Source organism: Polypterus senegalus, chromosome 12 (assembly GCF_016835505.1).
Source record: "Polypterus senegalus isolate Bchr_013 chromosome 12, ASM1683550v1, whole genome shotgun sequence".
Taxonomy (NCBI): Eukaryota; Metazoa; Chordata; class Cladistia; order Polypteriformes; family Polypteridae; genus Polypterus; species Polypterus senegalus.
This window is the reverse complement of record NC_053165.1, coordinates 94,376,884-94,448,972: the sequence shown is the minus strand read 5'-3', so window position 1 is coordinate 94,448,972 and position 72,089 is coordinate 94,376,884. Positions and strand designations below refer to the sequence as shown.

General features: G+C 40.9%; 1 protein-coding gene across 1 annotated transcript; it reads left to right on the top strand.

Moving 5' to 3' along the window:
* The first annotated feature begins 17,616 nt into the window (after positions 1-17,616).
* On the top strand, positions 17,617-64,539 carry LOC120541390 (annexin A2-A-like). The gene is made up of 13 exons (XM_039772965.1): positions 17,617-17,709; positions 29,094-29,143; positions 31,951-32,044; positions 32,320-32,414; positions 36,227-36,340; positions 45,683-45,773; positions 48,421-48,500; positions 55,394-55,453; positions 59,837-59,930; positions 60,201-60,296; positions 61,694-61,752; positions 63,407-63,529; positions 64,221-64,539. Exons 2-13 carry the CDS (start codon positions 29,099-29,101, stop codon positions 64,278-64,280), a joined length of 1,011 nt encoding a protein of 336 aa, XP_039628899.1. The 5' UTR covers positions 17,617-17,709; positions 29,094-29,098; the 3' UTR covers positions 64,281-64,539.
* The last annotated feature ends 7,550 nt before the right edge of the window (positions 64,540-72,089 follow it).

Below are 72,089 nucleotides of genomic sequence, written 5' to 3'. Positions count from 1 at the left end.
CAGTGTTCAGAAGCCATTAAGAAGGCTAACAGAATGTTATGTTATATAGCACCTTGATGTGTGGAGTACAAGTCACAGGAGGTTCTGCTCAACCTTTATAATACAATGGTGAGGCCTCATCTGGAGTACTGGGTGCAGTTTTGGTCTCCAGGCTACAAAAAGGACATAGCAGAGAAGAATGACTAGGCTGAGTGCAGGGCTACAGGGGATGAGTTATGAGGAAAGATTAAAAGAGCTGAGCCTTTTCTGTTTAAGCAAAAGAAGATTAAGAGGAGACATAATTAAAGTATTTACAGTTATGAAGGGAATTAGTCCAGTGGACTGAGACTGTTATTTTAAAATGAATTCATCAAGAATACGGGGACACAGTTGGAAACTTGTTAAGGGTAAATTTCGCACAAACATTAGGAAGTTTTTCTTTACACATATTTAATGTCACTAAAGTGTTACATGTAGCAAGTAAAAATGTTAGGTTTGAATATACAATGGACGTTCTGAAAATTGAGAGTACACCACATGATAAGGATTTAGGAGTCATAGTGGACTTTATGTTATCGATTTCCCAACAGTGCTCAGAAGCCATTAAGAAGGCTATCAGAATTTCAGTTTATATAGCGCTTTGATATGTGGAGTACAAGTCTAAGGAGGCTCTGCTGAAGTTTTATAACACACTGGTGAGGCCTCATCTAGAGTACTGAGTGCAGTTTTGGTCTCCAGGCTAAAAAAGGACATAACAGGACTAGAGAAAGTCCAGAGAAGAGTGACTAGGCTGATTCCAGGACTACAGAAGATGAATTATCAGGAAAAATTAAAAGAGCTGAGTCTTTTCAGTTTAAGCAAAAGAAGATTAAGAAGTGGCATGATTGAAGTGTTTAAAATTATGAAGGGAATTAGTATAGTGGATCGAGACTTGTATTTTAAAATGAGTTCATCAAGAACACAGGGACACAGTTGGAAACTTGTTAAGGGTAAATTTTGCACAAGCATTAGGAAGTTTATCTTTACACAAAGAATGATAGACACTTGGAATAAGTGACCAAGTAGTATGGTAGACAGTAAGACATTGGGGACTTTCAAAACTCGACTTGATGTTTTTCTGGAAGTATTAAGTGGATAGGACTGGGGAGCTTTGTTGGGCTGAATGGCCTGTTCTTGTCTAGAATGTTCAAATAAGCGAGAGCAAAACTGCAGGCTGTAATGTGTGGGACAGCAGAGTCCTCTGCTTTGTCACAGTGCTAAGAGTTATTATTATCAGGTAGTTTGGGGGTGCGGAGGTTTATACACCCTTCAGTGTTCCAGAAACGTTCACATTTGATTACTGGCTTTATCACTTTCCAAGGACAAATGTGAAGCTGAAGAAATAATTCATACTGGTTGTGTAAAAGTGAGTATGGTTGTGTGTGTGTGTGTTACTGTATCCCAAGGTGGACTAGTGCCTCCTCCAAATTTGGCTGCTGGCTTGCACCCTTTTTTTTTGTGAATGGTTTCTATTTATTTGCATTCATGAACACAGCAAAAATATACTATTAGTATTTTAGCATCACATCATATTTACATATAAGAAATCTCTCTATTATATAAAAAAAATCTTTCGACACGACAAGACTTTTTAGGAGACGAGACGTGACTTTTTGGAAAAGATTTTTTTGAGTCCCGTGAGATGAGAATCTTGCCATGCTATTTTTAAACGTCACGCCCTCCTAGCAACCATTTTCAAACAAGACCACAGTACTCTTACCTCTCAGTCTTGTGAATGCTTTTGTCAGACACACTTCCTGTGCGCTCAGGTATTATAAATGTTATTGTTTTTCTCACTTCAACTTTCCAATTAATAAAGATGTATTATGTCCAAACTGCAGTGGGCTGGCGCCCTGCCCGGGGTTTCTTTCCTGCCTTGCGCCCTGTGTTGGCTGGGATTGGCTCCAGCAGACCCCTGTGACCCTGTAGTTAGCATATAGCAGGTTGGATAATGGATGGATTATGTCCAAATCATATTGAAGAATTTAATCACGAAGGGTTATCAACCGAAGAAATGAGTACACGGGCAATCCTAGAAACGAGGAAGTCGAACAAATTTATACCAAAAATGTCGATCGGTTGGTTAAATGTGTATCAATAGACTGTGCTGAAACAGTTGGTGGTGATGGTGCGAAAGATGAAAACAACAACTTACAATATCACGAAGAATATCTACATCCGTTAACACCGTCCGGTCTTTCACCACCCGAATTACTGTAGAAAGAAGGATGTATCTAAGAAAGGTAATGTAGTACATCTCCCGCAGATAACATTAGACACCAGAGATCTTGATATGCCATTCGTATTAAAAGGTTAGCAGTTTCCAATTAGAATAGCTTTTGCAAAGACAATTAACAAATCTCAGAGCCAAACATTTGAAAAAGTTGTTTTATTTAACAGAGAGAAAGAAACGAAATTCAATCTTGGGCAGTTATACGTCACTTGGATGCAAATGTAACACTTCACATGAAAATTAAAATTTGTTTAAATCATACATCCACATCTCCCACACACGAGCAGCAGAACCGCAAAGAGGCTGGTGCGTAGCGCTCTACAGGGGGTTGGCGAGTGAAGCGAGCAGGGGGCAAAGCCGCCTAGTTTAACTGAAATGAAACGCTCACACTTAATGGCACATTTGTACTGATAGTGTATCGGATCAGAGGGCCACAGGACATGCAACTATGCAACTCCATGGCCTCACAAAAGGTTGGGATCTTTTATTTTTTCTTTTACAGTCTCACGTGAAACTGTATGGTAAGACCATTGGGTGAGATTCTCAGCAACAATGAAATTTGATACTGTGAAGAATGATTGGATATTTTGGTGCATTTCTTTTTTTACTGAAGGCGAAATTTGGCTACTGTATGCTCAAGTGTCAGTGTTCACTTCATTACCCTGCTTCTTAGGACTATTGAGCTGCATTACATATGCCAATCGTTCATAGTACAAACATGCAATGCTGCCAGGGAGACTAACCTTCAAAGTCTTTATTGTGGTTTTGTGTCAATTTGAAAAACCACTCAGGAGATCACACCTCGGGCTAAAATTGCACAGCATACGCCTGCCCTTGGAGTGGGTGGCATAATGATTTAGATGTTGTACGTCAGACTCCAGGGTTGCTGGTTTAGTCCAAGCAACCAACACATTGTGCCACTTTGAGCTATTTGCTTAAACTGCCTGTGCTCTAGTGACTTGCAGTAGTGGCCATTTAATAAGGTACACCAAATAGCATGCTACTCTAAACAAGTCAATGCACAATCAATTTAAAAAGTATTCAGAACACGTCATTTATTGCACGCTTTATTGTGTTGTAGACTTAATTTAAATGGATAAATTTGTCATTTTAGTCCAACAATCCACGCTAATAACCCATAACGATGAATTGAAAAACAAGCTTTCAGAAAGGTGCGCAAGTTTATTCAAATCAAAAACTGATAGAAGTTTTCAGACCTTTTGCTGTGGTTAGGTGCAATCTGCTCGCTTTAATTCTCCTTGTGATGTGTCTAGAACTTGATCGGAGTGTAAAAATGAATTGATCTGACAATTTAGAGAGGCACACCCCTGTGTATAGCAGCTCCCACAATTCACACAGCATTTCAGGGCAAAAATCAATCCATGAAGTCCAAAGAGCTCGCTACTGACTTCCATGATGAAATTGTTGTAAGGTATAGATCAAGACAAGGGGTAACACCGTTTTCTAAAGCTGTGAGTGTTCCCAGTGGTCTCAATAATTGTGAAATGGAAGAAGTTTGGAACCAACAGGACTCATCTTAGAGTTGGCGATCTGACCAAACTGAGTAACCAGGCAAGAAGGGCCTTGGTCAGGGAGGTGACCAGAAACTCTAAGAGCCTTCTACTGAGATGGGAGAACCTGTCAGAAGAATGACCATGTCAGAACCACTCCATCCATCAGGTGGTAATGGTAAAGCAGCTAAACGGATGCCACTCATGAGCAAAAGGCATATGACAGCCCACCTGGGATATTCCAAACATGATTTGATGGGAGAAAAAATGGACTCTTTGGGCAGAACTCCAACCAGTAAAGAAGACCAGGCACTAGTCATCACCTGCCTAATACCATCCCTGTGGTGGAGCATGGTGGCAGCATATTGCTATCGGGGTTTCTCAGCAGTAGGGACAGAGAGACTAGTCAGGGCTGAGGGAAAGATAAATACATGCAGCCAAATGCAGGGAGATCCTTGAAGAAAACCACCTCTAGAGTTCATGCAGCCTCATACTGGTGTGACGGTTCTCCTTTAATCTCAACAATTACCAGAAACAAACAGCCAAGACAACACTAGAATAGCTTTAGGACAAGTCTTTGGCTATGCTTGAGTGGCCCAACCATACCCCAGACTTAAACCCCATAGAACATCCCTGGGGAGTCCAGAAAATGGCAGTTTATAGACGCATCCCATCCAATTTAACAGAGCTTGGCAGGATCTATCAGGAAGAATGGGATAAACGGCCCAAATCCAGACGTGTGAAGCTTGTAGAGACTTACCCAGAAAACTCACAGCTGTAATTGCTGCCAAATGGGCTTGTACAAAGTGCTGAACTATGGGTCTGAATACTTATATGAATGAGATATTTCAGTTTTTGATTTTTAATTCATTTGAAAACCTTTTCTGTTTGCAGAAAGACAAATTTATCTGGTTGAGCACTGTTATGGTAATACTAGTGAACAGCAATGCTGAAAGTAGTGACCCGTAACGAAAGTCAGAACTTTTTTTTTTTTTGTTAAGTATGTAAACGTACCTGTAACTAAGCGATTAAATCGAGACAACTTAATAGTACATTTACTGACTTGTGATGGGAGTTAGTGAGCATAGTTTAATTAATAAAAAATGAAAAGAGAATACAAGGAAAAGCGCATCACGGATTAGCGTTAGTCTGAGTGATTAAGTATTTTAAATGAATATCTGAATATTTCTCGTGTGTGTGTGTGAGTTTTTTTACTTTTATTTCACTAACCTTTTGCACTTAACTGGTGAGAACAACTCAAATCCATAACCTGTTGCTTCTTTGAAAGTCACATGACTTTACCGCCAAGTTATCCAACCTCCTCTGATGATGAATCTGCTTGGTGCTTATTAATTTCCGGTGAGGACTAAATATAACTATTTTGACTTCAACCTAAATGACTGAAATTAGTATATTGTACATCACACAAGATTCAATAAATTAAACATGATTGAGTTATGTTCAAAAGTGGAACATAAACATCCATCCATCCATTATCCAACCCGCTATATCCTAACTACAGGGTCACAGGGGTCTGCTGGAGCCAATCCCAGGGTGCAAGGCAGGAAACAAACCCCGGGCAGGGCGCCAGCCCACCACAGACATACAATTTTCATTGATTAAAAAAAAAAATTCCCAATAAATGGCCTATTTCCTTTACCTGATATCCACAAAACCCTTCCATTTCTCCAAATCCCAGCTTCTCTTTACTTTCCCTTGTGGCTCCTTTTCGAAACTCTTTTATACACACTACGCATCTCTCGTCACATTTCACTTTATCAGAGTACACCTGGCATCCCATGACTAATAATCATCCATCCATCCATTATCCAACCCGCTATATACTAACTACAGGGTCACAGGGGTCTGCTGGAGCAAATCCCAGGGTGCAAGGCAGGAAACAAACCCTGGGCAGGGCGCCAGCCCACTGCAGGGTGTGCACGCACACATACACACACTAGGGACAATTTAGGATCACCAATGCACCTAACCTAACCCACGCAGACACAGGGAGAACATGCAAACTCCACGCAGGGAGGACCTGTGAAGCGAACCCAGGTCACCTTACTGTGAGGCAGCAGCGCTACCCACTGCACCATCGTGCCGACAAGAACATAAACAATACATGTAATATAAAGTAAATACATTTTTGTAAATGTAACAACCTGCCATTTTTTTTTTTCAGTGTAAGTGAAAGAGCCATTTGCTAGTTAGTTAAGTTATATTAAATGTTTGCCTGTATAGTAGTACATACTCCACCTAGTGTGGTGCTGAGATGTTACTCATTGCATGGCTGCACTCAGGTCCTAATCTGGATCCTGAGTCGGTGTGTTCTGTGGTGGGCGTGGCAATGTGCTGTATCAGGGCGTGTTCCTAAAAAATGGGAGGTTCTTACAACACCCAAAGGCTGAATTGAATTGGTATATTCTAAATATTTCTTATCTCTCTGACTATAGATAAGTCTCAGTTAGTGACCTGCCTTGCCGTGTGTATGGCATCGAGGGCACATGGATTTAAACCGGGCCTTAATGTGCCCAATAATTGAAAGTTAACGTGCTGTGTTGAACGTACAGTGCCGCACATTTAGAGCGTACTGAAGGCGAAGTAAGGCATCTTTAAGTATAGAAACAACTGACATTTAACAAGAGAATCTATGTTTAGAGAAGCGACAGTTTTTCCAGTTTTTTTTTGCCTTTTATTCTACATGCGTAACACCCTTTTTCTTCATTCTTGTGTGGACTGTATGCTTTAAATGTTCACTAAATCTTTTAAAACAAATTTTTGGACTGAAAGATTTCTTTAGCACGCTTTTGATCCGTGCTTGATCCTACCTTACTCACCTACAGCAACACTAAGCAATAAGGTAGTGCCGCAGTTACTGATGTTACCCCTTGCCTCCAGGAGACCGGGTTTAAACACTGTCCTATCTCCTCATGCGTTTGTAGGGTTTTTAGTTTCTTCTGACATAGCAAACATGTGTTAGTTGAGTTAACTGGTGACTGTTATTATGAATGTGGGTGAGAGTGTCTCATTACAGACTGACAACCCAGTTCATGATTGTTCCCATCTGTGTTTCCACCAGACTAGGCCTACGGCTCCCTAAAAATCCATGGAATACAATTTATAATAGGGAGAATGAGCCTGGATGAGCAGCATCAAGTGCAAGGTCTGAATCAACAGTACAGGTATACAGTTAGTCTCCAAGTTATCTAATACGCATGCTTTGAGCAAGTAGGAAGAAGAAACGGAGAAAAACCTCCTCAGACATTAAGGGAATGCACAAACTCTAAACAAACATCAGCCAGGCTGTGATCTGAACCACAGTTATCCAATGTTTATTCAAAGTGCCGCCAACATTTCTATGATGCATCGCAGTAAAATGCAATTCACTCTCTTAGAATTTTCTTTTTCTACTTTTGTTTTGTTCTTTCACACCTTAATACTTACTATTTTCTAAATTTTACATAAATGCCTTTAATGGAAGCCTGGACACAGACGACACTGAGACAGCCAGAAGTCCAAAACACACACACATTTATTTTCTTCGTTTCCTACAGCACCACACAAAGCTATAAACAGCTATAACTAGCTCACAATTCCTTTTTTTCTTCTCCTTGGTAGCCCTCACTACTCAACTCGCAAGTTCCATCTTCTTCCTCCCGACTCCAGCTCCCCGAATGGAGTGAGGTGACCCCTTTTATGATGCACCTGGACGTGATCCAGGTGCTCCATGATGACCTTCCTGCAGCACTTCCTGGTGTGGTGGAAGTGCTGCATGGGCACCCAGAAGCACCCCGGGTGTACCAGCTTCCTGTTCCGGCAGCATTTCCTGTTGTGGCAGAAGTGCTGCAGTCCATATCTCCAAAACTATCCGGGCGCCCCCTGGGCATCAACAGGGTTAAACTTCTAAGCTTCAATGCCGTGGCCCCCTTGCAAACCAGGGCGGCTGCCCTCTCGTGGTCCAGGGGAGGTATTGTCTAGGCATCCCGGCTGAGCAGGATCCCCAGCCATCCGCCACATAATTCGTGCTTATGCCCAATTTATTAGTTTGGTGTCTGTCTATGTTCATTTAAAATATTTCTGCTTTAAATTTAGAATGTCTGATTTTCCCACCTGACTCTAAATTTCACCCTCAAAATCAAATTTGTTTTCTCAAGGGCTCTGGAATGGACCCTTTAAGGAACCTGAAAATGAATACGTTCTCAGACACCTTCAAATAAACAGGAATCTGTGTTGGTAGGCCCATCTGAAGGCCCAGTACCTCCTTCTGCTTTCAATCTTGTACACTACAAATAACATAATATTTCCAAACCGCTTGGATTATCCCTTACACTCACATAAAGTCAATTTGGAGTCAGTAGTCAACCTAATCAGCAAGGTGATGTACAAAAAATCCTGAGAAAAACCCACACAGACAAAGATTCTTGTCTAATGTACATCAACGAAAGTTACTGTTAGCACAGTCATATGCTATGTTCCATTTACCTTGAAAGTTGGATATCAGAGCTGTCACACCCGAGTTGACGGTATTACTGTGAAAAATTCAGAAAACTAATATGGATGCATCCAGGAAAACCTTTATTTGTGCTTGCTCCATCAGAATAATTAGCAGTTGATAAAATGCATTATGCTGGATTTTCCATATACAAACACAGTAGCAACATGTCCACAGATAGGAGTTGGACATACCGTGTGAATGACTGATTTAATGAGACACAAATAGACAGATGTGTTAATAAACTGTATAAAACTACTGCTTTCACTAAAGTTCGTGGTGTACATCTCCATTTTGGATTGACATCATAATCTAAAGTCAGACAGACTCTGAGTTTTTAAGTTAGAAATCCAACTTAAGTTGGTATGCCAGTTAAATATTAAAACTAAAAACTTGGAAATTTTGACTGCCTACTTCAGATGGAGTGCAGCAATAGACAATGAATGAACACTGTGAATTTCTCTTTGGGATTAATAAAGTATCTATCTATCTATCTATCTATCTATCTATCTATCTATCTATCTATCTATCTATCTATCTATCTATCTATCTATCTATCTATCTATCTATCACTGCCTGCATTTCCAGACATGCTTCTTAAGCAATTGGCATGTTCTCAAAATGTTCTTTCTGTCTTCTGACATTATCTTTAGTAGTTATTCTTCATTGTTGTGGAAAATAGTGAGTATTGAGACATCACTATAAATAATATCAAACATGGATATCCTTTATTTACACTACCTGGTGAAGTCCCATGAGCTCTTATTAATGCAACATAACTGAAGAAATCTAATTGAATGGCTTCCTTTAATCAGCCAGGTTCATTATATTGTAAATGCTGGAATGGATGGATTAGCATCCTGATTAAGACAGACAGTGAAGCCTTACCTGGCCAGGAGGGCATAATGGATGGACTACATAAATGGAGATGAAAACCAGCCAAGATGGCTCTAGGTTTCTATTCGAGTCGGGGCAATCCTATAATGGGTGAATTGGGAGGCCTGGTTATTGAGAACAGTTTACCACCCCAAGGTGAAAGCTGGCAGTGCTACTTTAGTATTGTCCCAGTTTTGACTCCGGTAGGGTTACATGGGGCCTGTAGTTTGGAAGGGCAACCCTGTCATGGTCCCTCTGTACTTCCAGAAGGTGCTGCTGGGAGAAGATGTCCCTTCTTTAGGGACCTTTTGAATGACAAGGACGTGTTTCAGCCATACTATACTGCTCACAAAAATTAAAGGAACACTTTTTTTATTGGGCCTGGCATGAAATCAATTAAACCTGTCTGATAATTTTCTGGTTGGTTAAGCAGCTGAGGTCATTGTTAATCACTTTCAGCTGTATTGGTGTTCATGGACTTAACGACAGGTGCACTAAAGTGGCAACAATTAGAAAACCCTCAAAACAGGACTGGTTTTACATGTGGAGGTCATTTCAAGTTTCTCCCTCTTGATCTTTTTTGGCTGGTTTTCCACTCGTGCTAGTTTTGGCTTGAGTAATTATCTCTACTGGCAGTATGAGGCGATTCCTTAACCCTACAGAAGTTGCACAGGTTGTCCAACTTCTCCAGGATGGCACATCCACACGTGCTGCAGCAAGAAGGTTTAATGTGTCTCCCAGCACAATCTCCAGAACATGGAGGAGATTTCAGGAGACTGGCTGTTATTCTTGGAGAGCTGGACAGGGCCGTAGAAGGTCCTCAACCCATCAGCAGGACCGATACCTGCTCCTTTGTGCAAGGCGGAACAGGCTGAGCACTGCTCGTGCCCTACAGAATGACCTCCAGAGGGCCACTGGTGTGAATGTCTCTACCCAAACAATCAGGAACAGACTTCATGAAGATGGCCTGAGGGCCCGACGTCCTGTAGTGGGCCCTGTGCTCACTGCCCAGCACCGTGGAGCTCGACTGGCATTTGCTCAAGAACACCAGAATTGGCAAGTCCGCCACTGGCGCCCTGTACTTTTTACAAACGAGAGCAGGTTCACCCTGAGCAGCTGTGATAGACATGAAAGAGTCTGGAGAAGACAAGGAGAACGATATGCTGCCTGCAACGTCGTTCAACATGACAGGTTTGGTGGTGGGTCAGTGATGGTCTGGGGAGGCATATCCATGGAGGGACGCACAGACATCTACTGCGTAGGAAATGGTGCTCTGACTGCCATAAGGTATCGAGATGAAATCCTTGAACCCATTGTCAGACCCTACGCTGGTGCAGTAGGTCCTGGTTTCCTCCTAATGCACGACAATGCCCGGCCTCATGTGGCAAGAGTATGCAGGCAGTACCTGGAGGATGAAGGAATTGAAACAATTGAATGGCCTTCACGATCCCCTGACTTAAACCCAATAGAACATCTGTGGGACATTATGTTTCGGTCCATTAGGCGCCGCCAGGTTGCTCCTCAGACTGTACAACAGCTCAGGGATGCCCTCATACAGATCTGGGAGGAAATGCCACAAGACACCATCCGTCGTCTCATTAGGAGCATGCCCGACGTTGTCAAGCATGCATACAAGCTTGTGGGGGCCACACAAGATACTGAAAAACATTTTGAGTAGCAGAAATTAAGTTTTTGAAAAAATGGACTAGCCTGCCACATCTTCATTTCACTATGATTTTAGGGTGTCTACACAATTGAGCCCTCTGTAGGCAGAAAACTTTATTTCCATTAAAAGACTTGGCATCCTTTTGTTCCTAAGACATTGCCCTGTCGTTATTTGTATAGATATCCAACTTCATATTGAGATCTGATGTATGTAATGTGTTTCTTTAAAGTGTTCCTTTAATTTTTGTGAGCATTGTATAAAAGGAGCCATCTGACCACATTTAGGTGAGTCAGAGTCAGGAGGCAGAGGGCAAAGCTCACCTAGAGGAGTTAAAGGAGACGATTATCAGATCATTTAGGTAATTCTAAAGCAATCGCTAAAGCATTAATGGACAAGGCACATTTTCATGACAAGCTGATTTGCCATAACTGGTTGTTTCAGCATAAAACTAAAATAAGCTTCTTTGTATATGTCCACTTTTTAAACATTACAAGAAAAGTCCTTTTCTTTCCAGAAGACTTCTGGTCATTTCTCCAACACCATGCTCTCCTCAAGTCTTCATCTGCCCCAAGCATTCAAGTCATCATCGTGACCCATTTGAACTTTTGTAGCACCACCCTTTTGGCCTGCACACTGGGGGAAAACCTAAAGAGCCTGTTTGACTAGATTCATGTCAGGTGTGCCATCAATACTGTGCATTATTCATGTTAATTTTGGATTTCTGTTTCTTCATTTCTCTTTAATCAGTTATAACCTAAAAGCACAATATGATGAAAGAGATTATCCATGTCAAAGTACAGATGAATAATTCTCATTTTGCACCCATCTGCATTGACTCCTAAAGGCCCAGTCAGGCAGTAACTAACCATAAAGTAGTAAATTAATAATGCTTCTGTCAATTAGGCTACGGTAGTATAACGTCATATTTATAACATGATTAGGAGTTAGCGTCCATAACGTTCAAGATAACTAAGAAGGTTTATCTACAAAAGGCAATAAGAATAAGCGAACAAGGCGAGATTATCATCGCGTCAGGATGTTTGCATTGCACCAGAAATGCCTTGACGACGACGCATTTGTGTTTGAAAGGAACTGAGTCATTGGAAAACACAAGACTGGTGGTCAGTAAAATGTATCAGTCCACTTACTGACATGTGAGAGTTGGACTGTACTCATGAAGTTGTGAGCACCTGTCTGGAAGGATATTTGTGACTTGTAGAAATATCGAAAACACTGCTACAGACTGATTAGAGGATTATGTAATATAACATCAAAACCCCATTTCTTATGTCTTTCAACTTTCTACAAAGATGTTACGCTATTCTGGAATTCCAACTAGACATCCTTGATAGAGAAATTAAATGTGCCTTAGGTGGCTAGTTCGACAGCTGCATGACCTCATCTGGTTGTACCTATCACCACAGACATTTTACTCAATACAATTTGGTAAATCATTATTTAACTGGAGATCATGTAGAGTTTTAATGTTCATCTACACACAGCTTTTGGGTGTTTATAAGAACAAACGCTTGAAATCACTTCCGTTCATTTTGTCTGGTGCCTCCTGACTCACCAATACAAGACGGGAAGACCCCAACTGTTCAACTCGTCTTGATGTTTTGTTATGCAAGATGTCGAGCTTTTTAGCGTTTCCTCCTATTTTTGCCCATCTAGGACCTTCATTTTCAGCCCATTCTTGGATCATATTTAGTGCAGGTGACTGACTATATATAATTGGAAGCAAAAAAAAAAAAAATGTAAATAATGTAATGTAAATACAACACAATAAATGGGGAGTTCTCCAAATGAACTGAACTAAGATGGCAGATCTGGTTTTGAGGACTTCCAGAAGGAAGAGGCAGGTTCTGGTGGACGAACACTGGAAGTAACTTCAGTGGTCGTAAAGCCATCGATCATCCGGTCTGCAGAGGAAGGAAGAGAAGAGACATTATTATACAGCACCAACTCGTTGAGCAGAGTGGAATTACAATCCATAGAGCCCTTAAGCTGTCCACTATGCATACAATTGTGAGAAATGTTTTCTCCAAGTTGACCAATTAAGAGGCCTGAGTTCAAAGGGTTTTTGCATTCAATTTCTGAATGTGAAGTTCATATTTCCCACCTGTCTGATATTATATGAGCGCAGAATTAGAATTCCTATGGTGCGGTTTAGATAGATAGAGCCAACTGTGAAGAGAGGATCCCCTCATGGTTAGAAGCCTAATTAGTCACTTAGGCCGATCAACTGGCTATAGCAGTTGCTTTCCACACTTTGCATTGGATGCAGACCTAAGTTCACATCCCAGTGGCTTGTTATCCTGTGAAGGGAGTACTGAAAATCCAAAGAAAACCCATTTACACATCTCAGTTCATCTACTTTCTGCACTCTATTTTTACTTTCTCGCATATGAAGTATAGGGAAAGCATTGTGGTCGTCCAAATATTTAAGCTTGAGATTTCCGTCTTGACGTTTTAGACTTTCCTGAGTTCGATTTACTTTCTCATAGGGAAAGTATTGTAATCGTCCAAAAATTCGACCTTGAGATTTTGATGAATCTTGATGTTTTAGACCTCCCTGAGTCCAAAAATACCAAATGTGTGTGTGTAAACACAATAAGCTTGAGTATGCTTTCACTTGGGTCAACCAAAGTTTGCATACAAGTATTACATACAAAACATAGATTTCTATCAACTTTTGAGCAATTTCCATTAATCAGAAGTGGTACTTTTTTATTCATGCAGCTGCAGAATCTGATTGATTCAATTTTACTTTTATAATAATTGTTCAATATATTATTAATTTGATTTGATTTGTCATTGATTGTTCTTTAATGTACATAATATAAAAATATAATCATCGACTTGCGGTTTAATCCTCAAATATCTATCCCCATATCTGAGTATATCAGAAAGTCGAGGGGAGCACACTCCCAATTTTTTATTACTGGCGAATGAGCAGGTAAAGCCTGTTTCAGTAGAATTGGGCACGCTATTCCAGTTTGGAGTCAACAGCTTGTCTAATGCCCACATACTTGGGTATTGGGGTGGGTGGTGAGTTGTGGAACTGACACACTGATAATAAACCCAACTTCATATAGACAGCCAAACTTGAACTCAAACGCTGATCCACAGAGCTGTGAGGCAGTAGCATTTACCAGTGTGCCATCCTTGGAATAAATTATGTTTAAATTCAAGGCCAAAATAAAGTTGACTTGATCCTGTTTTTACTTTGCACCTTCAATAAGTAATCCATCTGGCTATATTCAATTCTGCTTAATCTGTTTCAGGGTCATGGACGCCAGGAGGGAAAGCAGGGAGAGTATACATACTGTGGAAGGCTGGAGGCACTATCGAGTCCCAAACCCTAGACACAACTGACACGCACACAGTCACGGGTTCAAATAATGGATTTTATTCTTCCAAATACCTTCTAAACAATACAGAACCTAAATGAACAGTGAATCCTTCCTTTTCTCACCTCTTCTCCCAACTCCTCTTCCTCTCACAATTGTTATCCACTGCCTCCCGACTCTGACTCTCTGAGGTAATGCAGGGTGGCTCTCTTTAAACCAGAACCCCGGAGTACTTCCGATGTTTGGCCACAGTTCTCCCTGCAGCTCCTCCTGGTGGTACCCATGGCATGCAACAGGGTCGCACCACAGGAATACATTTCACAGAATGCTTGTGGGGTGAAAAAAAGGGGCAGTGACACAAAAATGCTGCCCTCTAGTGTATTGGGGAAGTATAGGCTCCAGGAAGGCTAACTTCTCCGATCCCTTCATCTTTCTGGCCTCCCTCACTGGAAAGGGATCAGTTCTTGACCTGATCAAGACAGCAGATGATCCTTGGTGACACAACATGCTACACCCAAGGTGAACAAGCACGAGTTTCAAATTCAAGATTCTGGAGCACTAAGTACTGTGCCACTCCGCCACCTTCAAATGGTATTGCTGGGTAATGCAGTAATAATGTGCACCATTTTACCTTCTGTTGCCTCAAGCTGTTAGGTCATTTAACACAATACAAATGGAGATTAAAATATTTTGCAAATTAAATATTTGCAGTCCAAGTTCATATTTAATATATTGTTTAATCCATAGTTCAGTATTGTGAGTTTGAACATTCATTATTTATATAGCCTATTTTTCTATTACCATACAGCATCAGTCTTTCGAGGAAAATGTTGAGTGTGTGGCTGAAACTTGGAAGCATCACTGTGAATAATCAAAACGATAACATTTATATCTGAGCTACATCCTCATGCTTTGAATGTATCACAAAGTGCTTTACAAAATGTCAACGAAAAATGTTTCAAGAAATGAAAAACTAATTATAAATCGATAAACATAAGGATGAATAAATGAGGTACAAAAAATAGTAAATACAAATAGCCCAATATGAACTTACATAACAAATATATGCAAGGTAAAGTGAAGTCAGAATTTATTTGCAAGTCTCTAACGAGAACTCTAATGTTATATTCAAATGGACAGAAAAAATGGATAAGAAGCTGGAGAAAAAAGCCAAAATCTGCAAGGGTTCCAAGGCCTGAAGTCCTCCCAGCCCCGACATAATTGTGCTTACGCAGTTCCTATAATTTGTCTGAGCTTCATGCTAGAAGACTTGATGCAGCAGGCTTTTGTCGACAGTCGGTGTATCCACTTTCGTTTGTGGAAGCAAAGAAATTCAACGCCCAAGTTTATGCCAACAAGATCATGTGCACATTTTTTATGATGTTGAAGGTGTGGTCCTCAAAAGGCCCACAGAACTGATTGTAATTACACTCATTTGCATTGGCGTTTGTGTCAGTCAATCAGAAAGCCATAAATGATTATTCTTCATGACAGTACCTTTGCTCACATTACTTGGTGTTGGCAGTGGCTTTTATGTGAAACTATGGACTGTCACGCATGTGCACTAGAGGTTTCACCTAAAGTAAAGTAAGTAGTACCACCCCGGGATGAGTGGGGGTGCAGCTAATCACAGCCTTGTCTCCTTCTTCCCTCCCAGCCTCGTGAAAGCGTCCCTTGAGGGCATCAAAGATAAAGAAGCCCCACCCCTTTTGGTCTGCACAATATAAAAGGAAACCACTCACAGAGCATGGTGTCTCATTTTAGATGCTGACCCAGATTCTGTGCTGGTCAAAGCCAGCAACGAACACTAGTGAATGTCCCATAATTTGTTGTTAAAAAACGCATATTGAAGTGCTTGATTTTCATTTATTTTTACCTTATTTTTATTTACAATTACAGAGGTGCTGTTTTACCAGTTGGCACCCCAAGCAACCTGGTTTGTCCTGCACCATCATTTTGCTCCGCTACAGAATCCAGACAGACATCAATTTCACCCTGTTCTCCAGACCTGGACCTGTGTGACTCCATAGCTATAGAGGAGCATTTAAGCATGGTTTTGTGAATATTATATATTAAAGAGTTCTTTGCATTTATATAGCGCTTTTCTCACTATTCAAAGCGCTCAGCAATTGCAGGTTAAGGGCCTTGCTCAAGGGTCCAACAGAGCAGAGTCCCTTTTGGCATTTACGGGATTCGAACCGGCAACCTTCTGATTGCCAGTTGTGGTGTATGGCCGGCCGTTCGTCTTGGCCAATATCCCCAGGCCGCAAGATGGAGCCCTCCCTGCAGCATGGAGGTGCCCCAAATTCCAGCAGGGAATCATGGACAATGGAGTCTTAATTTACAGCCCTGTTGGATACCATGGGCGCCGCCAGAGGAAGCCACAGGGAGGCTCAAGGATTATTTTCCATACAGCAGTTTTCTCCATACAGGAGTTTTGCCAGTCACATGGACAGAGAGAGAGAAGCACTTCCAGGTCAAGGACTATAAAGGATTATGGGAAAACCCCAGCGAGTTGAGCTGAGTTGGGAGGAAGGGTGACAACGTGTATGGGAGTTGGAGGATTATTGTTTATTGTGATTAGTTTATTGTTTATGAGTATTGTGGAGTGGGGGGTGCATTGTGCACTTTATTATTATAATAAAGTCAACATTTAGACTTTTATCTGGTGTCTGAAAAATAAAACTAGTTTTTGTTTTAGTAGATCAGGCTCCAAACTTTCAGGTCAGCCCCCACAGATACTCATGAGTGCTTAGTGACAACTAAGTGTCAAGGCTTAGTATGGTAGACCTAATGAGGCTCCAAAGACTCCTGTCCCCAGCTCGACCTGGCACCTACTTCTCAGCTATGTCTGATCTCATCCTTCAAGACGGGTCCCACCCTTCTTTTTGCTGCTTGTCTATGCAGTTTTTTTTTTTTTTTTAAAGAAATTTCCAGCATGTGGGCTGAGTCACTGGCTGCCACAGAGACAAGCAGAATGATTTTGAAAGACAGCAGTTGGGTGGCTTTTGTGCAGACTTAACTGCATACATGATGACGGAGGTATTAGCATTGTGTCACAGGGCAAACAAAGGCAAACATTTCCATTTGCAAATGAAGTCAAAGAGTCTGCTTGGTATACAGAAGTATGTTTTAAAACTTACTGTAAGCTTTTATTCATGTGTTTGAAGGAGAACAGATCCCTGTTGACAGAGCAAAAAATCTAAGCGTTCTTTGTTATTTCCTTTCTCTCTGACCTTTAGTGTAATATGGCTGACATTTGTGCATTATTCTCTATTTCAGATCACTTCCTTAACTTCAGACAAAAGGCAGCATGTCAAGAAGAGGCCTGCTGCTACTTTGTTTCATCTCCTTTAGCTCAGTTCAGGTATCACTCACATGAAGCTTCCTGCCTCTCTGGCACCTCGTGGGAGTTTTTTTTTTTTTTTCTGGGGTAGGACAAAGGGTGGAGACTGCAGTTTCTGGCAGGCAGTTGCTTGTATTTAAAAACCACACCCTTACTGAGCCATTTCATAGCTGAAGCTCTTCTGCAAGAACGCAGCAAGCCCCCGGCAAAGGTAAGAAGCTCTCTATGGTCTACTTTTGTGCTTCTTTTGCAAACCACATCTTCAGATTTTATTAAAATACACAAAAGATGATAACGTTAGGCGCAAAGCCAGATTGTGCGCTTGAGTTTTTCTGCAGTCGGTTTTCCGTTTGAGGCTGGATGTGGACAGATTTCTGGCACAAAGTCAAGCCCTGTGCTTTCAAGACTTTTTCATCTCTCCTTGCATTTGCAGTGAATATTTTTGCTGTAAAACGTTTCTACTTGGAGCATGAAGATGGTATCTTTTACTGATGTGGGTTTCAAATGTCAGTACATTATACCAGTTTGACAATGGCAAGAAGTTTCTTTCAGAACAAATTGGTTATCTAAACTAATTATTCTTTGACTAAGTGATTTTTTTTTTCCTTTATGTCCGCTCAGTTTTGTAATTCTTTTAGCTCCTCATGCACATAATTTTCGGCAGAAGCATCATCTCTTCTTTGAATGATCATTCACTTACACAAAGGTGGGGTGTTTTTTTGGGTGTGGAATCGAATGGCATAACCCCTAGTTAAAAAGTTTGGTTGTTGCCATGCTGCCTCCCAGCTCCCAGAGTCTTGGGTTTAAATCCATTTTTAGATGTTGCTTTGTGCTGCAAACAGAAGGATTTGTGTAAGGCTGCTGTTAGATGCACGATGGAGGACGGTTAGAGTTTGAAAGTGAAATCTGAAGTGGGGAATAGACAGTGGTACAAGCAAAATGGCTGGGAAATGCTTTAAAGGAGTTAAACTGGATAATCCTGTGGGGGACATTGTGTGTGGCAGACTGTGCCCAGGTGGAGGTGATCAGACCCGTGTTTTGGGAGTGCAGCTGGGACCAAGGGGTGTGGATAGATGTGGAAAGATTATTGGAAAAGGTAGAAGATTCAGCTGATTTGTCTTATGATTTCATTTTAAGAGGTGACGGTCTAGCAGGGCATGGTAGGAGCTCAAAGGAAACCTTTTTGGTGTAGATGATGATTAGTGGGTGGCACGGTGGCACAGTGGTAGCACTGCTGCCTCACAGTAAGGAGACCTGGGTTCTCTTCCCAGGTCATCCCCGTGTCTGTGCGGGTTTCCTCCGGTTGCTCCGGTTTCCTCCCACAGTCCAAAGACATTCAGGTTAGGTGGGGTGGCGATCCTAAATTGTCCTTAGTGTGTGCTTGGTGTGTGTGCGTGCCCTGTGGTGGTCTGGCGCCGTGCCCGGGGTTTGTTTCCTGCCTTGCACCCTGTGTTGGCTGGGATTGGCTCCAGCAGACCCCCATGACCCTGTAGTTAGTATATAGCGGGTTGGATAATGGATGGATGGATGATTATTAGTCATGGGATGCCAGGTGTACTCTGATAAAGTGAAATGTGACGAGAGATGCGTAGTGTGTATAAAAGAGTTTCGAAAAGAAGCCACAAGGGAAAGTAAAGAGAAGTTGGGATTTGGAGAAATGGAAGGGTTTTGTGGATATCAGGGATGAGGAAATAGGCCATTTATTGGGAATTTTTTTTAATCAATGAAAATTGTATGTCTGCGGTGGGCTGGCGCCCTGCCCGGGGTTTGTTTCCTGCCTTGCGCCCTGTGTTGGCTGGGATTGGCTCCAGCAGACCCCCGGGACCCTGAAGTTGGGATATAGCGGGTTGGATAATGGATGGATAATTATATGTAAAATGAATGGATGATTTAAGTTGTGAAAAGATAATATGGGAATATGAAGTTTTTTTCATTAAGAATATTTTTGATTATACTGTGTAATGGAACAGGGTATATAATAATAAAAGAAAATGCCTTGTATTTTGTTATGCGTAAATAAAATGAAGGCGGGCACTGCCTATGTGGACTTTGCCCATTCTGCCTGTGCTTGCATGGCTTTTCCAGCTTTCTGTCCACATTCCATTTAGATTAACGGTCTAATCTAAATTGTTTCCATATGATGGGTGGGTGTATGTATTTGGAGGAGTGGCCTGCAATGAACTGGTACTCCACCCACTGTTGATTCCCGCCTTGTGCCCAGTACTGCCAGGATGGGCACCAGTCTACCGTGACCCTCAAGACAGCTGGTTGGATTGATGAGTATTAGAGGTGGGAGTCAACTGCCATAAGAATGCATGCCTACTTATTTTTCCTTAAATCTTTTTTTTTAAGGCACCTAAAATAAAAGCAGTAGATGACTAAAATAAACATGATTGTAATAGCACTTAAGAATATAAAAAATGTAAAATTGAGTTGGGACCATTCAGTCTATTCAGCTCTGCTGGATAGCCAGCAGCTACAGTAAGTTGCTCCAAGTCCCCATATCTCATCCAGATGTGTTTTGGAAGCTGGCAGGGTTTCTCCTTCCGCTTCACGACTCTGTAGTTTGTTCCAGATTGCCTTGATTCATTATCTGAAATAAACCATCCATCCATTTTTATTCCTATTATCCAGTACAGGATCAAGTGCAGGTTCCTAACATGGCAGCATTGAGCTTAAGTGGGGTATCAGCCTGTATGGGGCACCAGCTTTCTTTGGAATAAATCTCTCCGAAATAGTCATTTTTAATGTGTAGCACTCATGGTTATAACTATTGAAAATATTTCAAATGATCCAGATTACTTACAAAATTACAAATGCAATAAATAGAACTTAAAGTATGCCCGCCTTTATGGTACATCTTTATTGCATATCACATATCATCATCCTACTGTAACTGTTTAGTTTATACTGAATCGCAATGACATCATTGATCAATAGCTGGCACAGCCATCTCACAAATCCAAGCAGGTTATTTTTAAACTGTATGAAATGTACAGGTCTCCTTGTGCATTCTTGGGTTTCCTTGCACAAGCCAAAATGTGCCTGTTAAATTAATTTTGCAGCTCTTACTTGCCCTGTTATGCGTTAAGCTTGTGGACACTCCATGACACTCTAAGGGATTATTTGAAAGGTTAGCAGTGCTGTCTCAAAGATCCATAGACTTGCTTTTGATTTCCTATCTGTGCTGAAGATGTGTGTTCTCTCCTTGTTTCTGTAGGTTTCTTCAAACATGAAAACTTAAGCACAATATTTGTCGACTCTAAATTGGCCAAGTCTGTGGCTTTATCCTGTATGTGACTGTAGTCTGCAGTTGAATTGTAGCCAGTCCAGGCAGGCCTCAGAACAGGTCCGAGATGAAAAGTCATCTCTGATAAAGGAGCACTGGAATCATCTTGTGGGAGGGTCCTTTCATCAGATTGGCCGGCCCAGCCCTGATTCAGCTGTGGAATGGCCAATAGGAGGGAGGCAGCTTGTTAGCTGAGGTCTCCAGGACTCTGAACAAATCTGAGTCCTCTTATGTGATATAAGCTACTCTTGCATTTTGCTCTGTATTTGTGCTATTACTGTTGTACTGTTGTATTTCATTCCTGAGGTGGCAATGATAGATTGGCCATCTAGATCTGTGAAGAGGATTACTTGTTGTCTGTTTTGTGTGTTGTATTTACCCCTATTTTTGACACCCATTGCACGCCCAACCTGCCTGGAAAGGGGTCACTCTAGGAATTGCTTTTCCCATGATTTCTTCCATTTTTATCCCTAAAAAGGGTTTTTTTTTTGGGAGATTTTTCTTATCTTCTTAGGGAGTCAAGGCTGGGGTAATGTCATAAAAACCCATTGCGGCACTCCTTGTGTGATTTTGGGCTATACAAAAAACAAGCTGTTCTTGTTGTTATTGTAATCCACCTAACGCCAAGGCCAGTACTTGGATGGGAGACTATCTAGGAAAAGCTTAGGTTGCTGCTGAGAGACTTGTTGGTGGGCCGCTTCCCCTGTAGTCTGTATGTGGATCCCAGTGCACTATCCATCCATCCATTATCCAACCCGCTATATCCTAACTACAGGGTTATGGGGGTCTACTGGAGCCAATCTCAGCCAACACAGGGTGCAAGGCAGGAAACAAACCCCGGGCAGGGCGCCAGCCCACCGCAGGGCATGCACACACACACACCCACATACAGCACACACTAGGGACAATTTTGGATCACCAATTCACCTAACCTGCGTGTCTTTGGACTGTGGGAGGAAACCGGAGTACCTGGAGGAAAATGGGGACATTTTTGTGCTGTAAAAATTGGCACCATCCTTCGGATGTTCCATAAAACTGTAGTCCTTACTGTCTGTGGCAATACTCTTTCGTAAAAGATATGGTGTTCTTGATGTCCTGGCTAAATTGCACACCATGGTCTGATCATTCTGAGAGGCTATTTGTCCCTGGTACCTTATTGGCTAACTATGTCTCTCTTACCCCTTCACCACCTAATAGTGTATTGTCATAAGAATGACTGCCGTTTTATCATCTGCGTAAATGTTACACATTGATGGTGATTGAAGTGGTCCCCCATTGTCTGTGTAAACTGCGCTATGTAAGTTTAATTAGTTATCATTATTCAGCTGCTGGGCACTCCATGACACTATAGCACATTATTGGCAGTAGCTGGCACAGTCAGGGGTGGATCTCCTATTAGACTAATGAAGCTTAAGCTTCAGGGCCGCTAATCCCGTTGGGATCCCAGAATCAACTTTAGTTCACATTGTTTGAGAATTTAAGGTGTCTACTGTATGAGAATGTGTTCTTCAAACATAATAATATTAATTGATTAGTGTAATTCAATGACAACCACAATAACAACATTTATTTATATAGCACATTTTCTTACAAATGAATGAAACTCAAAGTGCTTTACAGGGTGAATAAAGAGAAGAAAAAAAAGACAAAATATAAAAATAAAATTAGGCAATACTAATTAACTTAGAATAAAAGTAAGGTCCGATGGCCAGGGAGGATCAGAAAAAACAAACAAAAAAAAAACTCAGACGACTGGAGAAAAAAAAAAAAACCAAAATCAGCAGGGGTTCTGAGGCCACAAGACCACCTGGCAAGCCCCCTCTAGGCATTCTACCTACCATCAATGATCTCAATCAGTCCTCATGGTATTCAGGCTTCAATTAGAAGAATTAGATGATGATGTTGGACCTCTGGTCTTCAATCCATCAATGTAAGATCTGCATGGTGCTTTGATCAGAAAACCAGAAAAAGAACAGCAGAGAAAGTAGGGGTTAGTACGGATTTCGGAGCCACCAAGAATGATAATAATAATAATTAAATGCATATACAGAAAATCAGGCTTAAACTAAAATGAAGCTATGAGAAAGCCATGTTAAAATAATGACTTTTTTTAGCAGTTTTTTAAAGTGCTCCACCATATTAGCCTGATGAATTTCAATCGGTGAGCTATTCCAGATTTTAGGTGCATAACAGAAGACGGCCGCCCGCCTCACCACTTCTTTTAAGTTTAGCTCTCGGAATTCTAAGCAGACCCTCATTTGAAGATCTAAGGTTACGATTTGGAGTGTAAGGTGAGAGGCATTCAGAAATATAAGATGGAGTGAGGTTATTTAAGGCTTTGTAAACCAAAAGCAGCATTTTAATAAAGTCAATACAGCAATTTTAATTAAAATCTGGGATCTAGTGGTTGGTGGAACAACTCCATTGAAAATAAAGGTGCCAGAGAGGTTCTTCAAAGAGATGCAACTGGAGAAACATTTTTCATCCCAAAAAGACCCATCCACATGAAAGTTCCAGAAGGAATCTTTTATTTATTTAGATCTGCAGCTGGCTCCATACAGTAAATAACCATGAACAGATGGTAACAGATTTGAGGGTTATGGTTTTAAAAGGACTCACACAGTAACACAGGCCAAGTCCAGGTTTTCTTAATCTGTTAGTGTTCTGCTGGGTAGAATACATTGGAGATGTAGCCATACATTAAATGTTTCAGGTTTCTTCATCTTCTTCTAGGAGGTTTTTCAAACCCTTTCCAGAATGAAATGGAACTTTTACGAGGAATCACATAACCCAGCAAAGAACCATAAAATGCCTTTGAAGAAGTATTATTTTCAAGAGTGTGGATACCCAGACCTCATTATTGGTAGAAAAGTGGACCCACATAGCAGTAGATCTGCCACTGAGCTTAGTGCTACACAGGTTAGGAGTCCTGTCTAAAAAAATAAAAAATACATGGACTTGAGTTTGATTTCATTCCAGTTGCTATCTGTGTTGAGTGTGCATGTTTTCACTGTGTTCCTGTAGGTTTCTTCATATATTAAATTGAATGTAAATATAATGTTGAATTAAATTGAATATAAATATAATATAAATATAATTAAATTGAGTATAAATATATTGTATATAATGTTGAATATAAATTCAGGATAGTCTGTGTTTTTATCCTGTACATGAGTGTAGTCTGCCTTTCAGTTGCTACCAGTCCAGGTTAGGGTTAGGGTTAGGGTTAGAATTACCTCCTTATACTATGCTATATACTTATACTTAGGGTTACCTCCTTATACTATGCTACTTTATGACTGAAATGCTGAAACACCATCTTCTCGGTGCAGGCTGAGGGTCCCAAGTAGCTGCGTACACCCAGAAACAGCTCAAAATCCAGGGTACATTTTGTACTTTGTGCACGATGCCAATACTGTAAGACAGACTTCAAATCCTTGAGACCCCTAATACATGGACTATTTAAAAGTGAGTGGCATTGCCCTGCATTGGTTGGCACTATTTTTCCAGAGTTCCATAAACCTTTTTCTTGACCTCCTACTCACTCTCAGTTTATGTTGACTATTTAAATGCTGCCTGTGTATTTTCTCACAGCATAAAACATCATTAGGAGGTTAGTGGGCAACCCTAACCTGGTGTGGTGCGGATGAGTCTTCTTCATTGGACTGACATCCCCGCCCAGCTGGGTATAGAAAAATGGATGAATTCTCACAAGACGCTACAGAGAGAGAGCTGCTGAAACTCTTGCTCTGCACAAGTCAGCAGTTGCATACCATTAGTCTCAGGCAATCTGAAACAGACTGGAACATTCTAGCATGGGCTCGCCCACTCTTCACTTTGTGTTAATCATTCGCTGTGCACACAGGCGCTAACTGTTGCCAAGTATATTTCAGAGGCGGCGACTCCTAAACAGACCTTTCCAGCCTGAGACTTGTCAGGGTGTGAGCAGGGCACTGCTTTGTAGAAAACATATTTTAGGAAAGCTGGATTCTGCTTTTGCTAATTATATAGAGTACAGCTATTAATCAATGTTAACTTATTTTATAAAGCCTAACGTTGCAAAGGAGCTTGGTAATGTAGGGCTACAATTCTACAGTGCACTGCTAATGTTGGCTCAGTAATGAGATTTGAAGGACTGGAATGTTCTACCAAATGTTTTCTTTACAGATGTTTATGTGTGTGTGTGTGTGTTTGCAGGACTTGGAGACCGCGTCTTTTAGAATGAATTCAAATGCCAAACAGTCCATCCACTCTGTAGCAGCGGGAACAAATAAAACATTAAGTTCGTTGTGATGCCAAGGAGACAAAACATCAACGCCTGGCAGGGGAAGTTAACAAAGGCCCTGGAAAATTCATGTATCCTGGAAATGACTCACTTCTGCTTTCAGATCATTTTTTCAGTTTGTGAAATTAGATCCTGGATGAGGACAGAATAGCAAAGGCTTTTCTCTCGTTTAGGTCGACCTGGGTTATTCAAGGTCTGTGCATAAATTGTATTCTTTGGACTTTTGTTAAGTTTGGAATGGAAAAAAAATAGCAAGGCCATCTCGGGGGGGAAATAGAAAGGCATAAACACGAGAAAAGAGACTTGGCATGCGCCTCTCAGGAATCATGTCTACATGTTTTACGTAGCATCTTTAGAATTTCTTTTGCATGGGGCTACTTTATACATATCATGACCATTGGTGGGGTGTTTCAGACCCCCCAAACTGAAAACACAACTACATTCCACACAGGTGTCAGATTCAAATTCAAATTTATTTAAAAAAAAAATTTTGCCAAATCATATCTTCTGTTCTTTTTGTCTTTGCTGTTCTTTTTTTTCTTTAATGCCTCTCCATATGAGCTTTGTCCTCCTCCTCCTCCAACTCCGACTCATTTCAGTTCATTTGCTGATTAGCGATCTCTACTTGTAGTTGCCACACTGGTTCAGCAAGTTGTTGAATGTGGGTCCTGAAGCCCACTTGGACTGTCATCTTTTACAGGAAATCCTGCCAACTATGCCACTGTGAAAGAAAGACAAAAAGGCAGATCAAGGAGTGGTGTCCTGTTTTTGAAAATGACAAAAAATATGATTGTTATGATTAGTACACTTTATTAATTTCTTGTGTCTTTCCCTTTGTACTCTTCGCTGATCTGTGGGGCTAAACTTTTGTTTTTTATTTGGGAATCCAATTTTGACATTAGTTTACCTCTATCTGAATTCCTTTGAAGCAGATTCAATTTTTTTGTCTTCCTGCTTGCTACACCCTTTCTTGTGGTAACAGTGTCAGCTATTGCCTAGGCAACTCTCCCAGAGTTCTGTGGGAGTTCACATCCCATATTGTTATTAATGTGACCAATATGTGAGTACGATTCTAATTTATCCCTGTTGGGATAAAAATGCTTTACGTGCAATTCCCTCTCTTTCTGATCTTGGTATTCTGACTTTCTTTTCATTCTGCGGTTTATGATTCTTCTTCTGGATTAGAAGATGGAGTGGTGTGGTCTTATGTTTCTGGCTTGGTAAGATTGGTTTATCTTTTTGGTATTGACTCATCGATCCATCCATTATCCAACCCGCTATATCCTAACTACAGGGTAAGGGGGGTTTGCTGGAGCCAATCCCAGTCAATACAGGGCGCAAGGCAGGATTCAAACCCCGGGCCCTTGAGAAAATTCCCTTAACCTGCAATCGCTCTGTCTGGGGTATGATGTTAACCTGCACCCAAGTAGGCCCTTCAACCTGCAGGGAAAACCTGAGGGTTGGTGGCAGGACTGGCACTCCAGCCACCATAAAAAACCTCATACTGTTCCAGTGTGGTGCTGTGGTGTCACCCATTGCACTTGGGTCCTAATTTGGGATCCTGAGGTGGTCTGTCATGTGATGCGTGCAGCAAGGCGCTGTATCAGTGCAGGCTCCTAACCTCTCTCTCATCTAATACATTGTAATAGATGGCACACAGGGATCCTTACCCGATGAAAATTTTCTCCCCCCAATACACTAGATTGGAAGCATCCCTGGGCCTCGATACCCATTTGGAATACTAACAGGGCATGCTGGGATTTGGAGTCCCGGCGTACAGCCCTGTTGGGTTCTGCATGTAGGGGTTTACAATCCTAATTCTGTGGGACTTCCACCTGATCCGGAAGTGCTTCCCAATCCCGAAGTGCACCCAATCTACTCCTAGGGTCTATGATAGATAAAAGGACCCACTCCGCCTCACCTTGAGGAGTCAGAGTCGGGAGGCAACGGGCAATGCTCTGTATCTGCAGTTAGTTTAATGTAACTGTATATAAATTTATCCATCCATCCATTATCCAAGCTGCTATATCCTAACTACAGGGTAAGGATGCTTATCCCAGTCAACACAGGGCGCAAGGCAAGAAACAAACCCTGGGCAGGGCGCCAGCCCACCGCAGTGGTATTGACTCCCCACTTGTAATTTTTGAACGTGTTTTAGCTCCTGTTCCTGACAGAACAGCAATGTAGGGCTTCTACTACAAGGTGCAAATTTTTGCACAGGTTTTTGCATATGCAAGAGAGAATGCTTCTTGTTATGGAGCGGCATCTCCTTCAGAAACAGTTCACAAAGTGAATGCTGACTTGTGGGTGCATCGTTGTTTATTTGCAGGCAGAGGCAGGCAAGCACAGTCTGGGTGGAAGTGACGTCAGTGGTCTTGCAGGGTGCTCTCCTCAGGGAAACCAAAACAGGGTTAGCTATTATACACCCTTGTTATCCTTAACTCTGTGTTTTCTCTTCCACCATCCATGAAACACTCCCTTTGCTCATTTCTCTGAAAATATACATATCCATCCATCCATCCATCCATTATCTAACCCACTACATCCTAACTACAGGGTCACGGGGGTCTGCCGGAGCCAATCCCAGCCAACACAGGCCACAAGGCAGGATGAAAACCCCGGGCAGGCCTCCAGCCCACCACAGGGCTATACATATCCTTCAATCTATTATACTGTCTATATCAGGCATCCTAAATCACAGTCCAGGAGGGCCGTAGTGGGTTCAGGGTTTTGTTCTAACCCGGTTGCTTAATTAGAAAGCAATTCTTGTCAATAATTTAAATTTCATGGCATATTAGTGCTCTAACTCTGCCATGTCAGGTCATTCTCATATCCTAGGTTTTCTTCCCCTTTCTAAGGATATCATCCAAATGATCTGAAGGCTAAAATGGATGAGTAATTCAAAGTCCTTCACTTTTCCTCTTCACTTTCCTTCTAAGTATTTAATTAAACCCAATAGTGCATGATAAATGGTAACTAGCTAAATGGAGAAATGCTGGTTTCTTTTGTCACTTATTGCAAAACCAAGAATACAGCTGTTTAAGACTAAAATAAGAAATAATGGTTCAAAATTTTAACAAGTGAGACAACTAAAATTAAGCAGAAGTGTTACTTGAGCAATAAATGTTATTTGTTAAGCATTTGGATTGGAGCAAAAACCTGCAGCCACTGCGGCCCTCCAGGAACATGATTGAGACCCCTGGTCTATATCAACAGCGAAAGTACATATAGGTTTACACCAGCTAAACGGTTACACAAATTATGTTTTCAAATAATAATTTGAATAATGTCTTCAAATTAGATGCAGTGTCCCGGATATGTTTAGAATTAAGAAATTTATAAGAATATGTAATGTTCTCAAACCTATTGGATCCAGTTTAGGGAGGCAGTATCTGTCATGGCAGCCTCGGGAGCAAGTTAGTAACCAACCCTGAATAGTGCACTAGTCCATCGAAGGGTCCCATCTCACACACACGCACACACCAAGCCAGCATACAACTACCAAATATGAACATCTTTGAGAAGATGCATTTATATCTGAAATTCTCTTTACATGGAGCTCATAGAAAATACAGACATACTGTTTCTTTTATGAATTTTCAAAGTACTTTTTATTGAAATAAGATTTGGAAAAGTTAACTCATACTTTTCAATTCTTTCATTGATGTTGGTGATTTTGTTTATTGTTTTTTTGCTTTTTGTATTAAAGTTGAATGATGACATTGTGTTGTATAGTACTAGAAAGTGCTCCGAGTGTCTTGAAAAGAGCTGTATAGGGTGGGCCAGGTCTAATTATGCAATTTTCATTACGCTATAACTTATTAAGTTTATTACATAGAGAATTCACAAAAAAATTCTTTTTGCTGCCCTGCCCTGCACTCCAAAATGGCGGGGAGACGGTTGTCAGTCGAACAGCGAGTACGATGTTTTCGCCTTTTCATAATTGCATACTTAGATCTGGACCACCCTGTATAAGTGCTTCTTCTTCCTAATTTGTTATTGTTTTATCTTTCTTTTCTAGCAACAATGATTTCCGAATTCCTGGGTGAGCTGACTCTGGCTTTTGGTGGTGTAAGTTTATTTATTTATTCATTTTTGTCTACTCTTTGTCAGTTAGTTTTACCCTTTGAAAAGTATTAACCCAAATAATTTAATATTTTGTGCCATGTCAGCAAGAAACAGTAAGACCCGGAAGTTCAGATTAAGGCAGGTTTATGTTGTGCATAAAGTTCATACTGTAGGTATAACTAACTGATCCTCTAATAAACTTCAAATTCTTAATTATTTTCATCCTAATGGCATAATACCAAACTCCCTTTAAGCAGTGAGACATTTTGCTACTGAAAAAAATATACATTTTGGTCATAACAAAAACAGTTTGTGGATTTTGGACAGTCTGTGGTAAAACCCATGAACTGTAATATGGTATTATTTTGCATGTTTTAGTTTAAAAAGTAAAACAATGAAAGAATACAGTACATTAAGTATATGTCAGTTGAAGACTTGCCGCTTACTGAAAATTAGAAAATAGTAACAATTATTTCTGTCATTGAACTTACAGGCAAGGCAAGCAGCTTTGCTCAGGACATAGCATAGGAAGCATAAAAAAGGTTGGACAAAAAGCTGCAGTCTGAGACTGTAAATAATGCTGTGACCACACATACTGCTAACGTAACAAATGTATATGCTTAAGCAAATGCTAATGGTGTTTGATATAGATTACAGAAAATGTATTCAGATTTGACTTATCCCCTACAAAAACTAGGATGTTACGTGGTATCTCTAGACACTGTATCCGTCTATGACTGACATCCAAATGGACCTTCAGCTTTGGTCAGTATTTTGGATGTTTCCTTTGAAACCTTTCAAACAAACCAAAACATTTAACTAAATCAGCTGATGAAGAAAAAGATTAGATTTCTGCTGGAGGAGATGATGAGACCCATCAAGAGGCACTTACCCTGTGTGGTCTGTGTGTGGATCCCAATGCCCCAGTACAGAGATAGCGACTCTGAGCATTAAAAAAATGATGTTGTCCTTTGGAGGACACGTAGAATTGAGGTCTTGACTCTCTGTGGTCATAAAAGATCACTGGACATCTTTCGAAAGGAGTAGGATGTTTCCTAACATCCTGGATGAAATTTTCCATTCTGGCCTCTAATTATTGCCTGTCTCTAATTGGCTAACAGTCTCTCTCACCCCATCACCACCTAATAGCCAATGTGTGGCAAGAATGGTTGCCATCACATCATCCAGGTTTTGGGAGTTGATAATAGTGGCAGATTTAGATATGGGCAACATGAGTATTTGAAACAAACAAAAAAAAAATCTCAGAATGGTGATTACAACCTAAGCCGGTCAGTTCATTAAGGGTGCTGTTTATGAGAATTATGGGCCAAGCGCTCCATAAAATCTGCATTACGTACACAGCGATGTGCCAATTATGCTGTTGACAGGGCGCATGCACACCGGAGAGGGACAAGGTCGTTGAAGTCTTCTGCTGCTGTTTGAGCACTATTGCCCGAGGCGTGGCGTATATAAAAAGTTAAGGGGCATATGCATCGTAAATTCTGCAGTTTATACACAGAGAAATTCCATTTATTTAGCTAAAAGGGAGTGCGCTCTGGACACTGAGGGGGGGACCTACCCAGTCATTAAATATAATATAATATCTATCCATCCATTATCCTAACTACAGGGTCAGGGGGATCTGCTGGAGCCAATCCCAGCCAACCCAGGCAGGGCGCCAACCCACCACAAGCAAACTAAACACCTTAGACACAACTACACAACACAGCCTGGAGTTTAAACCTAAGATCTTCTTTATTCGTTTTTGCTTCCACCGTTCTCCTAATTCTCTTCCACAATAACACAACTCGTTTTGCTCCTTCCACACCTCCCTTGAAGCCTCGTCCACACTCCTCCCAACTCTGACTGCCCTTATAGGAAATTCGGCTTCTTTTATGCCAGACCTGGGAGTACATCCGGTGCCACGGAAGCACATCTGGCTCAGGGGAAAGTCTATGTGGAAGAAATTAAATTTAGATATAATCATGAAATCTTATCTTAAGATCATATTGGGTAGTCAGTATTGTATTATATTAACACTGAGGAGCATTGTCCTCCAAGTGGGCTATAACTGCCAGTGCTTGAAGTGGTTCCTCACTGTCTATGTAAAGCACCATAAAAATGTGATTAAGTATTGTCATCTAAATGGGTTCTTCTCCCAGACTTCCTGTCACAGTTACTGAATTCTGCTGACCTTTGTGTATAATTAGAATTGGCGTACAATTGGAGGGACACTCGAAATATCGAGGAATTGTCAGGGTGCCAACCAGATTACCCCTTTTAATCCAAACCCGAATAAATTCAAACAAAAAGAATAATCGATGACATATGCAGAGGTAAGAAAATACACTAAATGGGATTCTTCTTGACTTCTTAACAGGAATCAACACATCAGCTTCATAGCTCTGTGCTGTTTGCAGTTTGGGTCCAATATGAGACGCCATTCTCTGGGGTGTCCATCCTTTTATAGTCCTCCAGCCAGTAAGGTCAATTGCCCTCAGTGGATGTCTTCTCCCTGCTGTGGGTGACAAAAGAGACAACAATGTTGTCAATTGCATCAACACCCCGCCTGGGGTGGTATATCATACCTCTGTTAAACCTGGGTGGAGATTCTACGACGCACATTTGTGATACTTTCTAGAAAGCCTTTTTCCTGTCGCAGGGTTTTCAGAGAAAAATAGCCTTTTAATAGCAAAAGAAACTGAGAACGACTATCCTTGTAACAAGACTGGTGTCAACTGTTATCTTGTTATTATTAATTAAAGCATAATCTTTCAATATCAGTCATGCTGCATTTTTTGGGCACACAGGGCTCAGGGGAACGATTCCCAACTGTGGTGGCTGCTGATGACTTTGACGCTGCTAGAGATGCTGCAAGAATAGAAACAGCTATCAAGACCAAAGGTAAGATGGAACAGCTTTCCAGAAACACCAACAGACAAATCACTGGTTCGGGTATCTGATTGTGCACTATAATCATATGCCAGCTTGGAAAGGACCGCTTATTTTATAAAATGCAGACTCCACAGGAACATATGAATCATAGATCTAAATATTCATCTGACCAAAGTGACACATGAGCCAGGGTGGAGCTTGTATTGAAACCACAAGATTGTTCAATTCTATTTGAAGTCCACCATGATGAATACATAAATGCAGTGTATTGTTTATCTTTTAAGGTGTGGATGAGCAGACAATTATTAATATTTTGACAAAGCGAAGCTACCCTCAGCGGCGGGACATTGCATTTCAATATGAGAAGAGGACCAAAAAGGTAATTAAGTAAACCCTAAGTCTATTAAGTCCTGGATTGTACCAAGTCATAAAATGTGCTTTTAGGCTAATTAGTCATTTCTAAATCAGCCTGGTATGAGAATGGAAATGTATAATGAGTGTACTTAACATAAAACCAGTGTCCCCACCCAGGACTTGGTTCTGCTTTGTCTTTGTGCTGCTGGAATAGCTTCTGCTCCTATGGGGCTTTGTAATGGAATAAGTAGGTTACTAAAGGGTGCTTAGCCCTAAATGAACAATCGATTAATCAATAAACTAAATGGTTAGAGAGAGATGATTAATAACTTACTGTAGCTGACAAACTGATTGATGCATAAAGGACTCTGGCCATTTATACATCCGTCCATCATTTCTGCTTGGTCCAACCCATAGGAATGAAAAAGGTCTCCTTGATATTTTTTTGGTTTCTCCTAGACGACACTGAGGCCAGAAAGAAATCAAATGGAGACATGCTGTTCTGTCTACTGCTTCTTGAGGTTTTCTCCAGAGGCAAAATACCCCACATTTTTCACAAGTGTCTCCTTTTGAGCAATGGGTGGGCTCAGATTTTCCAAATAGTGTCTTGACATTTTGTTTTGCTCAGTAATACTATATGTGGTGACATGTATGGACAGTTGTTTGTGGTAATAAAACACTTGGCTCTGATGACAAAGCTGTAGTTCTTGTTTGAATATTATTAATTGATCTAATATTTTAATAATAATAATAATAATAACAACAACAACATTTATTTATATAGCACATTTTCATACAAACAGTAGCTCAAAGTGCTTTACATATTAAAGAATAGAAAAATGAAAGACATAATTATAAAAAATAAATCAACATTAACATCGAATAAGAGTAAGGTTCAATGGCCAGGGGGAACAGAAAAACAAAAACTCCAGACGGCTGGAGAAAAATAAAATCTGTAGGGATTCCAGACCATGAGACGCCCAGTCCCTCTGGGCATTCTACCTAACATAAATGAAACAGTCCTCTTTGGATTTAGGGTTCTCACGGAAGGGCTTGATGATGATGATGGTCACGTAGACTTCTTCCTTTTAATCCGTCCATCATTGTTGGAGCATCATGAAGCTTTGAGTAGGTGGAGGTGGCGCAGGCCACCACCACAAAGAAACCGGAAAAAGAAACAGAAAAGAGAGTAGGGGTCAGTACCGATTTTAGAGCCACCATGAATAGTTGTTATGATGAATTGAACATACAGAGTATCAGGATTAAGTTAAATTACGATTAAAATGAAGTTATAAAAGGCCATGTTAAAGTAATGTGTTTTCAGCAGTGTTTTAAAGTGCTCTACTGTATCAGCCTGGCGAATTCCTATTGGCAGGCTATTCCAGATTTTAGGTGCATAACAGCAGAAGGCCGCCTCACCACTTCTTTTAAGTTTTGTTCTTGGAATTCTAAGGAGACACTCATTTGAGGATCTGAGGTTACGATTTGGAATATAAGGTGTCAGACATTCCGATATATAAGATGGGGCGAGATTATTTAAGGCTTTATAAACCATAAGCAGAATTTTAAAGTCAATTCTGAATGACACAGGTAACCAGTGTAGTGACATCAAAACTGGAGTAATGTGTTCTGATTTTCTTTTCCTAGTTAGGATTCTAGCAGCTGCATTCTGCACTAGTTGCAAACGATTTATATCTTTTTGGGTAGTCCTGAGAGGAGTGCGTTACAGTAATCTAGTCGACTGAAAACAAGCGCGTGAACTAATTTCTCAGCATCTTTCAGTGATAAAGAGGTCTAACTTTACTTATGTTTCTTAAGTGAAAAATGCTGTCCTAATGATCTGATTAATATGTGATTTAAAATTCAGATTACAGTCAACAATCACCCCTAAGCTTTTTACCTCCGTCTTGACTTTTAATCCTAATGTATCCAGTTTATTTCTAATAGCCTCATTGTATCCATTATTGCTGATCACTAAAATTTCAGTTTCTCTTTATTTAACTTGAGAAAATTACTATTCATCCATTCTGAGATACTAGTCAGACATTGTGTTAGTGAATCAATAGAATCAGGGTCATCAGGTGCTATTGATAAGTACAGCTGTGTGTCATCAGCATAGCTGTGGTAGCTCACGTTGTGCCCTGAGATAATCTGACCTAACGGAAGCATGTAGATTGAGAATAACAGCGGACCCAGGATAGAGCCTTGTGGAACACCATATTGGATATCATGTGTCTTCGAGTTGTAATTCCCACAACTAACAAAATATTTTCTCCCTGTCAGGTAGGATTCAAACCAATTTAAGACACTGCCAGAGAGGCCCACCCATTGACTAAGGCGATTTCTAAGAATGTTGTGATCAATGGTGTCAAATGCAGCACTCAGATCTAAGAGGATGAGAACAGATAAATGGCCTCTGTCTGCATTTACCCGCAAGTCATTTACTACTTTAACGAGTGCAGTTTCTGTGCTGTGATTTGTTCTAAAACCTGACTGAAATTTATCAAGAATAGCATGTTTATTTAGGTGGTCATTTAACTGCATAATGACTGCCTTCTCTAGAACTTTACTTAAGAAAGGCAGGTTAGAGATGGGTCTAAAATTTTCAAGAGCGAGGGTCAAGATTATGTTTCTTAAGTAGGGGTTTAACTACAGCAGTCTTAAGACAGTCTGGGAAGACCCCAGTATCTAGTGACGAATTTACTATGTCAAGAACATTATCAATTAGCACGCCTGATACTTCTTTGAAAAACCTTGTTGGTATCGGGTCAAGGACGCAGGTGGAGGGTTTTAATTGAGATATTATTTTTGTAAATCAGGTAAATCTATCCTAGTGAAAGAGTTTAATTTGTTTATAACAGGATGTTGGGGTTTAGGGGGATCCTTAGTGTTGGGGAGATATACTATGTTATTTCTAATATCATTAATTTTTTGATTGAAGAATACAGCGACAGCCTCACAGGTTTCACTGGAAGCACTTAGGAGGCATTCCTTTGAGCTACCTGGGTTTAGTAGGCGATCAATTGTTGAAAATAAGACTCTAGGATTACTAGCATTGTTATTTATAATATTAGAGAAATAGCAGCGTCTCTCAAGACGGACAGTGTTATTGTATAATAATAATAATAATAATATTGCTGTGCTACAGTTAGGTCATACTCATTCTTGAAGAAAAGTCAGGTAGAGTGGTTAAGACTTTGGACTTCAAACCCTAAGGTTGTGGATACAAATCCCACTACTGACACCAGTGTGTGGACATGAGCATCACTTCTTCGGTCTGTGCTCTAATTAGAAAAACAAATGTAACTAATTGTATCTCAAATGATGTAAGTCACCTTGAAGAAAGGCACCCATCCACTAATAAGTAAAACTATAAAGTCTTTAAAGGGGTCTCACAAAATATAACATGCTTTTCAAACCAAATTCTCAATTCTGGTTCCTTTTACCTCAGTTGTATGTCGTGTCTCCTTTTTCTCTAAATCAATTTCTCCTTAGGAATTTTAGTCTTCTAAGTTTCATAAACTGTCAAAGAGCAATCTTTGAGCAGTAAACATTTCCTATAGGCACATAGGTTCATATGGAGCTACATCTTATGCTGCCATTAATTGGTAAGATTGATCCAGGATAGATTTTCAGTTTAGCTTTAACTGTTTATTTAGTTGTTTCAAACTCCAAGTTTATTTATTATTTTGGAATCAACAGTCCTCGTTAATTGCATAACCTCAGTAAAATGGTTGATGTTAAGGTGCTAGTCATATTGTTTATTGCTTAGTGTACCCTTTCATTGATGTTTATTCATTGTTATTGTGCAATTTCGCTATTTCCTTTGTATACTAGGATATGATTTCAGCTTTGAAAAGTGCCTTGTCTGGTCCCCTTGAGTCTGTCATCCTTGGTCTAATGAAGAGCACACCTCAGTATGACGCCTATGAACTGAAAACATCCATGAAGGTATGATAAACTGAAACCTATGGAGTTGTTTCCATCCTTCCATCTAATTTGTGAATTGTTTGTTATAAGGTGTGACGGTCTGGGTCGGCTCCATGCTACCTTGTCATATCTGAGAGCCTCTTCAACCCAAAACCATCGATAGTCACAGACCGAGATCCAGGCCAATGAGGACACACACATTCAGCAAGGGGTTGGTGAAAAAGTGTCCAGTACTTTTATTTCAGATCCAACTCAAAATAAAAAAACAGTGTTCAAAAAGTGCAGTGCAAAAATTCTTCAAAGAATAGACAAATAAATAAGCCAATTAAACTAAGGTGAATGTGGAGGATAGAAGTCATTAAATAATTCTATAAAAACAAGGTTAAAATCGCAGGCAGGAAGCAGTCCTTTAAAAACTTACGAGCCCTGGTGCATCCTTCAAAACCCGATGTCTTCTCCGCTAACCCCAATAGGATTCTGTACCGACAGGCACAACCAACCCTTTGACTGGATTGGGCCCCTGCTATCATCAGAGGCTCCTGGCAGGGGGGCCGCACCGAGCCTCACTCCTCTAACTCCTCCTCCCACTCCCCGGCCTGTTGAGGGAGCCCTCCATGGTGCAGTCATTCAGTCATGTTCTCCAAGTTGACAGCAGGAGCGACCATCAGTCCCATCTTGAACGGAGGCCACGCGCTCCTCTCCTGGATCTCCTCCCAGCTGCCTGTCTCCATTCCCTCACACTGGTTCTCTCTTCCCAATCCTGCCTTCTTTCTCCCCTCTTTACCCTCCATGTCTCTTTTCCTTCTTCTTTTTCTTTCTCTCTCCTCCCTGCCGTGCAGGCTCCTTTTATATGACCCAACTGGGCGCAGATGAGGTACGCCGCTATACCTTCGAGGTGTGAATGAGGCTCCTGACTGATCCTTTCACCCTTGCACATGAATGCGCAATCAGCCAAGCACCCCAATCAACACTACAGCGAAGTGTGCTCGTGCACTCCCGCATCCAATTGGAGCATCCACTTTATGGGACGTGATTATTTATTGGAAAACTGCAATGCGTCCCAGACCTCTCATCACATAAGGTCATGGAGAACTTAATCTGCTCCCAGCTATTCTAGGTTCAAACCAGCATTTAGGCCAGAGACCTACTTTATATTGTATATGCACAAAAAGGCTTGAAATGTGCTGTGAAGCCTAACCTGACACCCCAGACACAGAGGCACAAGTCCTAGCACTACACAGGCTTTATTTACAGCTCACACAGTAAAACACCACACAGTTCCTTTCTTTCCTTATCCTGCCTCCACTCCTCCCTCAAGCTTCGTCTTCCACCTCCCGACTCTGGCTTCCCGAGTTGTGGCAGCTGTCCCCTTTTATAGAGCACCTGGAAGTGCTCCAGCTGTTCCATGACCACCTTCCGGTTTCACTTCCCGGTGTGACAGCAACCCCGCAAGACGAGGGCTCAGCCGTTCTCCACACGCCCTCTGGTGGTGGCCATGGACCTCTGCAGGGTTGAGCTTCCCTGCTCCGTGGCACTGTAGCAAGCCAGGAGGGCTACCCTCTGTCATCTCGGGGGAGGTATTGCCCCGTGCAAGCTCCTTCCCCTGGTCCTTCCCTTATGGAGGGTATCCTGGCTGCCTGTTACAGTGCATATGTGGCTTTCCACGCAAATGCTGGCATTTATAAAAGACAACTTGACGGGAGAATGTGTATATGTTTACAGCAACCCTGACTCTTGTGTACACAATATTTTAGAGAAAATGGGAAATGACAACACTCTTGATCAAATAGGGAAATGCAACCGAATCAGATAAATGATGCATAATTAATATCACTGAGCTGTGATTATAATGTGCGTGGACAAAGCTATTAAAGCTCAAATGTGATGAAAATGATGTACAGATTGTGTTTTAGTTCCCTTTTAATAGGACCAATGCTGTGTATTTGCACTGATGCACTTTTTTGTTGTTTTCTTCGTCAGTTTAGAGTACTTCTTGTCACTTCTCAGGTAACTGGCTGACAGGTCAGGAATATTTCAGCCAGACTTCACTCCATTGTGCCTACTGTGCTGGAAGCCATTAACCAGGCGACAAAGTACAACACCCAGTTTTCGTATGGTGTCGGTGTACATACTGTATATACTCACATATAAGTCCGGTCTTGAATCCCGAAAAATCAGAAATCAAAAAATCAGGCCCCGACTTGTACGCCCGTTCAAAAATATATATATTTTTTCACATCTTCTTGTCTCCTCCAATCTCGCACCAGTTTCTCAGACACATCGAATTTTGTTGCAGCAGCGCAGTTACCAATTTCTTTCGTTACTTTAATGACTTTTAATTTAAAACCAGCTTCATATTTTCTTCTGATTGAACACTCCATCGTAGATAAGGGATGCTCTTATGATTTAGGTGTTTAAGGGTGTGAGATAAAAAAAAAAAACAAAACAGTGCAAACATTGCTTCGAAATAGTTCAGGTATTACGTGGTCACGTAGGCACAATACAAAGAGGATAAAAGGATGTGTGCCCCGTGGTTACTCTCTCAGGTGGGTGTTAGCATATCATAATCTCTTGGACCAATACCGTGAGTTTTCCGCATTTGACTTATACAACCAACATTATAAAATACTGGAAATTATATGTTAAAATCAAGCCCCAACGTAAACGCGTGCATATACGGTACATATAACATAACATGTTGTTACCAATATAAAAAAAACTATTTGTACCAGTGTCCATTTTCCTAACGTAACTAGAGTACTTTAATGCACCTATATTGCAATAAGGGCACCTTGTGAGAATGAAGCTGTTTTTGCTAACTGTAAGCAGTGATATTCAATTGACATGCAAGTCATCTGTGATGCCAAAATAAAACTAACAATCGTCAGGACTGCTCTGGCATAATGTCGTATAAAAAGGCATCTCTCCATACAGATTCCTTTCGCAGATCCAAATTAGAGAGTGTAGATGTGTTTTTTTCCTACTCCTGTTAAATGCACACTCTGCCGGTGACCAGTATTATATTATAGACATAGCGTGGCTGGAGCTCATGGCTTTTACAACAGCAGTAACATGTCGCCACTTAACATATCTGCACTTGTTGCTGACTCCTGTGCTTAGGCCACCAAAAATGTAGAGACGAAAACTTCTGTCTTCCGCTAATGGATGCGTCATGTGACTGCACTAACAGCCAATTAAGGGCTGCAGCATCCTGATTGCATATGTATGAGGTTGATTAGCATGGTCCATATATGGTTATTTCAGGTTGGAACCAGGCGGGGTTTCAGACACATTCACAAATGCACATTTACAAGATGATTTTGATATATAAAGGGTAGATAAGTGTAGAATTGTGTGTATGCCAGGTTTTATTAATCTAATATTTGTTTTTGGAGTACACATTTCCTGTTGTTTTGGTGAAGGTGTATTTTCATGCTGGAAATCACGCAAAGTTTTGTAAATGAGACACTCTCAGTCCCCTCACATATCACATTACACCAATACTCATTCACCCCTTGCTGCTATTGTATGCCCAGTTAAACCAGCCTTATGTCTTTAGACTTTAGGAACAAATGAACACAAATCCAAGGAAATCAGGCAGACCCCACAGTGCTCCTGGGAACTTAAACACGGTGTAAAGTGCTGACATTTCACAGACCTGTCCTTCCATTCATTTAAGTTTCCTTACCCGGTCAATGCAGGTAAGGTCAGAAGCAGTGCTGTGCATGAACTAGTTCAAAACGCGCTCATTTTTCTAAGAACGGTGAACTTAACGTAACGTATTTGCAAGTGAAGAACTTACACGTAAGTGAGTTCAGGTTGATGTGACATTCTGCATCTGGTTTAGGTTCAGATTAAACGTATAGCCTTACCCTGTAATGTAGGGGCAGAGCCGAATCCGAATACGGTATTCAGATAAGCACCGATAGTGGATTTTTTACTAATATTAATTTTGTCAGAATGTTTTGCCATATATTTGTACTCTGAAAAAATAACGTAAAAATCAAATAGGCTGTGTCTGTGTCTGCCTGCTTGTGCTTAAGCTGCACCCTCGCTGACACGGGCACGCGGTGAAGCTCCACTTTCGCTTTTAGGAAAAAGTTGTACTTTGCGAGGCCAATTTATATTTTCCCCCGTTGGATATGCAATATGTGATGCGAATTTTGACCGGCAGTGTAATCGGTTAGTTCACCTACACGCTGGTTCCACAGTCACCATTTGTGTCACATGGTTGGAAATAGAGCGGTAATTTATATGAATGCTTGCATCTATTTAATGTCTCGAGGATATTAGCAATATATGGTTATATGTGTTTGTTAAATGTATTTAAATTAAAAAAGTCTTCATAATTATTGTATTTTATGCAAGATCACTGTAATAGCCTAATATAAGGCATGCAAAATTGAAAAAAGCAAACTCATGGGCCATTTATTCTCACTCCTTAAAAAATACAAAATGAACTGAACTTGAACTAGTTCAAACTATGGACATGAATGTATTCATTTTAATCTGTGTGAACTGAACTTTGCGTTAGTTCTTGTTAGGCGTGAACTTGAGCAACACTGGTCAGAAGAGTGCAACAGCAATGAAGGCAAGACAGCGACTGGCCATTGCAGCCCCCTTTTACTCGCCCAGATGCCACCTTATTTCTATGTCCTCATTTGCATTTTTATTTGCATGCTTCTGTCGGGTTAAGTTCCACTGAAGAGCCTGAAACACGGGAACATGAGGTTCTTTAAGTAAAAATAAAACACATAATGCATTTTTTTTTGCGTGACCTTAAATCAAATGATTTATTTAGACTTGAAAATCCTCTAGAAGGCAGTTCAAGTCATGCTGTGTGCGCTGTGAAAGTGACCTTCATCTTTTAACAATCTGACTTTTGTTTGGTGTTCCTCTTACTTGAAGGTTACGCTTCTTAGGGAACTTTGATGAATAAATACTTTACAATCTTCAGTGTCTAGGGCTGCCCAGACTGGTATCATGTGAAGAATCCTGGCCTGTCTGCTTATTTGTCTTATTCCACTCTATATATTTTTCAAACTGAATTCCTTTGGAGCCTCCAAAAAAAATAAAAAAGTGATCATACAAATCATAGCCTTTTTTAAAATGAATTCCATCTATTTGCTTACTCTCAATCCAAAGGTGTCAAGTTGCTAAAGACTATCCTATACAACAACCTGAATGTGGCTCTGGTGTTTTCACACTTGAGAAATAAATTCTGGCCTCAGTTTCCTGCCATGTGGCTGATGCTGCCTGGGCAGGCTCCACCTTCACCACCGTTCATTGTGGGTTCATAAACAGACAGGTGGAAGAGAAGGTTTCACATTTCTGTTCTTACATTCCCTCCTTGCCTACTTTTCCTGAATGCATCGTACACTAAATTGTCAAATGCTAACTCATGCCACCAAATTCATGTGAATTAACTCGGTTAATGCAAACACTTACTAGCTCAGGTTTTCATACCCTGAATAATGAAAGATTCACTTTAGAGACAATTTTGTAACATACAAATAATTATTTTGTTGGCAGGGTCTTTAAAATGTACACTATCTAAATATGTTCAAAAATATCACCTATATTTTCTTTCTGTACTGACTTTTTCCGCTATAGAAAAAGACCCAAAAACAAAGAAAGAAAGAACGTGACCTGATGTTGGCAGTAATAAGCTTTTGCTGGGACACCAAACCATCATAGGGAAAGAAAATACAAATTGATTCATCCGTCCATAAATTTGTCCATCTTTCCATTTTCTTACATACTGGTCCAGTTCAGGATCATGGGAGCATAGACTCCGGCCTCTCATGACCCTGAAGCATTGAAGCATATGTGTTCATCTGTCATTCCAACAGATGGTGCATCAAACACATCAACACCACATGGCATATAAGAGAGACATTTGCATTGCATTTGTCATTCCAGCAGATGGTGCATCACAAACATTTGTAGTAATGCATTTTATTACTGCAAATGTTTGTGATGCGCCTTCTGTTGGAATGACAAATTCAATGCACTGTGAACGTTAAGATCTGTGTTGATTGCTTAGATGGTGTATATATGAAATGGTAAGGTCTGTCCATCTGTCATACAATTACTCTCAAACTACTTTGGCTCTAACCTCAATCTTGGTCTTAATTGAAAGCCTATGACCTTGTATGTTGTGGACATGAAAAACAAATTAGTTAGCAGCAAACTGGTGACCATGACCTGATCACATCTGTATACAGCAAAGTGATTGAGAAACCAAGTGATAACCACCATTGTGGCAGAAAGAAAAAGAAGAGAAGCAATCTCTGCTGAGCATCAAGCACATTGCAGAAGATGATTAACTGATGAAGAATCAGAAAGAATAAGAGGAGAAGATGCCAAAACACACAGTTGAGCAAAAAGTAATCCTGAATACAAAATTTTAGGCAGTGGCAGCCTGGTGGCTGTAAGTGACCCAGTGGTAACCACCATAAATGCAGAATGAAAAAGAAAAGCAGTAACGTCTGCTGAGAATCAAACACATCACAGAAGGTGATTAAATGATGAAGAAACACAGAAACATATAGACAAGCAAGAAGTAACCCAGAATTTAGCTTGATATGCTCTAGTAGTTCAAAACTTTTGAAGCCATGTCATACTGGTGGTTACTTTGCTGAAGGCTGGGAAACCTTATATGTAATAAAAGTACAGTCCCTGTGTTCAGGATTCATTATCAAGTGCAAGTGCCGTGTTTATTGATCATCGAACATCAAACTTAATTACACATAAATAAAAGGACAGCGAAGTGACTCATGGTTGTGTGTAACAGTAATCGCAAAATCGCAAAACGTGATAACCGCCATAATGGCTGAAAGAAAAGTACAGCATTAAACACACCATAGAAGGGGATGAAGTGACGAACAAAAGCTGAAGCACATGAGACAAGCAAGAAGTAATCCTGACTATTCAAAAAATTTTAGGTCTTAGCAACCTGGTGGTCACCTTACAGATGGCTGTAAAACTTTATTGTAATAAGACTACAGTCCCCACATTCAAAATTTATTATCAGGTGTAATATTGTGCTTATCGATCATCAAATATCAAACTTTATTACACTTAAATAAAGGATGGCACAGTGACCTGTGGTCATGTGTTTACAGAAAAGTGATCACAAAATAAAACCATAATGGCAGAAACTAAAACAAGACCAGAGATATCTGCTGAGCATCAAGCAAATGGGAGAAGGCCATTATGTGATGAAGAATCAGTCAGTCAGTCATTCTCCAACCCACTATATCCTATGTGAACGCTGGCCCGGACACACACAGACGGACATCTTAAGTTCACCCAATGCACTGTTTATTTATAATATTTACAATAGTAATTCGTGCATCAACCCCAGTGCCTCTTGCACCGATTCCCCCAAAGTCCAGGGCTCACAGTCACTGTGCCTTCTCTTCCTGGCCGCCTCCAATCCTCTCCCCAGCTCAGTCTCGCTACCTCCCGACATCCACCAATGACTGGAGGGAGGCGCCCTTTTATGGGAACCCGGATGGGCTCCAGCTGCTTCCCGGCACTCCTCCGCAGACACGCCCTTGTATGGCGGAAGTGCCGGCTGCGCACAAGGAAACCGTCTGGGTGTCCCCTGTCGTCTTCCCCCCGGCACTTCCTGGTGTGGTGGAAGTGCCGGGCTCCCGGGATAAATAGGCACTGGGGCGCCGCCTGGCGGTGGCCACGGGTCCCTACAGGGCTGGGCTTCCAAGCCTCCTACCCGAGGCCCCCAACATAACCAGGACGGATGCCCCCTCGCGGTCTGGAGGAGGCACAAGCCCTCCTCTCGTCCTCCTGGGCGTCCCGGATCACACCTAACACAGATTAAGGGGGGTCTACTGGAGCCAATCCCAGCCAGTACAGGGCGCAAGGCAGGAACAAACCCCAGGCAGGGTGCCAGCCCACCGCAGGGCACACACACACATACACCAAGCACACACTAGGGACAATTTAGGATTGCCAATGCACCTAACCTGCATGTCTTTGGACTGTGGGAGGAAACCGGAGCACCCGGAGGAAACCCATGCAGACACAGGGAGAACATGCAAACTCCAAGCAGGGAGGACCCAGGAAGCAAATCCAGGTCTCCTTACCGTGAGGCAGCAGCGCTACCACGGGGCCCTGTGATGAAGAATAAGAAACAAAAAGAAGACAAGACATTAAATCACATTGACATGCAAGAAGTAATCCTTTAGAACAATTGGGCAGCAGATTGCCTCATGTCCATGCAAGATAAAGTCCAGAATGCACAAAGCAAGAATAAGAAAGAGGCAGAAATACACGGTCAGGGATGTAGCACAGGACTCTGGACCCTATACATAAGTAGTCTCTCTGGGCTCCTTCCTCTTGAAAACAAGGTTTTTATTCCAGGCTTCGAGGTGTGCCATGGGTAATAATTACCCTTTTTAATCCCAATATGAAGCCATGTGCATGGTAACAACTGAGAAGATCATTAATCAAAACTTTCAACCACATGAAACAATTGCATTTAGATCCTTCCATCGAAATTTCTTTGAAGAACACCACTTAGTAAAGTTACATCAGTGATGTGAACATTGTCAAGCTGTATTTTTTAATGTTGAACATAAGAATATGTTGCCATAATAAGAAGGTTCTACTTCCTCTAGATTAGCCACCAGTGTTAATAAAAATAAAAGTATGAATAGCTCTTTATAACTTTAGCTTGTTTTTCATTTGCCCTTCTTTAGGACTGTAGGTGTGCGTGTTTCCCTGTTCGACTATTTATGCACTTATTATTTATTTTAAATGAAATAGCGCCATCTGCTGGACAATATTTACCATTCAGTTTCCTCTTTTGGTCCAATACATACTGTATATGAAAGAGCCATTATCTCAAAATCCTATTGGAAAAAAAAAGCAGAAGTGTCCAAGTGTTTGATTAATTAATGAAACTTATTTTCTGTAGCATATTATACCATTATGGGTGGCACGGTGGCGCAGTGGGTAGTGCTGCTGCCTCGTAGTTAGGAGACCTGGGTTCGCTGTGTGGAGTTTGCATGTTGTCCCTGTGTCTGCATGGGTTTCCTTCGGGTGCTCCGGTTTCCTCCCACAGTTCAAAGACATGAAGGTTAGGTGCATTAGCAATCCTAAATTGTCCCTAGTGTGTGCTTGATGTGTGAGTGTGTGTGTGTGTGTGCCCTGCAGCGGGCTGTTTCCTGCCTTGTGCCCTGTGTTGGCTGGGATTGGCTCCAGCAGACCCCCGTGACCCTGAGTTAGGATATAGCGGGTTGGATAATGGATGGATATTATACCAATATGTAAATTATCTAAATTGCAAAAAATGAATGATATTTAGAAACAAATTAACAGAGACTTTCATTGCAGGGTCTGGGAACAGATGAAGACACTCTGATTGAAGTCGTCTGCTCTCGCAACAATGAAGAGCTTGCTGAAATTAAAAAAGTCTACAAGGAAAGTAAGACATTTTATTTTACTCTTTTATATCATCAAAACTATGTGTAACAATTATTTAACAACAACTGTGTTTTAAATAGTCCTAGGATGTCGTCTTAATTTCTAAAATCAAGTTCCCTTGAAAATACTGTGTATATCATTTTTTTAAAATTATGAAATTTATGAAATCCTGTGTTTGCTTTATAATTATAGTGTTTGATATGGGGGAAAATTAATTTAAATGCGTTTAACACAAGGCTGCAATATAGCAAAATGTGCAAAAAGAAAAGGGGTCTTGATACTTTCTAAACCCACTGTATGTCTAATAAAATACAGTGCCCTCCATAACGTTTGGGACAAGGACATTTAATTTACCGCCCCATCAAACAGTCACTGCATGCAAGGGATATGCAACAAAGTACAAAATATGACTTCAGTATTAGACCTGCCATTGCTGTGTCCCTGAAATGGGGGGCCCGTGTATAAAAAGTGTTGTTGTGACCAAAATGTATGCCAATCCCCCTAAAACAAAGTCTGCAATGTTCACTTTAATCATGTCTGAAGTGTTTGATTTGTAATTTTGTAATTTTAAACTGTGGAGCTGAGGGAAAATCCAGGAAAAACGTGTTTTTGTCTCAAACACCATGGAGGGCACCATAGGTTAGGTGACGTACTATATCCATGGCTGGATTTCACATTTTTAGCACTTTTGTTTAATTCAATTCATTCATTCATCCATTTTCTAAACCCACTTTTATTCTCAGCAGGGCCCTGGAAAACCTGGAGCCCATCTTAGCAAGCTTAGGGTGCAGAGCAGCAGCAATCTCTGAACAGGCCGCCACTGCAGTGCAGGGTGAGGACACACACACACACACACACACACACACACCCAAGGAGGTCAATTTAGCATCATCAATCCACCTAACCTATATGTCTTTGGAATATGGGAGTGGAGAGAGCATGAACCCTGGTCTCCTTACTACAAGGCAGTAGTGCTACCATTGTGCCGCCCCAATTCAATTCAACAGATTCATCATACTGTTTGTGAGGACACATCCACTCCACCACAAACCAATATGAGAATAAAAATGGAAAAGACAGGGTTGGTGAATCAAGAACATTTACTTCAAATAAGTAAAAAAGTAATATTAGACTGGAATATGAAATAGCAGAAGCAGCTAACTGTTGTATGCTATGCTGAACATCTTCACCCGTTGCGCTGACTGATTGCATTCAGGAAATCAATTTTTTACAAGTTAATCCTGATAAAAAAAGAAATCTTATTAGTCGGTACCAAATCTGTCCTGTCTACTCTTCGTGGGATAAAAACTGGCGTCGATGTGACCCTGGTTGAACCCTCAGCATCAGTCCGTAATTTGGGTGTCATCTTTGATCAGCTTCTTACTTTTCAACCACACATTCGCTCAATAGTACAGACGGCTTTTTTTCAACTTCGTCACGTTGCTCATCTGCATTCTTTCCTCAGTGTGCAGGATGCTGAAACACCGATTCACGCTTTCATCACTACCTGTCTGGACTATTGCAATGCATTGTTTGATGGCCTCCCGAATAAATATATCAATAGATTACAATATGTTCAGAATTCTGCTGCTCGTCTAATTACACACACTAAAACATCTGCTCTCATCACTCCTGTCCTTTATGATTTGCTTTGGTTACCAGTTTCTTCAAGAATCAAATATAAAATTATTCTTCTCACCTTTAAAGCCCTTCATGGTTTAGCCCCTCATTATCTGTCTGAGCTGCTGCTTCCTTACACTCCTGACTGTGCATTAAGATAATTGGACGCTAACGTACTCACTGTACCTAAATACAGGTTAGGAACTATGGGAGGCCGAGCTTTCAGTGTGATAGCCCCTAAAATTTGGAATACTCTTCCTCTCAGTCTTCACGAGGAAATATCTATTATTCATTTCAAGCTGAGTGGCGCAGTGGGCAGCGCTGCTGCCTCGCAGTTAGGAGGCCTGGATTCGCTCCCCAGGTCCTTTCTGCGTGGAGTTTGCATGTTCTCCCCGTGTCTGCGTGGGTTTCCTCCCACAGTCCAAAGACATGCAGGTTAGGTGCATTGGCGATCCTAAATTGTCCCTAGTGTGTGCCCTGCCCGGGGTTTGTTCCTGCCTTACGCCCTGTATTGGCTGGGATTGGCTCCAGCAGACCCCCTGTGACCCTGTAGTTAGGATATAGTGGGTTGGATAATGGATGGATGGATTTCAAACTCCTGTTAAAAACACATCTCTTCAATGAGTATTATTCATTTTCTTGTATTGTCTTGTTAATGTGCTTATTGAATTGTAAAGTGTCCTTGAGTGCATGAAAGGTGCTACATGAATAAAACTTATTATTAAAAACACGAGTTTTCAGCCATGATTTAAAAACTGAGGGAGACTGGTCATCTCTAATATTGGTAAGTGAGTCATTCCAGAATTTGAAGCCCTAAGCCTAATCCTTTCTACTAAAGTCACTGTCTCCTACAGTAGTTTTATGCGTCAATGTGTCTATTTCTGCAGCCTCTAGCGTCTTACCCCAGTGATCCTTCAACTGGTGCGCGTAAAGAACATCCCATTGGATGAGCTTGCCTCATTTTATAACAATCACTGTGAAATTATTTTGGAGGCCTTTAGTAATAAACCAGTTTGCTTCTCTTTCAGTTTATAAGACAGAGCTGGAAAAAGACATTACATCCGACACCTCTGGAGACTTCCGCAAGTTGCTCCTGGCTCTGGCAAAGGTAAAACAATACATCAATATACTGTATATTTTTATAATCACTGTAATTCATAGATAACAACCCGTTTTTGCTGTGCAAATGTTTCTAATAAACTACTACTTAGGAATGGCTAAACAGCTACCAAAAATAAAGGTTATGAGTAAAATGCAGTACTACACATTGATCAGTAGCAATTTCTTTTATTACTTGCTTTTGTAATGGCTACTGTAGAGGCAAAAAGTTTATACAGTGTATTAACATTTAAATAGATATAGTATATAGTATTTAAAACTTAATTCACAGTATCCCATGCAGTTAAATGTGCCCCATCATTAGCAACAAATTTACACAAATGCAGATTTTTGCCCTCTGTGTCCACCTCAAGCTACTCACAACTGTTTTAGTTTCTTCATCTCCAACTCCCAACAGGCAGGCTTCCTTCTCAGGCCACTACTGCTCTTCTGTGCCTTTCTCTGGCACTCTTTTTCAGTAGTAACAATAGTTAAAAGAGCACGATATTGTTTAAAACGAAAGATCCATTTCAAGCAACAAATGTTATTAGTACTTACATGGATTAGATCAGAAATATAATAACATGTATAAATGTAAAAACATACAAAGATGTAAATCAAAATGTTACAAATAATAAATTCTCTGGGGTAAAGGCCCAGTAAGACAATGTCCACACGTCTCAACACTTAAATCAGAGTCTCAAGAACAAAATGCGGTATCCAGAGAGCAGACGGGAGTCCAATCTGGCTGATAAGTTTCAGAAAATCACCGCTTCTTCAAAGCCACATCCATCAGTTGGGGATAAAATATAGACAATCCTCAAATATTTAGTAAATAACGCATACAAAAAAAGAGGTGGCATGCTGGCACAGTGATAGCACTGCTGCCTCACAGTAAGAAGACCTAGGTTTGCGTCACAGGGCTTCCCTGCGTGGAGTCTGCATGTTCTCCACATGTCCATGTGGGTTTCCTACAGGTGATCCAGCTTCCTCTTACATTGCAAAAACATGCAGGTTAGGTGGTGTGTGTGTGTGTGTGTGTGTGTGTGTGTGTGTTCGTTCACCCTGCAATGGACTAGCGCCCTCTCCAGGGTGTGCTCCTGTCATTCATGTACTGTATACTTATTTAGTTACTATCTAAACTAATAAAAGGCAAAGCCCTCACTCACTCACTCACTCACTCACTCACTCACTCACTCACTCATCACTAATTCTCCAATTTCCCATGTAGGTAGAAGGCTGAAATTTGGCAGGCTCATTCCTTACAGCTTACTTACAAAAGTTGGGCAGGTTTCATTTCGAAATTCTACGCCTAATGGTCATAACTGGGAGGTATTTTTCTCCATTAACTGTAATGGAGTTGAGCTGGCAATGACATGGGGGGGCGGAGTTTCGTGTGACATCATCACGCCTCTCACGTAATCACGTGAACTGACTGTCAACGCAGTGCGTAGAAAACCAGGAAGACCACACAAAAAGCCCTTAAGAAAACATGCATTATATAATTGAGAAGGCAGCGAAACAATAAGAAGCGAGCGAGTGACATATACTACCATATTCATGACTGCTGCTACCTCGGAAAGAAAGCAAGGTGTAAACCTAAACTTTAAATTAAGTTCATAGACAGGCTACCGCTGGCGTTTCACATGCCCACAGGTAATGCGGGATACAAGTTTAATGAGAGGACGCAGGATATAAACGAGAGTTTTGATCACTTTGTAACTAAGTTAAAATTGTAGGTGAAGGGGTGTGCTTATGCAAATTCCGAGAGACTGTGTTTGTGGGGGATTGACAGTTAAGGCGGGTGGGGGAGTCACGTCATCATCTCCCCTCCCATTCATCTCATTTGGCTCTGAGCTGAGCTCTGCAGCTAATGCCGTCTTCCGAAGCAACTTGGTCAGACTGCCACCAAATACTCACAGAAAAATCCACAAGTTAATACACACGCTGTCTCTATAGAGTTTCTCCACACTGAATCCTCCAGGCACTACTTACAAAAGGTTACATTGACAATCGTGTTACGTTATTTTTAAAATCTTTCCTTTTCTTAGCACAAGCACAGCTGAGAAGCTTCGATGCATGTGCTCCATAACGCGTTAAAAAATAATGCATTTAATCACACTTTGCATTACAAGCACAGGGGAGCTTTTGTCAATGCATGATTTCCTGGTACACCGATTACTTTCATCAGCGCATTCCCGATTCATTTTACCCTCGCACCACCTTTGTTTGAGAAGAAGTATGAAAAATATGAGGTTAACACAGAAAAACATCACCAATTCAAGCTTTATGAATAATCGATTCGCCATCAATAATTGTTTTGGTAAAGCCATCCTCCTTCCATTTTATAATTTTTCCGCCACTAGCCGTGATTAAATGAACGGTAAATAAAGTAAGAGCAAAGCGAGGGTGACTTATTTAGGCAGGCATATATATGACAGCAACACTCATGACAATGTCAATCATCTTACGTTATTATTAAAATGTTTCCTTTTCTTTTTCATTACTTCTTTAACACACTACTTCTCCGCTGCGAGGGGGTATTTTGATATATATATATATATATATATATATATATATATATATATATATATATATATATATATATATATATATATATATATATATATATATATATATATACATATATATCATATAATATATGAATGACCTCCAAAGAGCGCTGAGACTTTTGATATCATGAACGTGTCTGCAAAAACTGTGGTCTCCTGCCCTGCAAAAGTCGAGCAGCCAGCGCGCGTGCATAGCTGTGCCGGCCTATGAGACGCTGACTGCGCTTCTGCCTTAAGTCAAAGTGAGCACTTTTAATTTTTTTCATCCTCCCCTTGCGCTATAGCCCAGACAACTGCAAACACGGGACCCCTTTTCTACACCACGGCAAAATAATATTAAGGCGATTCACACTTTCTTTTGCACGTATACGATTATGAGGTTGTCAGCTCGGATTATGAAGACACGCACACGAGTAGAGGACTGACAGTGCCATCACAGCCGATTAATGGCGAGGACGTCTCACCAGTCTACACAAGACCCACCGCGACTGTCGTCAAAAGGCGATCATAACGTCAGCGAACACATCTCTCTATACTATATAAAAGAAAAGGCAACTTTCCTTTCTTTACAACTTTTTTCCTTTTGTCCCAAACTAAAGCCTTTCTCGCTTAACACTGCAGAGGACACAAAACTAATTTTCTTTAAATGCCGGTAAGGCACATTACCAGAGGCACAAATTTGAACGTTCACATAGAAAATGTCATTTCTATACCACAGCCGTCGTGTAGCGCCTTTCAAAAGGGATCTACTACCGAGAGATGATCCATATATATTTTAGCTGCTGTTAGTTACTTACCTGTTGTGTTACACAGTCTTTAAAATGTAGTTTACCCGCAACCACTCCAGTAGTGCTCAATGTACCTGTACTTCTTAAAACGTTAATGTTTTACTGTTTAATAACTTATAGACTATATTTTATTATTTCTCTCTTGCACTCAGTGACCAAAGCTATACACACACATATATAAAAGCTATACACACAAGTATATGTATGTGTATATATGTATGTATGTGTGTATATATATATATATATATATATATACACACACACACATACATACATATACGTACATACATACATACATACATACATACACACATATATATAATTTGTGTGTGTGTATGTATGTGTGTGTATATATGATGTAGATAGGTATGTATATATATATGTGTGTATATGTAGATATGTATATAGATATGTAGATATGAAGATATGTATGTGTATATATGTGTATATATGTATGTATGTATGTATGTATGTATGTGTGTGTGTGTGTGTGTGTGTGTGTGTGTGTATATATATATATATATGACAGCAGCAATCCAAGCTGTGAGAAAACAGTAAAAGGAGGCGTGTCAGGCGTTGTGGTACATTTTCTGATGCAGGTAGACGAAAAAAACTTTGTGACGCTGCCGCCAAATACACAAAACAATTACTTTGACAATCATGTTATATTATTTTTAAAATGTTTCCTTTTCTTTTTCATAACTTCTTTAACACACTACTTCTCGCTGCAAGCGGTATATATATATATATATAATATATATAGATAGAGATATATATATATATATAGATAGATATGAGAACAACATATATATATATATATATATATATAGATATATATATATATAGATATATATATATGAGAACAACACTCATATCAATGACAAAACAATTACATTAACAATCACGTTATTTTTAAAATTTTTCCTTTTCTTTTTCGTACCTTCTTTAACACACTACTTCTCCGCTGCGAAGCGCGGGTATTCTGGTAGTTTACTATATACTGTGACAGTAGGGGCCGCTGTTGCCCCGTGTAACCCACAGACAACACATCCAGACACCAGGTAAAAGTATAAGAAATAAATTTAATTTCTTGAATAATGTGCACAAAGCACCTCCACCTCCACAATACCCAATAATCAATACAATAGTACTAATAAATCAACAATAATCAATCCTCCTCTCCTCCCAGCAGCTCTGTCACACTCCCTCCCAACTCCGGCTCCCATCCAAGTACTGGCCGAGCCTACACTGACTGTAGCCAAATGCAAAACTAGTGAAGAAACAGTCAGAAAAGATGAGGAGGGAAAAATGTCAGTGGCCTCCACCTGTTAAACCATTCCTGTTTTGGGGGTCATCTCATTGTTGCCCCTCTAGTGCATCTGTTGTTAATTTCATTAACACCACAGCAGCTGAAACTGATTAACAACCCCCTCTGCTACTTAACTGACTGACTTGTTTCATTGACTTTATGCTATACTCTGATTAAAAAGTGTTCCTTTAATTCTTTTGAGCAGTAGATATATACTATACTATACTATACTATACTATATTTATTTACTATATACTTTACCATACTGTACTCTACTATATACAGTGCATCTGGAAAGTATTCATAGCGCATCACTTTTTCCACATTTTGTTATGTTACAGCCTTATTCCAAAATGGATTAAATTCATTTTTTTTCCTCAGAATTCTACACACAACAACCCATAATGACAACGTGAAAAACATTTACTTGAGGTTTTTGCAAATTTATTAAAAATAAAAAAACTGAGAAATCACATGTACATAAGTATTCACAGCTTTTGCTCAATACTTTGTCGATGCACTTTTGGCAGCAATTCCAGCCTCAAGTCTTTTTGATTATGATGCCACAAGCTTGGCACACCTATCCTTGGTCAGTTTCGCCCATTCCTCTTTGCAGCACCTCTCAAGCGCCATCAGGTTGGATGGGAAGCGTCGGTGCACAGCCATTTTAAGATCTCTCCAGAGATGTTCAATCAGATTCAAGTCTGGGCTCTGGCTGGGCCACTCAAGGACATTCACAGAGTTGTCCTGAAGCCACTCCTTTGATATCTTGGCTGTGTGCTTAGGGTTGTTGTCCTGCTGAAAGATGAACCGTCGCCCCAGTCTGAGGTCAAGAGCGCTCTGGAGCAGGTTTTCATCCAGGATGTCTCTGTACATTGCTGCAGTCATCTTTCGCTTTATCCTGACAGTCTCCCAGTTCCTGCTGCTGAAAAACATCCCCACAGCATGATGCTGCCACCACCATGCTTCACTGTAAGGATGGTATTGGCCTGGTGATGAGCAGTGCCTGGTTTCCTCCAAACGTGACGCCTGGCATTCACACCAAAGAGTTCAATCTTTGTCTCATCAGACCAGAGAATTTTGTTTCTCACGGTCTGAGAGTCCTTCAGGTGCCTTTTGACAAACTCCAGGCGGGCTGCCATGTGCCTTTTACTAAGGAGTGGCTTCCATCTGGCCACTCTACCATACAGGCCTGATTGGTGGATTGCTGCAGAGATGGTCGTCCTTCTGGAAGATTCTCCTCTATCCACAGAGGACCTCTGGAGCTCTGACAGAGTGACCATTGGGTTCTTGGTCACCTCCCTGACTAAGGCCCTTCTCCCCTGATCGCTCAGTTTAGATGGCCGGCCAGCTCTAGGAAGAGTCCTGGTGGTTTCCAACTTCTTCCACTTACGAATGATGGAGGCCGCTGTGCTGATTGGGACCTTCAAAGCAGCAGAAATGTTTCTGTAACCTTCCCCAGATTTGTGCCTCGAGACAATCCTGTCTCAGAGGTCTACAGACAATTCCTTTGACTTCATGCTTGGTTTGTGCTCTGACATGAACTGTCAACTGTGGGACCTTCTATAGACAGGTGTGTGCCTTTCCAAATCATGTCCAATCAACTGAATCTACCACAGGTGGACTCCAATGAAGCTGCAGAAACATCTCAAGGATGATCAGGGGAAACAGGATGCACCTGAGCTCAATTTGGAGCTTCATGGCAAAGGCTGTGAATACTTATGTACATGTGCTTTCTCAATTTTTTTATTTTTAATACATTTGCAAAAACCTCAAGTAAACTTTTTTCACGTTGTCATTATGGGGTGTTATGTGTAGAATTCTGAGGAAAAAAATGAATTAAATCCATTTTGGAATAAGGCTGTAACATAACAAAATGGAAAAAGTGATGCGCTGTGAATACTTTCCGGATGCACTGTATATTTACTATATTATATACTATACTATACTATACGCTACAATATATATTTACTATTTACTATATACTATATTATATATACTATACTATGCTTTATACTATACTATACTCTACTATATATTTGCTATTTATTATATACTAGACTATGCTATATATATTTACTATTTACTATATGTCAGTATGTATACAGTGATGTGAAAAATGTTAATTTATGGTGTGTGGTATCTATCTATCTATCTATCTATCTATCATATTTGATATTTCAACATATTTTAAGTGTCTTTTAATTGCCTTTTTTAAATTCTCTGTTTCTAGGGCAACAGAAGTGAAAGCGGTGGAATTCAAGACTTTGAAAGAATTGACCAAGATGCTAGGGTTAGCAAAACTACATTCTTTTATGATTTTAAAAAGCATTGTTTATATATTTGTTCTGTTTCACATTGTTCTAAAACACAAATCTTTACTTTTCACCGCATAATTGCTGCAATTTCCTGTTTTTAATAATTCTTCAAGCTATATATTCTGTTTGTAAATAGTGTTGTACAGGGTACACATAATGTTGTTAGTCAATCAATCATTATATTATACACCACCATTAACAGCTTGTACTAACATTTCGTGAACTTGCTTGATCAATTAACTTTGACTGTTATTTATTTCTCCCTCCATGTTGTCTTCCATCCATATTCAAACCCTTTTATCCCAGCTCAGGGTTACAGAAAGTTGCAATGATGCCTATCCTTATTATTGAGTGTGAAAGTCTACTGTAGACCTTGTGGTGTTAATCAGCAAGACTAAAGCAAAGCTTGAGGGCCAAAGGTTTTAGATCAGTGTTTCTTACATTTTTTTTTCTCAGCACTCAGTTTCACCTTTTATGTGTCTTCAAGATCCATAATCGTGGCAGGACATCATCTCGCCCCTTGGAGAATCACCACCGATCATTGTCCAGGGAGGGTGTGTAAGGGGATTGGGTGCCCTAGGAGAGTCACAGTTGTTTGTCTGTTTCTCCCCCTTGTAGAATCGCCACCAATTGTTGTCCTTTTCCTCCTTGAAGAATCGCCGCTGAACTTAGAGGGTTTGTTTAAGCCATGCAAATGACAAACCATTTCAAGGATTTTTGTGATCCTTTCCCTTTCACTTCAATTGTGATTCATGACTCAGCGCAATCCAGTTCTAGAAGTCTTGCAGAACAAAATGAGTTGCAACCCATAGTTTAAGAAACACTGGTTTAGATGTATTTTTTTTGCGAAACCTAAATGTGTATGTCCAGTCATTTAAAAGCAAGGATGTTCTAATTTTTTAAATTTTTACTTCACCAATACTGTTGTATAGGTCAGTATCTCATTAGAGAACAATCCGAATTATTTTAGTTACCGTATATACTCGCGTTTAAGTTCTTCTACGGATTAGTCGGGACATTTCCAGTATTTTATAATTTTATAACATCGGTCGTAAGTCAAATGTGGAAAACTCATGCTATTGATCCAAGAGATTACGATATGCTAATGCCCATCTGAGAAAGTAACTACCGAGCACACTGCCTTTTATTTCCTATGTATTGTGCCTACGTGACCATATGGTAATACCCAAACTATCCCAAAGCAACGTTTGCACTGATTTGTGTTTTTTGTATCTCACACCCTCATACACCTTTATCGTAAGAGCATCCCTTATCTACGATGGAGCGTTCGATCAGAAGAAAATATGAATCTGGTTTTAAATTAAAAATTGTTGAAATGGAGAAAGAAATTGGTAACTGCACTGCTGCAAAAAAATTCGATGTGTCTGAGAATCCAATTCGAGATTGGAGGAGGCAAGAAGATGTAAAAAAAAAAATAATAAGTGTCACATTTTTGAACGGGCGCATAAGTCGGGGTCTGATTTTATGATCGATTTTTTACATTTTAAGACCCAACTTAAACATGAATATATACGGTAATTTCTGTTTTCTATTACTGATGTTATTTTGAGTGTTTCAGAATTTTGCCGTTATTTCATCGTTTTTATTAGATGCTGGCATTCTGTGCTTTATTTTCATGGAAGCTACCACATTGTTAATGGCATCAATGATTGTTGCCAACTATGCAGGTCAACGGTAATGCCACACATGATGTCATCATACTGTCACTATAAAAGATGGCGACGTGCAGAGACACACAACCATATTTTGGATTTTTAATGGAAAGACCGATTATTGGCAACGACAAAGCAAATCAAGGAAAAGAAAGAAATTGGATTTAGGTCAACAACACATTTGTTGACGTTTTGACATTCTCTTCTAAAGAATTGCATGTATTAGATGTCTGCCTGCTTGTCCGTCATCCCTTTGACGAATCCTTTCAATTATCTTATTTTTAAACATTAAGTTACGTTTTACAAAAGAAAGTCTAAATATCTCAGGCATGTCATAGGCTGATTTGTGACATCCACATTGAATTTAGATAGATAGATAGATAGATAGATAGATAGATATGAAAGGCACTACATAATAGATAGATAGACAGATATGAAAGGCACTATATAATAGATAGATAGATATGAAAGGCAATATATAATAGATAGATAGATAGATAGATAGATAGATAGATAGATAGATAGATAGATAGATAGATACTTTATTAATCCCAAGGGGAAATTCACATAATCCAGCAGCAGTATACTGATACAAAATATATATATATATATAATTAAAGAGTAATAAAATGCATGTAAAAGCAGACAATAACTTTGAGTAATGTTAGCATTTACTCCCCCGGGTGGAATTGAAGAGTCACATAGTGTGGGGTCTCCTCAGTCTGTCAGTGGAGCAGGACGGTGACAACAGTCTGTCACTGAAGCTACTCTTCTGTCTGGAGATGATCCTGTTCAGTGGATGCAGAGGATTCTCCATGATTGACAGGAGTCTGCTCAGCACCCCTCACTCTGCCACAGATGTTAAACTGTCCAACTTTACTCCTACAATAGAGCCTGCCTTCTTATCAAGTTTGTCCAGTCGTGAGGCTGCAGCACATTTGTTGGAAGTGTCTGAATGATGTAAGGTTAGATTTAAAAATGCTTGCTCATCTTAAAGACACACGTGGTACTTTAATTAGAGATTCTAAATTGTGACACTCTGGTAAAAGGTGAGTGTGTACATGAGTGGACCCCACAACTCAAGTGTTTGTTTCTTTCTTGTATTTTAGGCTGCTGGCCTCCTATAACTCTCTAATTGGATTAAGTCGTTTTTAAAAATTGTACGTTAAGTTATGTACAGTAAGAAATAAGAAGAGCAATAACGCGATTGAAAGACCTCCCTTATGGCAGATAACTTAATGAACAAGAAGAAGAATGCATGCTAGGGGTGTGCTCAGTTAATCATAATACTGTACATGACTTTTAAACATTTATTTATGCCTAGGAATTCTTTATTAACAACATAAAAGCTGTAAAAAAAGATGCAACACAGAAAAAAGTTTGAGGTTGTATAATGAAAACATAAATGATCTTTTTACAAAGATGTTAGCAACGTCTTTTCAATATCTGGTTCAAAGCAGGTTAGGGGCAAGTCAGTGGTGGATTGGCCATCGGTCTTCCGTTCTGTTTAGGGTGAAAGGGAGAAGGCACTAGAATACAGTGCCATCGCTTGGTTTGGCAGGTAGCTACCATCACCAGATCCCTCAAATTGTCTCCCAAGTGTACACACGTGACTATGAGTTTGTGAGCATCTCTCTCCTTCTGGAATAAGGTCAAGTAAACTTCCATTTACTTTGTTTTTTGGCCTTTTATATCCCCCCAACTCAGGACTTAACCAGAAGGGTTGTCCTAAAATCCCCTCTGGACCTTTCTGGGCCATGCTTGATTCTGGTTCTGGTACATTCTTTTTGATGAGAAGAGGACATGCCTTGACCTCCTTGTGATTGACACTAAAAACTTAATAGGGAAAATGTCCATAGACAAATGTCACTGAAATGATAATATTATATTTAAATCATGTTTCCACTACGGTGGGCAGGCGCCCTGTCCGGGATTTGTTTCCTGCCTTGCGTCCTGTGTTGGCTGGGATTGGCGCCAGCAGACCCCTGTGACCCTGTAGTTAGGATATAGCGGGTTGGATAATGGATGGATGGACGGATGATGTTTCTAATTTTGTATGATTGGTGACAGATAGGGGGCACCACTGAGCTCCAAACCCTAGAAACACCTGACACACAGACAGTCATGGGTTCAAAACAGAGGTGTTTATTATAAAATGCCTCACACCTCCCTCCAGCAAGTGTTGCCTTCCTTCATCCTAGCTGTGACTCTCCAGAGGAGGCTGGACGGCTTCCTTTAATGTCGGACTCAGGTAGTACATCTGGTGCCAGGGCATAACGTTTCCGTGTCAGGCAGAAAAATTGAAAGGGATTGCAAATGCCGACAGCACCCATTGGTGGCTCCCATGGGACCCAGTAGGGCTGACTCTCGGCACTACAACTCCCATCATGCCCTGCTGGGTTCCACATGACTATCTTAGTCTGGGATGCTGCCATCTAGTAGATGAAGGATGAAAATATACAAATTTAGGAGCTTTCCCTCACTGCTTCCTTACCTTGTCCTCCTGTCTGAGAATGAATCCCATTCTCATCCCGGCCTGATGATCCTGCTTGGCACTTATAGTTTGTATACAGTATCATGCAATCTTGGGAGTATAAAGGTATTGGTGGTTAGTGTGTCGGCGTCATAAATTACAGTGTGTGACTCTTCATCTTCATTGTTCAACAAGTGTCTTTATTCATGCAGGATTTATATGAAGCCGGAGTGAAACGGAAGGGGACAGATGTGGCCACCTGGATTACTATCATGACTGAGCGGAGTCTGCCCCATCTTCAACAAGGTAAGGCTCCTACGTTAGATGATCTGGCAACCCCTCATTTGAAAAGGGCTGATTCGTAAAGGAGAACGATGCATTCCCGGTCTTGATGAAATCGGAGAGCCCAGCGTATTGCCATATGCACCTGGCACGAGATTAAAGTGTGCTTTTGCAGATTTCTATATCCACTCATTAATGTTAATGTCTTATCTCTACTGGCTTTTTTGTGATATGAACACTGCAGGTTGTTATATATTTCCACATTTAAAATGGTTTCCTTCTTTATCTTTCTAGTCTTCCTAAAGTACAAGAGCTACAGTCCTTACGACATGCAGGAAAGCATTCGCAAAGAGGTGAAAGGAGATCTAGAAAACGCGTTTCTGAATCTAGGTATGTGCTTGTAACACTGAAAATCAAACATCTGTGACTCCCTGATAAGTTGCCAAAATCGGAAAAGCTTTACGTTTTTTATCAAAAAAGGTTACATCTTGCAAGCAATGCATTTGGTGATTTATATTAAGTTATTCAGGTCTGCAAAATCCTCAAAAGGCATTGATTAAGTCGATCCAGCAGAATTCATTCAGCTTAATGGTGAATCACATACATCATTTTTAAATTAAGGGGTAGTACATTTAGGGCTGAAGACAAAAAAACATGTCACTGCAAGCATTGGGCGCAAGGCAGGAATAAACCCTGGGCAGGGCACCAGCCAATCTACAGTATTATTATTATTATTAGATGTCATTTTCTAACTCACTTTAATCCAGACCATGGTTGTCACGAGTGCTGGAGTCTATCCCAGCTAACATATGGGACAAGGCAGGAACAAGCCCTGGATCACAGGGCACACAAACACTAAATGCCTAATTTAGCTCTGCCAATTCACTTCACTTGCATATCTCTGGACAGCAGGAGGAAACCAAGGCAGCCCATGGGGAGAACATGCAAACTCCATGCAGAGGGAACCCGGGATGCAAGGTCTCCTTTCTGCGAGACAGCACTGCCATGCCATCCCATACATCATTATTGTTATTTCTAAAGTTGATGGTTGTTATGGATTATTACTGCAATTACATCCGCTTACAATGGACAAATTGAAAGTCACCAGTTAACCCAACAAGAATGTCATTAGGATGTGGGAGGAAAACTGAAGAGCTGCATGCCCAGTAAGAATGGACCAAACTGACGTGGACAGATGCTAGGCCGGAAATTCAGGTCAGACCTCTAGACTTGTGAGCCAACAGTGCTCCTCTTAAATAATTCAATCAGCGCTTAATGTAATTAACTGAAAAACTACTGCTTTTCCGTTACATTCAGTATATGTTATATTGGGTCAGGTTTATAACCAATCAGGGTATTTTGTGAATGACTCAACCATAAGGCTATGTGTCCTATTACTGCACACATGTAAGTTATTTTGGAGTGACGGGGTTCTAATATGGTTCTTTATAAAACAAAGCTTTGCTTGGTTAAAAAGTGATTTTATATTTTCAGTCAAAAGTCCACCACTTTTAAATTCTACTGACATTTATCAAATTTCATGATTTTTAGATCCTTAGGCATTGTTGCTGTAATCAGAACTCATTTGGGCTCCACTGACAGTTGGTTCATCTCTTATTCAAAACAATGGCAAGCAATTCATTTCAAGGGACACCCCTGTGACATGGTGGCTCAATGCCTACAACCCCGAGGCATCCCTTCCATCTTCTGTTCAGCACATCTAGAAGGAAAAATACCACAAATTAAACTGCTATTATAATGTTATTCTTTCTTTGTTTCTTTTACAGTTCAGTATATTGAGAACAAATATCTCTACTTTGCTTCCAAGCTGCAAGACTCTATGAAGGTAAGATTTTAAAATAAATAATTTACTTAAGTATGTAAATAATGTAAATAATGAGCTGTGCTGCCCTTCTAAGATGGGCTGAAATTTAAATAGTCAATGTAGACCTCAGCAGTAACATTTACAGTGCACCATGCAATGCATACGTATGTCTCTACTATATGTCATCTGGTATGAGATTGGTAAAAGCAGCAGTTATGGTTGTGACGCACCATCTGTTGAAATGACAGATGCAATACATGTGCCTATGTTATATACCATTTAGTATGGGATTTGTAAAAGCAGTGTTAATATTTGTGATGTACCATTTGAAGGTATGAGAAATACAATGCATGTGTCTCTGTTATATTCCATTTGGTATGGGATTTGTAAAAGCAGTGTTAATATTTGTGATGTACCATTTGAAGGTATGAGAAATACAATGCATGTGTCTCTGTTATATTCCATTTGGTATGTGATTTGTAAAAGCAGTGTTAATATTTGTGATGTACCATTTGTTGGAATGACAAGTACAATGCATGTGTCTCTGTTATATTCCATTTGGTATGAGATTTGTAAAAGCAGTGTTAATATTTGTGATGTACCATTTGTTGGAATGACAAGTACAATGCATGTGTCTCTGTTATATTCCATTTGGTATGAGATTTGTAAAAGCAGTGTTAATATTCGTGATGCGCCATTTGAAGGTATGACAAATACAATGCATGTGTCTCTGTTATATTCCATTTGGTATGAGATTTGTAAAAGCAGTGTTAATATTTGTGATGCACCATTTGTTGGAATGACAAATGCAATGCATGTCAGTCAGACATTTTCTAACCTGCTCAGACCTGACCAGGGTTGCAGGTGGTGCTGGAGCCTATTCTAGCCAACATAGAGCACAAGGCAGAAATAAACCCTGGACAGGGTGCCAGTCCATCACAGAATGCAACACAGGTGCCTTTGTTATATGCCAACTGGTATGTGATTTGTAAAAGCAGTGTTAATATTTGTGATGCACCATCTGTTGGAATGACAAATGCAATACATTTTACTGCTACAAATGTTTTTGATGTTCCATCTGTTGGAATGACAAAATCAGTGTATTTTATTACTAAAAATGTTTGTAATGCACCATCTTTCAGAATGACAGACAGACAGACACTTATCCATTTATTAAGGTGGATAATGTTTAAAAATGAACATTCATAAGTATTAGTTTTTATTCTGAAATTGTTTACATATATATTTACAAATTAACAAAAGAAGACTATACCTTTAAGCAATACTGGAGTTCTAAATAATTTTAGTTTTCTTTTATTTGAATTAAGGTGTACAGTACTGTGCATTCATGCAGTTTACACCACTGCCATACTAGTTCCAGTTCCTGCCTTATGCGCTATGCTTACTGGGACAGGCTACTCCCATTGACTTTTATCTAGATTAAACAGGTGAGAAAATGACATGCCATGCTATTCCATTCATTCCAAACAGAATCAGTAAATCGGAAAAAATAACTGCACTCTTTGACGGCAGCCTATTTAAAAGTCTCCTTTCACATACAGTAGTGGGAATATTTAAAGTAAATTAGAATCTGCAGTTTGACTGAATGCAAGCGCTTCACAGTGTTGTAATTATAAAATATCCATGTATGTTATTCTGTTGCTGCATATTTTAGGGTAAAGGTGCCAAGGATAAAACACTGACCAGGATCATGGTGTCCCGTTGTGAGGTTGACTTGCAGAAGATTAGAACTGAATTCAAGAAGCAGTATGGCAAATCTCTCTACCAGACCATCCTTGTAAGTACCTCTAAAGAAACGCGATGCTGTTTAATTTAGAGTTTTCCTTAGATGAGCTCTTTAAACAGCATTCAATTTAAATCATTCTCCAGTGGAAGCCGCTATCATTGCAGAGAATGCAAAGAGGCTCCACTCTCAATGCCCCCGTAAATGACATGGCAGCCTATAATTCACAGATTCATCAGGACCCCCTTTCTCTTATGGTCCACTGACACTCACTTCCAGTTCTTGCATTTTTGGCCGCACCACCCAAGAAAGCGCTCTTAACTTGTGGGTTCCTCTTTCCCTGTTAGCCCTGCGGCATAGCAAATTTCAAAGGAATCCTTCTCAAACTGTGCCCATGGCCTTAGGGGGCACCCTTAATCAATCAGCTGCCTCCCTCCATAATCCTTCTCTCCTGCAGGCTCTAGTAGAAACGTGCAGCCACTTTTGTCAAGTAGCCAATGCTGACAGCGTCTCTGCTAGACTAAACACATGCAAAGAGGATTAGGTTGCATCATGTAGACATGGGGGGCTGAGCTCAATGCCGGGCACAAGACTTGTGTTGGTTTTGCATCCAAGTCTCATTTGCTTTGGGTTAACCAGCAATGTACATATGCAGCGCTTAAGGAAAGTTTCAGATATTAAACTTTGAAGCTCTTCTTTAATTTATCTTTATTAACTTTGTTCTTCTTTGTTTGCTTACGTCCAGGAACACACCAAGGGAGACTACCAGAAAGCTCTGCTAAGCCTGTGTGGCGCTGATGACTGAGCCGCCCACGAGGTGGAGTGTTACGAGCGTAACACAGTTGTCGGAGATGTTGATTCATTTTCCAGACTATCATACTCTGAAGCCAATCAGGCGGCAGTATTCACCGATGTGTCATACTTTTGGGGTGCTCATCATATTGACACTTACCCTTTATGCAATGCTCATTTTTGTACTTAAAGCAAAGGAAACAAAAGTTTCTGTACTATTGTCAACATACACAAGGATTTTTTTAAATAAAAAAAATGGAAGTTTTGTGGAATTTCTCTCTTCTTGTTGAATGCAGCAGCCGCAACAGATGCTCGGCAAAGTCCCTTCAGTCAAACCTCATCCATTTATTTTCTAACTTCATAATCCGGTATAAGTAAACGCGATCAGAGTAGTGTGCCCAGATGGTCTAATTGGTCCATAACTACAGGTTGTTAAATCAAGTCAAGTCAAGTTGGGGAGCATGCACTGGTACAGCACGTTGCTGCACCCACTATGTGACGAGACAACTTGGGATCCCGGTTGGCAACCCCTCAGGGAGACACGCGGTCCAGTCCCACCCTCCGGAAATTACCCTCTACGTGCGGTAGCCAGGTGTTACGTGGGCGACTCCTTGGCCTGGTCCAGCCACTCGGGTCCCCAATAATGAGGAGCTGCATCACTCACAGGGAATCGTGCCACATGACCGTAGTGCCGTAACTGACGCTCCCTCACAATGCAGGTCATGTGCCTCATTCGGGACTCAAACCAGCGGGACCCAAGGATTCCCTATAGAAACACAGTACCAAAGGAGTCCAGTCTTCGTCTCAGGTCACTCGATAGCGTCCATGTCTCGCAACCATATAGCAAGACAGGAAGCACCAGGACTCTAAAGACTTGGACCTTCGTCCTTTTGCAGAGATATCGGGAGCGCCACACACCCCTTTCCAGTGACCTCATGACCCCCCATGCTCTCCCAGTCCGTCTACTGACTTCATAGGAAGAGTCACCAGAGACATGAATGTCACTGCCAAGGTAAATAAACCTCTCGGCAAAGTCGACACTCTCTCTGCAAACAGACCCACTTCTGATGCCCAGGAGGTCATTAAAGGCCTGGCTGTTGGGTTTTATCAGGACCCTCGCAAGCCCAGACACTCAGACTCCTCATTCAGTCTCTCGAGAGTCCCGATCAGAGCCTCCATAGACTCGATGAAGATCACAGCATTGTCAACAAAGTCAAGATCCGTGAATCTTTCTTCACCAACAGATGCCCCACCCCACAATCTTGCCCAACACCCAGTCCATGCCAGCATTGAACAGAGTAGGAGCAGAACACACCGCTGACAAACCCCAGAATCAACTGGAAAAACACAGAGGTTCTGCCTCCACTCTGCACAGCACTCACAGAACCAGTGTGCACGCCAGCCATGATATCCAGCAACATTGAGGGGATCCCGCGAACAGTCAGGATGTCCCACAGGCAGCTCGATCAACTGAGTTGACCGCTTTACAAAAATCGACAAAGGCTGCAAAGAAACTCTGCCGACATTCGTGCTTGCGCTCCATGAGAGCCCTTAGTGCCAGGATGTGGTCGATGGTAGACTTCTTAGGCGTAAAACCAGACCGCTCCGGTAGCTGGTAGGTGAGCAGAAGATCACGGATCCTATTGAGGATGACTCCAGCAAGGCCCTTACCCCGGCACCGAGAGCAGTGTTATCCCCCTGTAGTTGCTGCCATCCAGGAGATCACCCTTCCCTTTCCAGACAAGTCCCGTTTTCCAGTCAGTTGGGTAGAGTCATTACTGTCATGTGGGCAGAGTGCAGTGATCAGCTAATGCAGGGCTCTGCAAAGTTGATCCTGGAGGACATTGGAGGCTGCAGGTTTTTGCTAATAACAATAATAATACATTTTATTTATTCGTATTCTAAACACTCAAGGACACCGAACAATAGATGGAACACACATTATTAATAACAAAACTAAAATTCAAAATTTTAAATCAGACAGAGCAATTGTAGTCAAAGAGAAAAAGAAGTCTTAAACGAATGAGTTTTAAGTTTAGATTTGAAAAGTGAGAATGAATCAATATTTCTAAGCTCTGATGGTAGTGAGTTCCAGAGCTGAATGCTGTGCTCCCCGTAGTGGTAAGATGGACGAAGGGGGCAGTCAAGTGGATGGAGCAAGAGGATCTAAGGGTACGGGAGGGAATGGCAACATGGAGGAGGTCGGACAGATATGGAGGGGCGAGGCTGTGGTGAGCCCTAAAAGTTAACAGAAGAATTTTGAATTGAATGCGGAACTTAATCGGAAGCCAGTGAAGCTGCTGCAAGACGGGAGTGATATGGTGAGTAGGGGGCGTTCAAGTAAGGATGCGGGCAGCTGAATTCTGGACCAGTCGACACTTATAAAGAGATCTGCAAGAAAGACCAAAGAAAAAGGACTTGCAATAATGGAGATGAGAGGTGACAAGGCTATGAACAAGGATAGCAGTGGTGGTGTGGCGAATGTCAACCTGATTGCTTCATGAAAAGTCGATTCTTGCTCAAGCAACATTCTTCTGCTTCATTTTAAGATGATGTTGTACTTCTGGACGAGCATTCATTGTTTGTGAGGGCTCCTTCCAGTTATGTAGTATGTCAGACTTCCCAATCGCAGTCGTTGATTTCATCGTTCGGACCAAGTCACATTACATGACTGGCCATCGCTATCCGTGTTACATTTACGGACTGACTGCCGGCCTTCTATCACAGTTGTGGTCACCCCTTTTTCTGACAGCCAATATAGCCTGCTGCCTGACAGAACTGATCCTGAATGAAGAGATAACAGTTGTGACGAGTTCAGCAGCACGCTCTTCCCTTTATTTTCTCTTTTCATTCTGGTACGTGAAACACAACACATCAGAGAAATGAAGTTCTTGTCTGTTTTTTGAAGTCCAAAACACCCTACCTTCTCTGAATCGTACTTCTGGCTGAGCACACAAATCCCATCCCTATGACTTAACCCTGTTTGATTTTGTCAGATCGTGTCGCAGACGTGTTGGTGCTAACGCTAGCAAATTCAGCAACGATCTCTGCCTTTTTTGTTCTTTGTTTGTTCTGTCGTGTTATGTAATACACAAGATATCAGGCAGACAAACTTCTCTTCTGTTTGTGAGGTCCAAAACACCTGCATCTGTTAATCCTCATTGCTGCTTTCTCCGAGTTGTACTTCAAGATGAGCTTTGATTTCTTGTCAGCTCTCATGCACATGGAGCCCATCTCTGTGACTTAAACTCATTTGATTTTGTTGGATCTGTTTGTAAGGTCCAAAACACCCATGTCCCTTATTTCTCGTTGCTACTTTGTATGCATTGTACTTCTGGATGAGCATTTGTTGGTTCTCAGCTCTCATGCATGTACATCCCACCCCTACAACTAAGGACGTAATAAAAACTTGATTGATTTTATCAGACTAGTTGGAGTGAGGCACTGGGTCTGTCACATTAGGTGATTGATCTTCACAGAAATCCGCTGCTGACTGCTTCTGATTTACTAAGATGATGTAAACCAAGATTAAGACTAAAAATATCTGGAAAAGTCATGTCATATGACGTGGCCTTTAGTCGCCCACCCCTCATAGCTTGTTTTAGACTTAAACAGCTGCACTCACTGTTTTTACTGACTCCTTATTAGCAATCAGATGCAAATGACAACAAAACCAACCAGTCTCCATCTAAGAGACTAACATGACTCCATTTACACCTGGGTGTATTCATCTTAAACGATTTGGTTGAATAGAATATTTGGAAAGAATCCAAAGAGAAAAAAGTGAAGGACTGAGAATTACTTTTCCACTTCAGGTGGCAAATCATTTGGATGACGTCCTTGGTAGAGAACAAATCTACGATATACACATGAGATAACAAGGCACTCAGTTAAACAGGATCTGTTACTGGTAAGCATCAGTTTCTAATTGGGCGAATGCGGTTAAAACAAAAACCTGCAGCCCTCTAACTTTTTGCAGAGCCCTGAAGTAACAGAATGTCAGCAGTAGTCTGATGTCTGCTTCCCTGCACCTTGGCTTACAGTATGGGAGTGACTTCGGAAGAAAGATGGCGGTTAAGTGACAATGGACACTTGACTGGGGTCTTTAATTAACAGAATACTGAATTTTAGAATATATACATATGGTATGTTCATTTTTCTGTCAACTTATATGGGGGTCTGCATATGCGATGCCAGGTCACAGTATCTTTCTGCTGTGGACATTATTACACTATAGGTGAGTTCCCTCTATTAGCTTTTTCCAACTAATGCACTGTATATAGGTAGAAATAAAACTGCCAGGTGATTGTATTTGGGGAAGTATATCTAAGTTATAGTATTTACATGCTGTATATTTTATTAGAATGTAATGAGAAAACAGCCGTCTAATCAAAGTGAAGAAACCTGCTGAAAAGCAATCAAATGGGTCTGCCTGCCCGTTTACATTATAATGATCACATCACACCTAAAGAAGGGCCCTGAGTTGCCTTGAAAGCCTGCATATTGTAATTTTGTTAGTTAGCCAATAAAAGGTGTCATTTTACTTGCCTTCTCAGTACATTCATAATGGCTAACATGTACAACACCCCAGCACTACATTATAATGTCATGAAAATGTTATATTTACCACTAGAGGGGGACATAATACACTACATTTCTGTCCTTAATAAATAGTAATACGGTATATGGGTAAGCTTGTTATGGTGTTTATATATATATATATATATATACCTGTAGTTAGGATATAGTGGGTTGGATAATGGAATGGATGGATATATGTATACATATATTTATTTATTATATATATATATATATATATATATATATATATATATATATATATATATATATACAGTGGCACCTTGGTATACATCCTTAATCCATTCCAGATCCTTTGACTTATACCAAACAGGATGTATACCAAATAAATTTTTCCCATAAGAAATAAAGGGAAAATGATTAATCCGTTCCCATAAAAAAAAGCTATTGTTATTGGCATATTATACATTGATGGGGTTGTATAAAATAATGTAAACACTGCTTAATACTAAAATACATAAATACAAAAGCAATTAGATGAAATAAATGAAAATTTAACCTCACTTTACTTTTTAATAACGTCTTTGTTTTTCACAATCGTAGATACCGTCGTTGTCGGCATACGGTATTCAGCAGCCAAGTCCTGAATATGCATGCCACCTTCATACTTTCCAACAATCAATTCAAATTTACACGGAAAAACAAAAAATCACGTGAAACTTCACAGAGAGTTATAGCGCGTACTGACGCTCGTGGGCAGTTGTGGCTTTGTCTCGAGTGAGGTAAACAAGGGTAGCGAGCGATGTTCTAGCACGCGAGTCGTATTCTAAGCAAAGGTCGTATACCAAGCAAAATTTTTCGCGTCCAAACAGGACGTATACCAAGTTGGACTTATTCCAAAGCGGACATATACTGAGGTACCACTGTATATATATACTGTATATATATATATATATATATATATATATATATATATATATATACTGTATATATAAACTGCTCAAAAAATTAAGGGAACGCTTTGAAAAAACATCAGATCTCAATGGGAGAAAGATGTTGCTGGCTATCTCTACTGATATGGACTGATATGGTGTTAGGAATGAAAGGATGGCACATCGTTTGATGGAAATGAAAATGATCAACCTACAGACGGTTGAAATCAAAGTGAAAAAAAAGATTCAGCAGGCAAGCTTGTCCACTTTGCCAAAATTTCATTGCAGCAACTCCAAATGGTACTCAGTAGTTTGTTTGCCCCCACTTGCTTGTATGACTGCCTGACAACCCTGCTGGATGCCGTGGGGGCCACAGGAGGGAGCTGCAGGGAGGACTGAGGGCTTTTTCGTGCCCTGTGACCCGGAGGTTCGTCACAGGAAGAGCGACGGACTTCCGGGTTGAAGAAAGGGACTATTTACCCTGACCCGGAAGGGAAAAGGACTTGTGGACTATTGGGCAGAAACACTTCCGGGTCAGGGATTATAAAAGGACTATGGGAACTCCCAGACAACGAGCTGAGCTGGGTGGAAGGGTGGCAACGCGTCTGGGAGCTGGAGGATTGGTTTATTGTATTATTGTGATTTATTATATGAGTATTGTGGAGGAGAGTGTGCTTTGTGCACTGTGGAAGAGAAATAAAGTCAACATTTGGACTTTTACCTGGTGTCTGGAGTCGTGGACAGGGGTTCAAGGGAGCGAGAGCGCCCCCTATCGTTCACAATATATACATATATATACATATATATATATATATATATATATGTATACACTGCTCAAAAAATTAAAGGCACACTTTTGATATATATATATATATATATATATATATATATATATATATATATATATATATATATTGTCAGGGATGCCAGGGGCCATGACCCGGCCGCAACGCCATGAGGGACCGGATCTGGGTCTGTGCCCACCCTGGTTCACGTGGGGTTCGCCTTCCAGGTTGCTTTGGGGGCCACGGGTACAGAGCATGGAAGCTCCACCCTGTAGGGGCCCGTGGTCACCACCAGGAGGCGCCCCAATGCCTTGGGGACCTGTTACCCCAGCACTTCCGCCACACCAGGAAGTGCTGGGGAAGAATAGGGCGGCGCCGGAGAGCTGCCGGGAGGACAGCCGGCACTTCCGCCACGCTGGGGCGTGGCTAGAGGAGGAATGTCGGGAACACCTGGGACTCATCCGGGGACTCTATAAAAGGGGCCATCTCCCATCATTCGAGGCTGGAGTCGGGTGGAAGAAGGACAAGGCAGAGAGAAGTGTGGAGGCGGCCAGAAGAAAGGCATTGTGGCCAGGACTGTAACTTTGGGGTTTGTTTTGTGCACTAATTTGGGTCTTAGTGACCATTATTTGGGTCTGTGTGACTGTAGCAATTACTTGTAAATATTGTAAATAAACATGTTTGTGGGTGATATGTGTATATATATATATATATGTATGTATGTATTGTCAGAGGTGGATGGGGTGGCGACCCGGCCAGGACACCCAGGAGGACCGGAGGAGGGCTTGCGCCTTCCCCAGACCATCTGGGGGCAACCGCCCTGGTTCCTTTGGGGGCCACGGGTAGAGAGCTTTGAAGCTCCACCCTGTAGGGGCCTGTGGTCACCGCCAGGGGGTGCCCCCATGCCTTTGGAGCTCTGGACCTCAGCACTTCCGCCACACCACAAAGTGCTGGGGGGAAGAGCAGCTGGGACACCTGGAGTGCTTCTGGGGATACAGCCGGCAGTTCTGCCACACTGGGGCATGTTGGTAGGAAATTTCCGGGGAGCACCTGGAGCACATCCGGGTGTGGATAAAAGGGGCCGCCTCGAATGAAGGGAGTGGAGGTGGTCTGAAGACTGTGAAAAGGCATTGTGTTGGCCAGGACTTGAAGGGGTGATTGGTGCTGCGGCACTGGGTTGTACACGTGTGTTGGTGCAAAACATCATGTCTACCTGTCTGTGTCCGGGCTGTACACCGCAGTATATAATATATAGAGTAAGACCTGACTGTTCACTTGCTGCCTAACACATCCCACCCCATGACAGGTACCATTGTAGCGAGACGTTACTCCCTTCACCTGTCAGTGGTTTTAATGGTGCTGGTGGTCGTTGTATGTTTTTAAACCTCAGTTTAAATTTTTCCTCATGTTCTCTAGGGATCACAGATACAGTAATCCCTCGCTATATCGCGCTTTGACTTTCGCGATTTCACTCTATCGCGGATTTTAAATGTAAGCATATCTAAATATATATCATGGATTTTTCGCTGGTTCGCCGCTTTCTGCGGACAAATGGGTCTTTTAATT

What these genes read in the sequence shown, in the direction of transcription:
- LOC120541390 (XM_039772965.1), top strand. Translation starts at nt 29,099, where the DNA reads ATGATTTCCGAATTCCTGGGTGAGCTGACTCTGGCTTTTGGTGGT. An exon ending in TGACTCTGGCTTTTGGTGGT is followed by an intron (nt 29,144 to 31,950) that starts GTAAGTTTATTT and finishes TTGGGCACACAG; the next exon opens with GGCTCAGGGGAACGATTCCC. An exon ending in AAACGCGTTTCTGAATCTAG is followed by an intron (nt 60,297 to 61,693) that starts GTATGTGCTTGT and finishes TTTCTTTTACAG; the next exon opens with TTCAGTATATTGAGAACAAA.